This window comes from Coptis chinensis, chromosome 2, assembly GCF_015680905.1.
Source record: "Coptis chinensis isolate HL-2020 chromosome 2, ASM1568090v1, whole genome shotgun sequence".
NCBI classification, from domain to species: Eukaryota; Viridiplantae; Streptophyta; class Magnoliopsida; order Ranunculales; family Ranunculaceae; genus Coptis; species Coptis chinensis.
The window spans coordinates 37,731,000-37,803,088 of NC_141457.1; the positions used below are offsets into that span (position 1 = coordinate 37,731,000).

Here is a 72,089-nt window from a genome sequence, read left to right on the forward strand (position 1 = left end):
TTTTGTTGCACTGTTTTTTAATTAGAAACTACTAATGCTTTTGGGATTACAAAATAATTTAATTGCCTTGCTACTTGTTATATTTGGTGTAGTTGGTCTTTGCTTAGTGTGCGTACCTGAACGCGGAGCAAAACAGCAAGCTTACGAACTACAATAGGCACTATTACTACCCTTACCTAATGGGTGCGAGTAAGATATGAAGTGAAAATGGTTTTGTTCTATAATAAAAGGCTAACATGATGATGTACCTTTTGAGTCCCCAATGTTGTTTTTGTAGGTTAAAACCAAAAATGAGACGCTTAACTAACTTCCGGCTTGTGCAATTAAATTGGACAATGATATTAGCGAATATCGAAGGGTAAGATGATTCTACTATGACTCATGGTTTGATAAGGCAGTTCCCAACTTTGGTAGAGAGTTCCACCTTGAACTACTTTTGATTGTGGTTTGTGCCCGTCGTCGACAGTAATCACTGGTGGCTATATGTCTTTGATCCTAGTGCTCGCAAAGTTGTGATATTGGACTCTCTTGCGGGTAGCGCATCCTACATTTGTAGAGGGACGGATTCGATGAAGTCTATGGTGAGTTTTGTAACTTAAAAGTATTTTTGTGATCATTTGAGAATATCTCACAGTCCACGCTTCATGTTTTCGAACTAAATTTGACTTTTGTGTTTTCTTAGGTTACGAAAATGCACTACACTTTGTCTTTGATTAGGGATTTCCATGCCAAAAGTTGTGATGTGAAAGACTGGGTTATTGATAAATGCAAAGATATGCCACAACAATACAATGGGTATATATCTTATCTTATGGCCCTAATTAACTTATAGTTTCAAATTTGAGTTTAGTGCAATCTTTGAAAGTATAGTAACTACATATCTTTATATGTATAGCTTCGACTGTGGGGTGTTCATGATGAAATTCATGGAGCTTTGGGAAGGGGAAAAGTTGGTACATTGGTTTGATCAGATAACAATTTGACACAATCTAGTATGTTTCTCAATATGTCCAATTAATTATCTATAGTTTGGTTACCTTAAATCTTCATTTTGACTAACCACGCGGATTTGTATATGAACTTGCAAGAGGATATGGCTTATTTCTGGCAACACATTGTTGTCTTAATGGTAAGGTCGAAACTAAACAAAATGTGCCCATAGATGATATGGAGAACGTATGCTTCGAGAAGTTTGCACGTCTTTTTTGTTGCCTCGATAGTTTGGAGACGTTGAAACTCGAAGACCTAAGTTTTTTGTCAATCTTTTAATTAGCCTTTGCTCTAATCTCTATCGTAGTGTTGTTCTATTTGGCATTGCCTCAACCAAATTGACATTGGAACTCGAAGACCTTCGGTTTTTGTGAATCTTGTAATAGTGTTGTTCTTTTGGAAACTTATTGTAACAGATTCGAAATGTAAGTTGAGTTGTGGTGGTCTGTTTTGGTTATGATGGGATACAATGCTATTATTTCTCTACTTATATTAACTTTCATATTCATGACTTGTGTATGATTTTATAGTCTGATCTATTCATGGTTTGTTTGTTAGGATGTTCACAGACTGTCAAATTGACAATTATACCACATAAAAGGTTATATGCAGAACTGATTTCATAGTACTGACTACAAGAAAATGATTTTTTGGCCACGGATGCCCTGATTTTTTACCCACGGTCAATTACCCTCGCTAGATACCCAACAGTTTGTGACCGCCGCTACTCCTAAAAAAGGACCGTGGACCAATTTTGCATCCTTTAGCCATCAAGCGTTTACGGCTGTTGCTGTGAAGTCAAGAACCGAGGCAAAGGTCTACCTAATAACATAATGATTCTCAAAACAAAAAAATGAACTTGAGAAAAAGCCCTAGAGCTTAAACTTGTTTCTTCTTCAACACAACGAGATAAACTTTTATCCCCATTTTTTGTGTGTACTGAATCGTAATTATAATTAAGTCGTTGGGATTTGAAGGTGGAGGGCGGACGATCTCTTCTTGGTTCAATTCGACATCAAAGATGAAAAAATCTCTTTTGTTCTTCCTTAAGGTAAATCTAAAAATTCCAAACTTTGATAATTTTCGTTCATTGGGGTTTCACTTTTCAAGTTTAATTGAAGTTATTTTCCAAGTTTTGGTTTCCCAAAACCCAGTTCAACAAAATTGTTGCCTAATTTCTTGAGTGTTTGGAAAGAAAACTGATTTTAAGATTACTAAATTTCGAATAGAAACTAAAACCAAAAAAGTTGAGAAAAGGTTGTCATTTAGGGGTTGTTCTTAAAAGCTTTTCTATTTTGGTAGGAAAATTTCCGAGCATTTGGTATAAATTTGGGTTCCCTCTCTCCACCAACTGGTATTGAATGTTTTATTTCGGCTATGGACTTTGATTGTTCGATTTGGGGTTTCTCTGAACTCAAAGGTGTTCATTTAAATGTAATGCGGTTGTTGGTAATTTTGGTGAAAAACTCAATCTTTGTTGCTGACTTGCTGTTATGTTCTGGATTTAAATGTAATGTATCAAACACTTCATTTTCTTTGTACACATATTCTTAAAGCTCTCTATTTACGTACTCTAAAAGCTCTTTACTTACAGTCAAAGAACTTGCTAAAACTTTTTGGCTAAATACACTAGTCCACTCAAAATCAACAATTGAACAATGCTCAAATTCTGATTGTTGCAATGCAATGTTTGGTTACACTTTCTACACTGACCTCAAAGTCTCCGAAGTCGTTGCCCTTTTCCGAATCGACCTAATATCTTTTTTAACTACCAATGCAAATGGTATCTCATATGTCGAATGCCTTATCATTCCTTCCCATCTCTTTTTAATGATCCCCATTACCTGTTCTTGGGTAGATGGTATCCATAAATCTGTTTCTACTCGTTTTAAAACATGCCCTTCGGATATACAATTTCATCTATTGCTGGCTTGGTATTCTCTAATTGGTCTTGTTTATTTTTTCTGATCAATTTAGAGATGCCAAATCGATACTGGATCCTACTGTACTTGATTGTTGGGGAGAGTTTAGTTGTTTTATTGTCTTGTACTTTTTATAACTCTACTCTGATAATTTTCTGCCAGCTGTTTATTCGTCGTATCTTGTTATGCCTATGGATTCGTTGGCAAGTATTGTAGCAAGGTATTCTACTACTATTTCTGATCTTATGAATATTAGTGCTATGGGTAGTATTGTTGTTAAGGCTGGTGATATTCTCATTGTTCCGCTACCTGGTAAGTTTAGCTCTTTTAGTATATATTGATTTTCGATAATGTGTGTATGCAGTTATCTTGGACTTCTAAAAGGGCCCAACTCTTAGGCTCCTAATATATTGGGTTAACCTTGAGTATTGTAACTTGGCATTGGAGCTATTCCCACCACGAGTATTAATTGTGACTGATTTTGTTGACTTTTATTGTTAAGGATGGTTAAATAGGCTTTCTAATGGATGATACCTCTACATCCTCTGTACAAGGGATTGATTTGACCAATTCCATGACCTATTTAATTTAATAGTTCAATATTTGGTTAACTTCTTTACTGATCAATACTCCGTATACTGCCGGAAGTCTGTGAACATGCACTTCAACCAAGTAATTTAGGTTTAGGGATCAGGTTAACAAAACTACTTGAATTGATATCATTATATCAGAAGTACAGAAAGCTAGAGATATTTTTTTTGTATGTGTATTTGAAATAAGAGTTATTTTATGACACAAAGGACCTTAACTTGATTGTTTATATATGCTGAACTTGATGAGGTTGTGTTTAAGCAATAGATAAAGGTACTTATATATGATTGGATTTGGAAGATCATAATTAGGGTGCTAATGTAAACATTATTCCTTTGTCTAGCAGATGCCTAGGAAAACTCTTGGAGTTCTTTAACATTGACAAGTACAAGGAAATTCGTTGGAGCTTAAATTCGTGCTAGGTATAATCTCTTGGAGTTTTTCATACATTGACAAGCAGCTAGCTAGTATTTAAAATTTACTTAGTTCTTTGAAGTTCACATCTTATTCTTTTAGTTGTGACCTTTGATATGTATTATGTATCATGTTTATCTTTTGTAGACACATGAGGTTGATATATGTCATATAGGCTAGAAAGGATATGATATTGTCAATGAATTACAAAATATTTCTGTTGCCCCCAATATTTAATAGATTTCATATTTTCAATACATTGGTCCTTGTTTTCTAAGGATGAAGTTTTTATGAGTCTATTAAGATTATTTTTATTTTTATTTTTATTTTTAATGAACATGAGTATACTAAGATGGGGTATACATAGCAGCACTGCATCTATGTAAGGTTATTGGTACATGGTGACTCTCAAAGTTGGCTTGTGTTAATGCATCACATGAGGTGCATGTTTCAAAGTTGGTTATTGGCTTACATGTTGTTTAGTGGTCACATACTTGGCATAGGGGTTGATTTGTTCCTGTGTTCATTGGGTTATAATTGCTACTCACACGCATTGGGTTGATTGCATTTTACTTTTGTGTTTTGTGGTATGCATGCTAGTTTATTTTGATACATTGAATTTCCTAAATAAATGGTTTCTCTTGTGAGAATTTACTCAAAAAACAAGGACCTTCCTTTTAAAACAACTTGATTGTGAGAATGTACATTGATCTAATCATTTTTTCTTTTCCCGGGTCATTCTTTGCAACAACTATTTTGGAATTTATTCAATTAAATAAGAAATTTTTGTATGCTGTGAAGGTTAGTTTCCCATATGGAAGTGATGATGGTGGGAAGCATGAAGTGCCTAAAGAATATAAAGGGTTAGACTTGCCTTAACGGTATCGTGAAGGCCAGATGATGAAGATGGGTGTGTTCAAGTCCATGTTCTTATTTTAGAGTAAAACGTAACTTATATTTTCTTTTTTTTTTCAATTAAACAACTTGTATTTCTCATTATTAACTATTTTTTAATAATTGTTGATAATTGTGTAATGAAGAATCTGTAGAAAGTTTTGTGGACAATTGGTGGTTGTTTAATTAGAAAAAATGTGTAGAAATAGGTTGAAATGTGATATTGGCCCTAATTTTTTTTTAATAAAAAAAAGTCTTTCCCCACAGTCCAAAGCAGTGGCTAATATTGTGCGATCGTAGGCAAAAACCAGCATTTCCCACGGACTAGTGTCATCGCGACTTCCACAGACTTAGACCGACGCAATGACCGTGGCTATTGGTTGGCTTTTGCCACAGTCATGACTGTGGGCACACTATTACCGACGCATAAAAAGCCCACGGTCGTGTGACGGATTTTAACCGTGGGTAAAAGTTTTTTGCCACGGTTTTGGGCCATGGCTAATAACCTGTTTTCTTGTAGTCATATTGAAAACTATTGAAAACTTTATTAATAAGTTACATAGAGTATCATATTGAAAACTATACTACATAAAATATCATATTCAGAACTGATTTCATAGTACAAAACACGATTGAATATATCACATAGAGTATCATATTACAAATTATACCACATAAACTGTCATATTCAGAACTGATTTCTACGCTTGAATATGTCACATAGAGTATCATATTAAAAATTATATCACAATAAGTATGATATTAAGAACTGATTTCATAGTACTGAACATGTCTGAATATGTCACATAGAGTATCATATTCAAAATTATATCACAATAAGTGTTATATTCATAACTGATTTCATAGTAGTAAACACATGTAAGTATGTCACATAAAATGTCATATTAAAAAGTAAAGCACATAAAAGGTGATATTGTATGAACTGCTTTCAACCATCATATCTTCATTTCAAAACTAAAATGAAGTCAGTTTAACAGAACATACACCATTTAAAAAGGAAAAGGAAACAAGTCAAGTTTTTAATTTTTTTCATAAAAGAGCTCATAAGCTAATACAATTAGTCCCTTCTTCAAACAAGTAGCTCATGCAAATACAACTACGATACTTAGCTAACATAACTAAAACAAGACCAACTCAAGCCCTAAGTTCTAATGAAATCCGGATACTTCATTCCAACGTCATCACAGTCAAATCCATAGCATCCACAATCACATCCATAGCATCCACATTCAAATCCAATGCATCCTCAGTTGTAAGCCCCCAGTTAATCTCATCAACATTCATTTGCTTTTCGGGGGTGTTGCTTCTATTATGCTTTCCAGCAGTATGGTTCATCGGTTAGTAATTTGTACACTAACTCCCCCCTGAAATTAGTCATCGCGTTTTGGTGTAATTTTAGGAAGTGATCAATGGAACGTGCCTTCCACTCCATGAATTTGCACACAAATAGTCCGCAGTTCACCCTAAAGCTCAAACAAAAGAAGTATTAAAAATCGCACGTCACATTTCCAGTGTTCGACAAACTTTATCACAAAAGAACTAGGCTAGAAGTACTTACAAACTGGGTCGTTGTTGAGGGCACTTTCGGTTTCAACAACGTAGCCTTTAAAAGGGGTTTCTTGCTCTTTAATACGTGCAATGTGTTCATTTAAAATTGTATAGACATCGTTCCATCTGTGTTGCCATTTCAAATTGATAGAAGATATGACAAATATCATCGATCGTAAATACTCTAACAAAACTACAACTTAAGGTAGATAACAAAACAGTTTCACATGCAAGTGCACAAACTCAAGTTTAGTAACTCACTACTTTCGTGGCATTCCTGTAGGGAACGGATGTGAAGGGAAATCTTGTGTTCATTGAATCAAAGTGTGTCCATACGTTATCTATCATGTTATAATGTAGGAGCGTCCAATGGTATCCCCCATTTTCTTTGACTATTTTTCCACTATTCAGAGGAAAGAATAGATTCTTAACATTTTCGTGAAGTTGATGCAGTGGATCAATCAAAAAAACATTCTCAAGGTGTTTTGCCCAATTCACAGCAGTTTGTCAAAAAATATTAATAATAACCTAATAAGAATACCTCATAAGAATACCGTTAAGAATATGTAATGAATATACCAATATCAATAGTATGCAACACTGTGTATTATATAACCCTAGGTTTCGAACATACGCAAGTCATAGTGTCAAAGTAATGGCTAAGTGGTCTATTCCCGAGGCTTCGACCCGGGATAAATTTTCTTCTCTATCTCGAGGATACCAATTTAATACCTGCATAGTGCATCCCAGAAGTAAGTCAATTTTCATCAATGATATAATAAGAAGTTGAGAACAAAATGTGTGTTTGGCTTACCCGCCATTAACAAATCTATCAAGCATCAATTCTTCCAATTTGTTTACCGTGGTAATTTGAATTGTGTCTCCATCCCAAGCAACGGTCTTTGCAATGAAACACATACAATACGCATAACCGGTTAATATAATAACATATACATCTCGGTGATGGCCAATTGTCATTGCAAATACATACAACTACGCATTCTTTATAGTCAAATGAACAATAGGCATCATAAAAAGGTTTTCAGATAGACTTAGATTTTACATACTTGACATATGGGACTTGAAAACCTCCTAACCACTAGCTGCTTTCGAGAATTAAGACATTGAAACGTTGTTGAAGATTCTCCGAAAGTAGCTTTTCACCAAGATTTGTTATAGGCGCATACCATCATCAACATATATTATTGGAATAAGTTTTGTTTTCCTTTCTCTCATTCTTCTTCTTCACTTTTTTGTGTAGACGTTCTCGCCCTTTTCTTTTGATTTACAACAATTGATCGTAACTCCGGTTTGCAGCTCCTCTTTGTTGGCTTCATTTGTTAGCATCACATCCTTTGGAAATGGCGATGTCAATGGCAATGCTTGGATATCATTATCTCTAAAAGGTGACATCTCCTTTTCAACCTCAACCCTAGACTCCTTCTTGGACTTCTCTTTAGCATCCTCTTCTCTTTCTTTTAATTTCGCCTTCAAGGCTTCATTCTCTGCCCGCAGGCTTTGATTTTCTTCTTCCAACTTAATACACCTTCCCCTTAAGTCCTTTTCTGTTGGAATCGAATAACTTGTCAACGTAACAAGCTCTAATTCCTTAAATTTGATTTCGACGGTCACCTGAAAACACCGATAATAACTTCACACAATAAGAATGCAATGTAAAGTGTTCATTTGACATTGAAAATAGGGGATTTGTCTGGACAAAAATTACATTGGAAAAAACTACTGTCGAATGCATTTGACATGTGTCATGATCAGTGTCAAGTTCATTTGACATGGGAAAGAAGCTGAACTTCACAAGTGATAAAAAATCAAATCAATATGAAATGAACTTGACATTGCAACAAAGTTCCGGATAGTGAAAACTACTTCCATAATTGGAATGGAATTCTGACGACATCAAAATTTCAAAGAGAAGATAGAAGGAAAGGAAATGACTTCAAATTATAATACATTAAAGCTCACCTTGTCCCGGTCAAATTTGACAAGGCACTCGGGTGCGAAGCATTTTGTTTGAGTGTTACAATATCCCATCTTTAACGAAGGTACATAATCAGCACCTCTATTTGGCATTGCATCAACCAAATTGGCGTGATCACACAACCGATAATGATATCAAGAGCCACAAAAATATAGTAAACATGTAAAAATGAAATTAATAATAAAATCACAAAAACAAGGCTAAGCTAGAGTGAATTCAGATTGTAAGTTACCAAAAAGAAGAACTGCGCAAGATTTTACTTTGTAGGCTCACGGTAGTACATCTTCATTCGGCACATAAGGTTTTGATGTATCACTTTTGGCGGGGATTCTTCATTCATTTTTTACACTCTCTAAGTACTTCAAAACCACCACAGTGTTCTTGATGGTGTTGGAAGAAGAGTGGTGGTAATGTATAATGAAATAAGTTTGATGAAGTCATCTTCATCCCGCTTTACATTCCATGAATTCACCACTTTATAAATAGCATTTACAATCAATTCTTATTATTATTATTTTTCAATTGTGAATCATAAACTGGTTTGGGGTTTGGGGATTGAGTTGAGGTTTAAAATTTAAAATGGAAACATATTTACTTAATTATTTGAAATAATAATTTGTTTTATATCTAAACTTGTTATTTTTATTTTATTTTTAAAATTGTGAATCATAAACTAGGTTGAGATTTAGGGTTTAGGGTTTAGAGTTGTTTACAAATTTTGTGCTAACATATTTTACTTAATTATTCAAAATAATAATTTGTTTTATTTATAAACTTATTATTTTTATTTTTCAAATTTTTGAATCATAAACGCTAGTTTGGGGGTTTGGGGTTTGAGTTTGGGTTTAGGGTTTAGGGTTTAAAAAATTTAGTACTTGACATAAAAAAAATTTAATTTCAAACATATTTCACTAAATTATCCAAATCTAAAATAATAATTTGTTTTATATCTAAACTTGTTTATTTTCCATTTTTTTTATTCAATTGTAAATAATAAACTAGTTTGGGGGTTTACAAATATTTTCTTTCGATTATTAGAAATATATCAAAATTTCAAATATATATAGAATACTTTCATTCACTCAGTTTAGGTTTAGGGTTTTACATAGAATACTTTCGAGTTTCTACATCCTCCAAGTTTCTCTGCGCTCGAGTTTCTCTAAATGGAACATGAAGATGAAAAAGTATTTGGTAATGTTTCGGCGACAACAACAAATTTGCAGGTTAAACGACAAAATAGAAGGGATAAAATAGAAGATATGTTGAAGTGAAGGTTTTAACAAAACGTTGAAGGTCAGGTGGAAAATTTGAAGATGCAACAAAATTAAACAAAATGAAATTCCAGAAATCGTCGACGACCAAATGCAAACCTAAATAATGGCGTAAACACTTGACAAAAATAGAATACAAAACACTTTGATTGAATGAATGAATGAATGGATGCAAAATGAATTAATGCAAAACCGAGCCAAACGACATTACGTATCGGGTTTGGGAACACTATAACGACATGGGCATGTAGTTTGAGAACACGACAGAACGACATATGGCGGTGTAGTTTGAGAATACTGGAAAACGACATGGGTCGGGTCGTTTCATTAAGACCATAGAACTACATGGCGAGGTCGTTTCATTACACCATAGAACTACATGGCCGTCGTTTTGACTCTTGATTTAAACTACATGGGTGGAGTGCGTTTGAAACCAAATGCAAATTGTTTGAGACTCTTGTTTTATTCTTATGTATGCAGAATTCTTTTGCCGCTTATATCGGAACCCGATCTTACGCAAACTCAATGATGTGGATTGTCAACCCATTTTTAAGTGATACAACAGAAATTTTACTACCGAAGAGAGGTAAGATTGAGTAGGCATTGATTTCATTTTTTTTTTAAATTTTCTAAATATAATTTTGATTAGCGATAATATTAATAATAGTTTTTTTATGTGTTTAAGTCTTTCTATACATGTGTAATGTAGGCAATCGATTGGGCAACCGCTAGGAAGACAAGTTAATGTTGTTGGGTCATTGAAAAGCTCCGTGTGCCAAAGGAAACCGAAAAGAAGATCAATTTGGCTGAGGTGCTTTCCGGGGTATCGTGGTCACAAGAAGGAAGGCAGAGAATGCTAATAAGAGAAGGTCAGAACCAAGAAATCGGATGTCCATTTGTTAAAAGGTGTTTTCAATAAAGACTGCCGATAGTTGGAAAATTGTCGCTCTTAATGGTGTTCACAACCATCCATCATACACCCTTGGGGACATGCATTTGCTGCTGGACTAACCGTTCGGAGTTAAATATTTGTCAAAGACGTAAAAGTGAGATAAAACCCAAACAAATATTGGATTCCATCGAATAGGTATCATGATAACATCTCTAGTATATCCCAAGTCTACTACCGCAGCGGCGGTGAGGAAATCGATATGAATCGGTCTCACACAATTACTGAGATTATGTGAGTTGTTAACAAAAGAACATTATTTTGGCGAGTCGAGACAGGATGGGGAATACCGGTGAGATAACCGGGATTGTTACGGGCCCATCCGTAAGGTGTTAAGTCGTTCTGACTTTTCCAACGGTTTTCATGTTAGATCGCCACTCACAAAACTAACGGTATGGGGTGTGGCGCTTCGTGCGGTTTGTTGGGGTGACTTCAACGGAATCTTTCAATCGGCAGGTCAGCTTCGGTCTGAAACAACAATCGACTGTAGTGGGCCCCTGCATCATTTTAATGGCGCGGTGGCCATAAACCCCATCCGTGATGGGAACCGATGGGGACATACCGATGAAGGCCGACAGAGTTTTTCCTAGCACAAGCATCTATGTGGATGGCATGTCGCCACGCGCGCCCTTTCAAAAATGTTACGACATTTTTCCAACCACGAGAACTTGTAGAAGGCCCGTTCTCGTGGAACACCGGTGAGGGTCAACCGAAGACGAGGTTATTTTCCAACAGATGGATGATTTGGAAAAATATTACGGGTTGAATAACCCCACTTTGTTTGCTATTTTGTGGGGGCTTGTTTCCCCACAGGGGATCGATTCGTATGTTGTTAAAATGACCAACACATTAACTTTGGGAGTACAATCCACCAATGAGTCGAAGGTCTCATGCTCGGTGAAGCTGGGAAATGCAAATGCAACCGTCATGATTTTTTGAGTATGTTTAGCATTTAATCCACCCGACTCTAGAGATCCGCATGTCGAGATTAGAGCTACCTTCGGTATAGAATGATTGGCTTCGTACCACCACCCGATTCCTTTTGTTTGATAACTTCGAGGCCTTGTCTCCGCATAAAGTGTTTAGACTTGTTATTTGAAGAAATAACAAGCGTAAAAGCGTCATTAAAGATGGAGAGATAAGGTGTTGGTGCTATTTTAAGACGGTGCCATGGACCGCCATGTGCTCATGAATTAGTGAGTTTGAAAGAGCAGAAGAGGTCCATCCCTTTATCGACCCCTTTTTGGAAAACATTGTCTCCGCTTCTCCCCAATGTGGAGTGGGTGTTGGTCCCGATGTTGCACCCCGATGGACTTGTTCATGAATAGGTTTGCAACGGTTTAGAAGAAGAGCAAAGGTTATGATTAGGAAGCTTATGGAGATTGCCGCATCGCAGTACATGGCTAGTACCGCCTTTGTGAGGAAGCAAAACCAAAGGTGGGCCGAAGGTGATGAAGAGAAAGCTTCAAACCGGAGATGATAACTCTTGGCGAGATCCATCTCATTTTGAACATTCTCAACGCGGACCATGAAGAGCTGGATGCCGTCACAACCAAACACATGCGCACCCAAACACCCACACTACACCAAGAAAGAAGTCTTCTCCAAAACTACCAAACCCAAAACATCCACACCACACCAACAAATAAGCGCTGCTCCAAAAACACCAAAAAGCAACCACGCGAAAAATAAACCTTCTCCCAAACACCAACGACAGCCATTAAGCCTTCTCAAAAATGTCACACCACGAAAATGTGAGATGGCTTGGGAACTTTGGAAGATCTAGGGTCCTATGATTACGGGTTGGATATTCTCGCCAAGAAAATGCATAAATACATTGTTAGAGTCCATGACCCCGTCATGCGATGGCAACTGGGCGGTTATAGAGCTGCATTGCATTAGGAAGAAGTCAAGAAGAATGGCCACGACGATGAGAAGGAGTTGTAAAGAAGCTTTATCGACAACCTCCCCTTTATTATTACTTTGTATAATCAAAGTGAGGTTTTATATTCGATGAAGGAAATCCCCTGGCATGAAGAAGGTTAACCCTTAAATAAGTGGATGAGCATGCCTTTTGTCCGGATACTTATTTGCTTCAAGATTTAATGTTGTCCTTATGCATTTAGGAGCTCATCGCTCTTCCTTCTCATGCCGGTGAGAACCCAAGCAAATCCGCGAGTGACCTTAAGTGTTGGTAGCGACATGTTGGGGAAATCATTTTGTCAATGTTGAACTTGTTAAGATTGTCCTGGTTCCTCCGATCTTTCAACGGCTTAGAAACTCGATATGAAATTGCTGAAAGTTGAATTTGGCCTTGGCAAGAAGGCAATTGCAATTTATGGCATTGAACATTCCCAATTTAATATGGAAAAGGAGCTTGTTGAAGACCCAACAAGACATGTTATCGATTAAGTTGTTTGTATGTTGTCGATATGATATTTTGATGTAATTTGTATTTTGATGTAATTTGGAACAAGTGTAATTTGATTTGATTTTATGTTATCAATGTTAAGGCTTTTATTTGATTTGATTTGGAAATCCCGAGTAATGATCAAGTTGATTCGATGTAATCAGTGATTTTGAAATCGACGATGGACTAAGTGATATATATTGATGTAATTTGATATTTTAATGTAATTTGGAACAAATGTAATTTTATTTTATTTTTTTGTTATTTGGAAATAATGTTAGGGCTTTTATTTTGATTTGATTTGGAAATCGAAAGATCGATTAAAGTTGATTGAATGACGGCAATCGAGGTGGATTTGGAAATAGAAGCGTCGGTAAGTTGATTCGACGTCAATCGAAAGTGATTTTGAAATCGAATGATCGACTAAGTTGATTCTGGATGGCAATCGGTGGATCGGCTAATTGATTCGGACCGTTACGAAAGTGATTTGAAATAATGTTAGGTATGTTGTCAATAATGACCGAAACTACGGTGAAGTCGTTTGGCTTTAATACAAAAGCGACCCGACCGGTCGTTTGGTCTAAAGGCCAAACGATAATGGTCATGTCGTTTGGCCTTTATACCAAAGCGATGTGGCCATGTCGTTGGCCTTTATACCAAACGATCGGCTGGGTCGCTTGGAGATTAAAAGCGAACGATACGCGTGGTGCGGGTTTGGTTTAAAAGGAAAATCGATCTGGCGGAATTCGTTTGGCCTTTATGCCAAATCTTGGTAGATGGCTTGGAAGAAATTTTTCAAAATTCGTTTTGTTTTTGCCAACACTTTCATATTCATCAAATTCCACTTTTCCATTCAAACATCAAATATCAAAACACTCTCATTCATCAAATTCCACTTTTCACTCAAACATCGATATCAAACACTCTCATTCATCAAATTCATCCATACATAAAAATTCCATTCAAACATTAAACCCTAAACCCTAAACATTAAATTCCATTCAAACATTCATGCAAACATCATATCCATCAATTCATTCCGAAGTTAACAAAAATTACAAACCCTAAACTGAGAACAAATTACATCTATCAAACTAAATTACAAAGTTACAAACCCTAAACTGAAACAAATCAACTATAAAGCCCACCAATGTACTTGCACCTAGTCAAGTTGTGCGCTGTTCAAGGGAGGACCTTGCTTCCTCTGGCGGATCATTCCCGCCAATTCTGGGACCTCTCTCTAGCAAGCGAATCGGTTTCATCGATGACATCGTTTTGTCGAAAAAAGAAAACAAGATAAGTTACCAATCCCAATGCAAAAATCACGCTTAGAAAAACTCAATTAAAAATCACAATACTTACAATCGGTGAACAGGTTAGCAAGGTGTCTCCGGGGAGGGATGAATAGGAAGAAGCTCGGGGTTCACCAAAACTACATGAGAATTCCTCGCATACCAAGTCATGTAGTTTTGATGACACTCCCATGGATAAAACCGAAATAGGTCCCTCGGTTGCGAGTTGAATCACGTGGTTCTGCCGACTCGATAAAGTGGCCCAATATTGGTCCAACTCACCTCATACCCGCGTCCTCGCCCGCGGTTCTTGTTCTCCAATTTGGCATTGGAGGATCTCTAGGTACAAGTTGCACGTGTGACCAACTGACGCGCCACCACCCCGATGGCAGTAAAAGCCTCGACAATGTTGAAAAATATAGCAATCCCTCAAAAATGCAATGTCATCGATGGGGTTTGTATCTCGATATTTTTGTAGGGATGCCAAACAACTTTGAAACAAAATCAAATGTGTCATTAACAACTCTAATGATCAATTACTAAAAATAAATATAAAGAAACTTAAATACCAAATTGTCATTGAATTTAATACTTACATTGAACTCATTCAAATCATCAATTATCGCCGATAAAATCGCAATGCATCACGTTGTCGTAATAGTGTGGAAGCGGCTGGATGTGTCTGTGAGCACGCGGCCGAGGCGAGATATAGTTGAAGTTTGGGACTGTCATGAATACCGGAAAATACTCATAGATCCATGCCTAGATATACACAAATAGTTAACATATTGATAGAGTAATAAAATTAACATTAAAAAAATAAACTCTAAAATACTCAAGTTTTACCTAGAAGAGTCATATAGCCCGTAACCCCTTTCACCTTCGCACATGTGGCGACCGAGACCTCTATATAAAAAAACGCCAAAATTGCCGCACCCCATGCATACTCTTCTATCTCACAATGAATTTCAACAACGGCCTCGGATAACATATAGGCACTCCAGTCCCGGACTTGTCGATAAAAGCGGCACATCCAAAGAAAAAGCGAGAATAAAAGCTCTAATGGTCCGTTGAACATCCCGGAAACTTCGAGGCCTTCTCTACCACATTCCCAAAAGCGTCACATATAAGGGCTATCATGAATCTTGTTAAAAAATGCTTCGGATGAATTCTAGCCTTACTTTTGAAGTGAACTTGCTAGCTTCCATCTCCGCCCTAATCAAATCAATAGGGAGCCCTGACCAAGATGTAAGAGATTTATCGATTGTTGTAAGTTCATCTCAATTTGTCCCTTGCACGCTCTTCCTCTAATCAGGACTCCACAGATTTGGACAACATCGTCCAAAGTCACGATCATCTCCCCAATGGCATATGGAAGGTGTTGGTCTCCGGATGCCATCTCTCCTAAACGCAGAGATCAATGGTGGATCCATATGCTCGTGATAACCTTCCACGAGATCAAACAACCCAAATCCTTCTCAATCGCACGCGGCAAATCTCGGAGACCTTTCACATTCATTTTTGAAATTCCATTGGGATAACCTCGCTAAGTGTGAAACACACTTCAACGCTCCGATCCTCCTGAAACAACCGAAAAGCGCGCATTAGATATATATGAATGAAACAAAAGATTTTGTAAAAGAAAATCAAAGTACACAAGAAAAACAAAATATTACCCTTCTCTCCCAAACATCGCGAAATGCGACATGCACGCGTAGTCATACAACAACTCGACTCATAATGGCCTCCCCATACACACCTCTTTGAAACTCCAAATCATCATTGGATTTTCTTCACGAAATCCAATACCGAGGTGCTTCTTCCACTGTGGTGCGCCTTCTACCACATATTCTTCAACATCATCATCCCGCCATCATCCTCCTCCTCACTCCTCCTCCTCACTCTCACTCTCCTCTTCTACTATACTCTTCCCTTTGTCTAAACCTACATCTAAACCTACATTAGTATCACTATCTACACTATCTACACTATCTTCACTAAACGAATCAACCTCAGGAACCTCAGGAACCTCAGGAACCGCTTTTTCCAAATGGTCCCCTCTACGCGCTGATGCCGTTAAGCCGTCTGCCCTATGTCTTTTTCTTCCAACTGCATCACCGCTAGAGGAACCGCCACCAAACAATTTCTTAACACCCTTCAATGTAGTTTTTGCTACATTCTTCACATTCTTTGATCGAGGACCCATCGCTACAAAGAAAAATAAAATAAGTATTAGTAAACCATATTTAAATAAACAATGTACAAAGAAAACCACTAGAAAAAAGAGATCATCCCAGTTGTAAAACTAATATACTTATAAGCTTGCTATGATAACTCCAAGTATATATGAAGAAATAGAATGAGGCGTTACACTATCCAAATTCTATCGAATTTTGGGCAGTTTCCTTTGTTTAGTCAACATTTCAGATACTTAAACTGTCATAACACGGAAATCAATAATGACATCCTTCCAACAACCATATGTACATAACACCCTATAAAATATTCAACCCACAATACAATTTCTGTCCCTCCTCAAAGCATAGGGGAAACCACCCAAAAAAACTACCTTGATTGTACATTCAAGAAATTTGATAACCAAAGAAAAAGCTTCTCACCTATAATGCTTTACCGCGGTTTTGTTCCCCTCAGATCCGGACCTTAAGCAAGTACTTTCGTAAAAAGTCTTGATGTAATCAAGGTCATTACTCATTAGTCAAGACTCAAGAACATAAGCAATATAAAAGGTGAGTAATGAATGTCTGTACAGAGACACTAATCATAAAATGGTAAAAGTATCTTCTCTTATAACATCAAGCCCTAAAGGAAAATACTAGGTATGAAAGATGAGCACTATGAAAGTTTAGCAACAAGATGTAAAGCAACTCATTTTTAATTTTCAAACGGGGCTCTAAATCACATGTTTGGGGGTATCACCATGGGGTAGCATCGCTAGTATTTCTCTAAAAAGACATTATTACTAAAATGGAGAACTTTATAGAATGTAAAATAATCTCTAACAAAAAGTAGCTTCAAGTCTTGACTTATGCAAATTAAATGTAGTCCAAGTCATATTGCAAAAAGGCGCGCTAATATGACTCCTCGTGTCATTTACTTTCGATCATACTATAGACCAACTTAATAGCATCCTAGATAGTAAAACAACAACCCCAAGTCCGATGATACCCAAACATGGCTAAGCAACTGCGATCACTCATCAAACTACATGTTTAGATGGTCTTCAAACTCACAAGTTTTTTAAAGAAAAAGAACTTATTCACGCTACTTTACAAAGCAATATTCAACATGTTTTTATATAACTAAACTAGTCGGTGCCAAACAAGAGAAAAATAAAATTTACACTCACATTGCTTTTATAATGATATTTGCTACACTAACAAATGACCTCTTTCACTTTACTATCCAACTGATAAGTTTACGAGAAAATGAATTTTCGAAAGTACAGTTTGACATAGTATATCTTCTCTTTGCTACTTATTTCCTTTTTGTTGACAAGAACTCGTAAGTTTACACGAAATATTATGAGCCTTGTTCTTACTAAGTATAGACTCTGGCTAACATAGTTTAACGTGAGTTAAAGCTCCCCACCGACTACAAATATCACAAAGAAAAGATTGATGAGAATCATCTCCGAAGAAGGATTATGCTTGAAAAAAAAAAGCCTTCAAGAGTCAGTTGGTGCAATTTGAATACTTTAGGCAGTCTAGAGTCTATTGAACGCGAAGCAATAAATTTTTCAGTCATTTGAGCTACGGTGTCACGGATGTGACCAAGACTAGTTTCTATACTCAGTCTCTAGAGAAGAATTTCTAGTGTTCCCTTTAAGTTTATAGTGGAAATATAGTTTTCCACCTATATAAGGAGTTCAGACAAGCAATATATTGATGGCACAAAGACCAAGCCAATATGCATAGCGTGAAACGCTAGAACTTTGTCTTAGGAAACCTCGCTACCCCCAAGAGATCCAAGTAGTCGCCTCTAACTGAAGCTATGTCCAAGACCTATCCTAAAGTCGTTGGGGGACCCATGGCGCACCACCCCCAAGTGGTATTGCACCAAGAAAGTTTCTTGATCTCTCATTCAATACTTTCAAATGCTACACTTGATCTCTCATTCAATACTCTCCACAGGGGAAGTTCCTAACTTTGTCGCCATTTAGAGTTAGAAAAAAACACTTTCGACCATCCTAGTTTATGGCCGTTAGCTTCATAAGTCATGACTACACGCTTTAAGGTTGTGGTGTTTCATTGTAGGGATGTTAATCATAAGTATGGCCTGTACTTGGAAATGAGGTGAGACTCTTTTAGAGTTTTGATTAAGTTGTAATGGATTGGGACCTATAGTACAACTTTGATGTAGCTTATTATGGTTATTACCGTGAACCTCTCACACTCATATTATAGTAAAATGTTATTTTATTGACCCAAAATAAAAAGATTTGGAAAAAATTGGGTTAGAACCGTAATCCGCCTTATTCTACATCGAAAAGAAGTTGTAACTCTTGACAAAGAGCAATTTAGGTGGTGATTTTTGTTATTTAACGTGGCGGGTATTGAGGTGCCTCTTCCTCTTATACTGGCTATAGCCTCACTATCCATTGGAACACCTTTAGTGTACTTAGGATTGTTGACGATGAATATTGTTAAATTAGATACGGATCACTATTGGACCAAACACCACATCTAGGCTAATGCCATATGCTTGTGGCTCTCAACTCCCCTGAATTTGAAGGTCTATTTATCTAATGGTTGAATCAAAACATTGCAATGTGATAGTGGTTTTAAGTTTTGATAATCACTTCTTGCGACATCTCGGGACTCAAGTATTACAACAAAATAACCGGACTCTCTCTGCAACAAAATGAACTTGACTCGTCCCTCGTCAAGCATAGGGAAACCACCTTGATAACATACATTCAAGTAAGTTTGAAGGAAGGGCAAGCAGTCAAAAAACACCACAATGCCCCGGATAACACACTCGGCTTTTGGGTCTAGTTATATGGCATTGCTAACATCAATTTGGATAGAATCAAAGCCTAATGCTGTTATATGTGATTTTGGGTCTAACATTCTACACTGGCAGAGGTAGTAAAACAGGTAAGTGTTTATAATATCTCAAGCTCGGCTTTTGCTACTTAACTTCTCCTTAAAGAGAAGCCAACTACTCTGCCGACACCCAAGTATAGATCAATCTTAGCTAAATATATGTACATTTTAAATCCTATATGTGAAACACAAACCATTACATTTATAACGCATGCTAAAGAATTCATAAACACAATAAAGAGAGAAATATACAAAGTGAGTGAAGTCCATTGGTCAGAATTAAAATAATGAGCCTCATAATTTAAAACATTCAGTTTCAATTATTAGTTTAGTTAGTAGTTACCTTTCAGAAAAATGCAGAATATAGCTTTTACGACTAAGGCTTCAAAGCTTGGAAAGCAGTATTGCTTTTTGAGAGGGTTAAAGGTCGAGCATGTTGGATGGTCTATAGGTCTTAAAGCTTTGAAAACCTCATTGTGTCCTAACTCATGAGAAAGTGGGTGTGGGTTTGTTGGACTCTGTTTTGCCTCTGATCCTCCGGTCTACCATTTGTAAATTTGTTTCAATATAACCCACACGGAATGGGCGTGGGCTGATTAAGCATCTAGTTCAAATATAACTGTTCAGCCACAACAATACTATTTAGAACACAATGGCATGTGCCAAATTGCAATTGTCATTATTCCATCAACATCCGAAAAAACAAAACAATAGCTTTCTTTAGTTTAATTGGCATATGCAATGTATAATATAATGCTTTATAGTACATGGTTGGGTCACTTGTATAAACTGCAAATTCATTTGAGCTTCAGAACAAATATTCTACTTCTCAAACAAACTCAATTACTAACACACACTTATAAAACTACAAAAACAAAAAAAAAATGGTGAACAACCCATTTCTTAATTTCACGTTACCACTCACACATAAAAACTAATCTTTCAAAGCAAATAAAATATCTTGTAGAAGCTAATAAGAGATTCTCGGTTTTCTACACCAAAAAAAATTGGTGAACCCAAAGACAAGAATAGAAACATTACAGAAAATGTGAGTAGAAGACATGCTTGAAAGCAATGTGAGAGGAAAATAACAGTTATATCTAGTCGCCATACCGGATTGTGAGAGCGATTGGATTGTGAGAAGATGTAAAAATTTGGATGGCTATCCGGTGAAACTCTGTGCAAATCAAGTCACAGGAGCTATCAGGCTACAACTCTAAAGGATTCTAACGCCACTCAATAATGCAATCAAGACTACGACATATTCACAATTCCTTCAATCCTTTTAAACTCACACTTTGTTGAAAATCGAGGGAGACACTCAAACCAATTGATAAACAAGTTGATATACCTCCTAATCCTTATTTACTCTATAGTCATCCTTACCATAATCGCCTCATACATTATACCAAATCCCAAATACACGAAATTCTTTAAATTGGTAAAACAAATGATTTTCGATTAAATGCAACTAAAGGGAAATTAATGATACCATTTATCATCATAACAGTGAATGGTGCTAAACTAAACAAAAACTCTACTATACCATCATCGTTATTACTTATTACCATCAAAATGTATAAAAAGATAATAATATACAGCGATATCATTTCTATTGGTGAAAAAAAACAAACTATACGTTAAATAACCACTATACAAATAACACTACTCAAAAACCTAGGGTACTGAAAACTAGCTTGTATAACTTACCTGTTAACTTAACAGTTAGAATAGCATTACTCTTCCTCATCATAAAAATTCAACTGGGTGCTTTCTTTATCATGACTGCATGCAATATGATTTCTTTATCTTATATATAATTAAATAAAGAATTATGTGTCCCGAGATTTTTTAACTAATGGAGCTACGGAGCTACTTTATTCTTTCATGCAGACCAACAGACGGATGCAATAACCTTTGGCCCCAACCTAGACTAAGGCTAGTATCAAGTATCAACTGTCAAGACTTCGATTCGAGCCAACTGAACTTCAATATGTACAACAGTACAAGCTCGGTTAATCAATAAGTTTTTAGTTAGTGTGCATGAGCCTCCCGTCGAGCCAATGGCACAAAGAAGAGCCCATACAATATTTGTCTACTCGGGCCAATCTAGCTTAGTACTGTCTCTTCATATAACTGACCTAAACTTAGCCACAGTGAAATATAAATATAAACAAATCAAGTAAAATGCATCTTATAAGAACAATAAAGAGATCTTGACTTGAGTTCTCACTGGTAACAGGTCAAAAGGCAAATTTAGCAAGAAATTTGATCATCAAACTTTGGCATTGGTTGTCAAACTTTGTCACTACTTGGAAAAAAAAACTAACAATCTACTCTACACAATGTTGAATTATTACAATAATAAAGACAACTATTCAATCTCAATTACAACGACAAAAATGATTATAGTTCAATAATTATAGTTTCCTAAAAATAAAATCAACGACAAAAATGAACCTTAACGACGACACGTTTGACATCTTTAATGAATGTTCCAGATATGGACCGAGTTAAAAACTCGTTGAGAGAGAGCGAGCGAACTTGGAAATATAGAATGGTGTACCAATTATAATGCGATATTTTAACAAGAACTTTGACTAACATTAGAAACTTAAAGTACTGTTAAGGAACTTACCTATATCTTTCCACAGTGATTGATTACTTCTAAATTTGTCTCAATTGATTGATGCCTGAGTCCTGACGACGCGGTTTGAAGTTGGAGTAACAATCGGCAGTGATTTTGAAGTTGAAGTTGAGTGACTTTTGAAATAGCCGTGAGTGTGGATAAGAAGTCGATTTCAAATAGGCTGTGGGTGTTATGTTTTGCTTCAATTTCGAAATAGCTGATTTTTTGAAGACCATTCATGAGAAGAACTAACTTTGTTCTTTGGGCTTCAATCCATCAAATTCGAGAGATTGGGCAGTGAGAAGAACTAAATCGGTTCAATCGCGAAGAACCAACCTGCTCAAGTTCTTCAATCCATCAAATTTTGAAATCCATCAAATTTCTAACTAACCTGCTCAAGTTCTTATAATAAACAATAGATTGTTTGATTGTTTATGTTGTAAGGTTGTAATTTGTGATTGTTTATGGATTAGATTGCTTCCACCTAAATTGATTTTGGGTATTGTTTGTTAGGGTTTCGCGAAGGATTTTTCTTGCTGATAGAGATGACCGGTTGAAGAGGTTTTTCGGTTTCCTCACATGGGGGTGTAATGGGCCTTTAGTTGGGCTTTGTTGTTTGGACTTGGGCTTGGAGGCTGCCCAATCTAATTTCGATGGCTAATACAAAGACTTTAAATTATTATATGTAGCATACTACTATTAAACTACTAGATATAGCATATAATTAAGTATCCAACAACAAATGACATTGTAATCTACTTGCCATTAGATATATCATCCGACCTCATATATCATACTATTTTTGTTTTTTTTGAAATATGATCCCCCACCTCAAATATGATAATCTGAGACAATTACAAAGGAAGTGAGAGAGCCTCACCTATAACAACACATCGTTACAAACAAAGAATGCACCCTCAAGAATGGGCATAAACTAATTATTCACTAGTAATAAGAAGTTCCCAACGGAGAACCAAGTCCCTAAACCTATCCTTCCTCTCTATTATGCTGTTAGGGTTTTTCGTTTTATTATTGTTAGGGTTTTTTTTTAGTAAAGGGATAAGGAAAGCTTCTTCGTTGTTGGTTCTATTATTACTAATGATGGTTTTTTTAGGAGGGTTTTAGGATGGAGAAACTTCTGAAATATTTCGAATTGCCACTGACATTACACAATGGAAAGTTATTCATATTTGTTTCCGAGGGAATAATAACATGATCGATGATAACTACTTCGGCTTCAATAAATGCATAGGAATCTTACACTAGAAGTAAAAACCGATCAAATTCAATGTTTAAAAACTGTTAGAAGGTTTGTTTGTCCCCAATTGTTTGTGTGCTTTGTTTTCTAGGCTCCCCTTGTTTCTATATCTAGGTATTTTAATCTTTTGGTTTTTTCTTGTTTTAGCTTTCTCATTGTATTACACTGACGAGGTGAACAAATCCTCAAACCACAATATACAAAGTAGAGGACTAAAAATGAGTCATTGAAAGCAGGTCACTTATTTCAAGCATGATGAAGTACAGATGGACCATATGAATCATTGAAAGCAAATCACTTATTTCAAGCAAGATGAAGTACAGATGGAGTACATAGGTAATCTAAGGTAAAGGTTAACAATGGGAAATGACAGCAACAAATCTACGGAAGAGCTTCCTCTTCTGGCCATTTGAGTTATCGATTCCAATGCGACAAATACGAAACAGCAAGTATCACATTTAAAAGTAGCCCCACCGCCTGCACTCTCACATTCTAGGGTGTGTACCTATTTTTACAACAAAAAAATAATCATGTTAGTCTCAAACTTCAAAAACTTGATGTATAAGAAATTGGATATAAATGAGCCGAGTTCATAAGTAAAATTTCCACAACCTCAACTCAAGACATAAGCATAAACAAAACATTAATCTAATTCTATTTGGCATCATTCTAAATGAACATGCAACATAAGCAATAAACGGGTTCACCAAGTACCTAAAGCCTCATGAGAGATCGGAATTCAATTGGTAAGTGCTCATTTATGAGGCATACGACCACTATCAACTATCTTCTCTATCTCTCGAGGATACCAATTTAATACATGCATAGTGCATCCCAGAAGTAAGTCAATTTTCATCGATGATATATGAGAAAAAATTGTGTACATAGCTTACGGCCATTAACAAATCTGTTAAGCATCAATTTTTCCAAATACTTATCGTGCACTTGAATTATGTCTCCATCCCAAGCAAATCGTGTTGCAATGAAACATATACATTACGCACACCGGTTAATACAATAACATATACATCTCGGTGATGGAAAACTCAATTGTCATTGCAAATACATACGACTACTCATTCTTTATAATCAAATGAACGAGTGGGCATCATAAAAGGTTTTCGATTGACTTACATTTTACAAACTTTACATGTGCGGACTTGAAAACCTCCCAACCACTAGTCGCTTTTTCAAGACATTGAAACGTTGTTGAAGATTCTCTTGAAAGTAGCTTTTCACCAAGCTTTGCTGTAGTGGACGATTGTTGTCAACACATATTACCATAACCACTTTCTGTTTCCCTCTCTCTCATTCTTCTTGTTCACTTTTGTGTAAGCCAGGCTTTTTCGTCCTTTTCCCACATTATTTTTGTCACGGTTAACCTTTGTGCATGTGATGTAGTACTATGACATTGTTTATCCATGTCTATGGAACAACTCTTAACCTAAAATATAAGGAAATATTTGAGAAGCTGGACATGATAGAGTTAGCTACCCCAGGAGGCTGTCAAGTTATAATGATCTATCCTCTCAAATTAAAAGTTTCAATTTGAGAGGATAGATCATTATAACTTGACAGCTACCGGGATAGCCAACTCTATTATAACCTTCTTTTCTTATATGAGGTTCCTATATTTCCATACCTATTAGGCCGTGCTTTGAATGTGAATTCAAATAATAGCTAGGGAAATGGCATAGTGAAACCCTCATACCTCTAGGTTAATTGTTCAGTAATAGAAAAGTTAGAGATAAAAAAATTCGTAGTATTTACATCACATAAACGAGTAGAGGTTAATGACACACCACTAGCAGTACCCAAATCCCCCATGTCATAGGCTTCATCTAGTAGATGATGATTACCATAACCATTTTCTGTTTTCCCTCTCTCTCTCTCATTCTTCTTGTTCACTTTTTGTGTAGGCCTTCTCGTCCTTTTCCCACATTATTGTTGTCACACTTAACCTTTGTGTATGTGATGTAGTGCTATGACTTTGTTTATCCATGTCTATGGAACGACTCTTAACCTAAAATATAAGGAAATATTTGAGAAGTTGAACATGATAGAGTTAGCTACCTCATGAGGCTATCAAATTATAATGATCTATCCTCTCAAATTGAAAGTTTTTTCAATTTGAGAAGATAGATCATTATAACAACGAACCACCGTGATAGCCAACTCTATCATAACCTTCAATTCTTTTCTTATATGAGGTTCCTATATTTCCATACCTATTAGGTCGTGCTTTGAATGTGAAATCAAATAATAGGGAAATGACATAGTGAAACCCTCATACCTTTTAGGATAATTGTTCAAGAATAGAAAAGTTAGAGATAAAAATTGTCATAGTATTTACATCACATAAACGAGTAGAGGTTAATGACACACCACTAGCGAGTACCCAAATCCCCCATGTCATAGGCTCCATCTAGTAGATGATGATTACCGTAACCACTTTCTGTTTTCCCTCTCTCTCTCTCTCTCTCTCTCTCTCTCTCTCTCTCTCTCTCTCTCATTCTTTCTTGTTCACTTTTTTTTGTGTAGGTCGGCTTTCTCCCCTTTTCCCACATTATTTTTGTCACACTTAACCTTTGTGTATGTGATGTAGTACTATGACATTGTTTATCCATGTCTATGGAATAACTCTTAACCTAAAATACAAGGAAATATTTGAGAAGCTGGACATGATAGAGTTAGCTACCCCAGGAGGATGTCTGGTTGTAATGATTTCCTCTCAAATTGAAAAGACATCATTATAACCTGACTACCACTGGGATGGCCAACTCTATCATAACCTTCTTTTCTTATATAATCTCCTCCCAAATTGTGTTAACCACTAAAAGCTCTGGGACTAAAACCCTCCTAATATGGCTTCTACATGCGTGAAGAAGACAAATCAAGTAAAAGACACTTTTTCCTTTTTAATCCATGAAAGTTATTCTAAAAAAAAAAAAATACATTAATATTTAAGTAGTTAGCCAGCAGCTAATTAAACAAGACCAAGACCCCCACCTAAACCCCTAATACAAATCATCCCACTAGGGAAGATCATACCACCCCACCCGCGACCCCATCAAAATACTGAGAGACCCCCAAAGACCATCCAAGTTAACAACACCCGATTACCTATCATACCACCCGGCCAACAGTTTTATGACCATGCAATCCAAGTTAAAGATATTAGGTATTAGCTTTGTGCACGGTTAATATATTGAAGAACATGTAGAGTCAACTTAGCTAAAGGACTAAAGAAGCAACAACTTATTACCTTAAAAGCATGTGCTAGAAGTAGTTGGACTCGTCTCATACGATTTTTATAATGGCTTTGGTACTTGTTTCACTTGAAAAGGACCTCAAGACATCGGTCGATTGTTGCATCCTCTATGGACTCGCTTTGATCTTTGAGTGCTTGAATGGACGGCTACAAGGAAAATAAAGAGATTAAGTTCAAGATACTCAAACTCGATATCTTGATCTAGGAATTAAAAAATTTCCCATCAACTACCACTTTAAAATATCACGATTGCTCAAAGTAAGATGCAATACTTATGACATAACACGTTAATAAACCGAAACTGGCTTTGGTATTCTTAAACACTTGTGCATTGAATGAACTTTTATTTCCCCATAATTATAGCAATATCAATCAGCTTTTTGATTATTAGTTCTCTCAACACTCATACCCAAAGTAAAGAGTAAGCCATGACTAAAGGCATTCTCTACATCGACTTAAAGGTTTTGCAACATCTTAAGAATATGCACATCAAGGGAACTGTCCAACGGACTCACTCATCTAGTAAGCCTCGATATAACCATTTCGGTCAATGAAAACCCGGTGAGTATTTATCAAACATCTAATGCCCACAAAACAGAACCCCGACAAGTTGAAATATTTTCAAACAACTACACAGAATCACACAACTTGACAGAGATATAAGCCTTTTAGATATGCATTAACACAACAAGCCAATATAAATAGAACAAAGAAATAAATCAGCGCCAACCACAAACAAGTCACTGAAAATAGAACAAAGAAATAAACAAAAACTGATCACACTATTGTGCACTTCATAATTCAACTCGTCTCAACATTTCCACTTGCATAAATAATCCTTATTATAATGACAAGAATAAACAAGAAAAAAGTATATAACTACATATGAGAAGAAATATTGATAATTTTTCTTTTTTTTTTTTTTTCTCAGTATATTGAATAATCTTTCACCAAACAAGACAACAAACACCAACCCCAGTTTTATCAAGGACATACACATAAATACCACGCACAATAAACGAACTGAGAAGGGAGCAATATAAATCTGCCCAAAAATTATTACTGCGTGAGCAAGTTTTTTCCCTTTTTTGTTGTTTCTTTTGAACATTAAAAAATATAGATATACATGTAGGGAATTGAAATAGTATCCTTCGACTGTAGACCATGCCAACAAAGGGGCCGAGGAAGTTTAATTAAAATGCAAATGTGCGCCTAAGTACACAAGCTTTGTATGAGCAAGAATGATAAAATCTCCTAAAATCTTTACTATGAACAGAATACCTAAAGGCCCTGGCCATACCTAGAATCATGCATTACCATATGATCAATCAAGATAGTGCAATAACTAAAACCATGAACAAGGAATTGAAAAGTAATCTATAAATCACCTGGAATGTATTATCCTTGACAAATTAAAAACCAAATGATCTCTCCTTCAACCAATTAGCTAGCGAGTAGTTGAGAACCCTCTCCATCTGGTATTCAATAGACACTTTTCAGTGTGAAAGATATGTAGGTCAGTAGGTATCAACTTGATCAGACACCACCTGTTCAAGTATCGCAAGGTTGATAAATTATGTAATAATTCAAACATAACACTGTTTTTTTTTTATAACCAATGGTAAACCTCAATTGAAACTATGGATTAAATCAATAGCTGCTAACAAGACCTGTTTCTAATTTCCCACCCGACTACCATTATTAACAGACTACAACAACAATGCAGTAGTATGAACCAAATTGAATCCAAAGTACACTTAAAAAAATTACGCACAACTGCCCACTTTTAGCATGGTGGGGAAGGCTTTATCGAACTTGAAGCAATACAAACACACTGACTAATGAAGTCGTGGGACATCACTATCTACTTTGTGAATGGTTTTTAAAATGTGTCCTTTCCCATTGAGTAAATTGACTAAAGTATACGGCGAATTTGCAAATGAAGACACACCCATTACCAATCATCGTAAAAAAAACCTTCATATGGTTCAGTTGAAAAAGCTTGGGGCCATGGAGCAAACATGGGCATGGACAGTAGAGCATGGTTGAGTGATTTTTATGATTTCCAATCCAAACATTAGTCGTCTTTACTGATTTCATATTTAATCCATAACCAACACTTGTTCAAACCAAAACTAAATAAAGAATGGGGTAATGAAACAAAAAACATTAAAAAGTTGTTGATTACCTTTTACACGATAAACCGAACGGTGGGTTGTAAGCGAGAAAGCGGAGTCAAATATGAGATGAGAAATTAGAGAAGACAAATAAAGTGAGGTGAGGTGATAGAGAAGGAGAGAAAATAGGAAAGAAGGCCGTAGAGAAAATGGACTAGAACAAGCGAAAGAGATGTGAGATGTGTTGTTATATTATTACCCTCTTCTATTCCTTTTACTAAAACTTTTAGAACTTTCTCACCCGGTCACCAAAATTTAAAACGAGTGGACATAAATCCAGCGCGCCCTAGCTTTAACTTTTTACCAAGTATAATTAACGATGGTCCCACAACAAAATAAAATGAAACAAGTGAAAACACATACGCCTCCCCTGCTCTATCTCTCTACCTCCCACTACTCTCTCTTTCCATTTTTTCTGGTCTGTTATCTCATCTCTTGAAATAAGTAGCATTTTTATAGGCTGAAAACGCAGTGTTTGCTCTCTTCTTGTTATAAACAAGTAACATCATTGCCCACTACATACTGATTTATACAAGCGTGGAAATTCTTTTGTTAACACCATTTTTGGGATTAAGTGCTTCTTAATTCAATGTCTCTTTTATATACCTGTGATTTATCGAAGACGACAAAGAACTAAAATTATCCTCATTATTAACCATGTTCTGTAGTTAACATTCACATTATTGAAAAACAGTCAAGAGCAACCCAATAAGCAAATTATGTTGACTCAATTTCTAACTTCCCTTATTCTTCCAAACACGAACAAAATTGACGTTGCTGAAGATGATTCAAGGCTCTCTATACCAATAAGAACAAACCATGAGTTTAACTGAAAAAATTTCATCTGCAGGTGTGAGACATTAAATTGCATCTGTATTTTGAGAACCAATAACTTGAGGGCAATGAAAATAAAAAATATTGCGATCTGTTCCCACAAAAACAATCCCCATTTAGACAAATAATTGTTAAGAAAATTTGTAGTCGCATCTTTTATATATAAAGATTTTGACCAAAACCAAAAATTGTTTTAGCCCAGTCACATTTAAAGAATAAATGATCATATCTGATTCCATCTTCTTCCAGCAAAATTTGTAGGAGTGATCACCTTTGAACTTAAGCTGCCAAGCCTTTTCTCCTGTTGGTATACCTCCCATGTATAATTTCCATATGAATTGCGCACAAATATCATTGCCAAATTCCGCCAAATATCAGATTGAATTTTGGAAATTTGGATTTTTAGTAAAAAAAAGTCGCACCCCTAGCAGGAGGCCAGGAGCCATGCAACAGCCTCGATATTTCAACTACTTCGGAATTGCTACCATTTTCTTCTCAGTTGGCCTGTCTCACGAAACATCATGACATCACATCCTGTTGGACTTAGCAGATAAAATCCATCCATTATAATTCGAATGGCAGTACGCATACTCAAACAATTCATGCCAATCAGCATATAGATGTGGTGGCCGCTTAATAGGGCCAGTAGCCACGAGCCCTCTGAAGGGAGGGGGTGGTGGTGGAGAACACTGATGGTGGTTACCTTGTTTCATGCTTGTACCGCAAACCATAAACTCTGTAGAAGTGATGTTTCTATTGGTATCAGTTTCTTCCATGTTTACGTATGACCACAATCACCACAGCCTAAAACACCAATAATGTACAGGACGTATTTCGTTTTAATATACGAGACAGAAAATAAACAAAATAAAACAACCTCCTAATGGCGAGACAACCTGGTTTTCTCATATAGAAACGCGTCCTGTGCGAATTAAAATTAATGTAAACAGAATCCCACATACAGCTATATTAGTTCCAGCTTCCAAGAGCTACAAAAGAATTTACAGCCACTCCCTCCGAAATCCTTCGACATTAGTAGTGGACTCCATATCTCTAAGCAATAAGCAGCCTAGGTCTCGAAGGCTGTATAGCAGTAACGCAATGGCAGCAGTAGCAGCTAACTGGTTGAATTGCCAGCCAGAGACACTAGTATTCTTGCTTACTGGGGCAATCTGATGCTTTGTGCCCTGATCGATCCAAGAAACATAACATGATCCTCCAAAGCTACAGTCAAGCATAACCACCAAAAGTATCATGTTCCATTCATATTTCTATTGATGTGGAATAACATATTCTGATAAACACTAAAACATTATTCAGCTAAAACAACTAAAAGCATGCTCCTCAATCAGTCATGCTTGGTTCAAAAGAGAAAGCTGTGCATTGCAAAACTCTCACAGGCCATTACTTTTACTAGAAACATTAAAGAGAAAACAGCGCATTGCAATAAGTGGGAAATGGAACGTAAAAAAAGCTTGGAGAAAGGAGCTTCAAATAAACAACATGATAGCCATGTGTATCTTTTATGTAACTTAGATTTGTTTCCTTTCATATGTTTCCTGATTCTTGTATATTTATACCTCCTTAGTGAGAGGAATAACATATAGACATTCTATATGTTATTTAAATCATCTTGGAAGTCATCTTGCTAAGCACCTCAGTCACCATTTAAACATGACGAAGAGAGAGGATCACCTTGTGTAACCCCTCTCAAACTCCTAAAAAATACCAATATGAGACCAATTTACAAGTATGGAAAAGCGGGAATTCGCGATACATACCCTAATCCATCTCCTCCATTTAGAACCAAAGGGCATATGTTCCATAACATGATCAAGGAAGCTCCAAGATTCATACGCTTTCATCACGTCCACTTTTACCACCACTCCACTATCTTTCCTTTATCTTGGAGTCCACAATCAAAAATTTGTCTCCCCTTAACAAAAGCATTTTGATGTAGATTAAACTGGCGGAAGCTTCAGTTTATCAAATCTACTCTTGAATTAAACAAAACAACTAAAACTAAAACTAAAACAAATCTTTATTTCTCTCTGAAATATTCTCAATAACACAACTCTCCCTGAACCCTAATTACAAGCCCATTATTTATACTAATCCTAAAAACTATAAACCAATAGGAACACGACATGTGTCAACAACTAAAATAGAATAACTTAAACTAGTGGGCTCACGACCCATGGGCTTGGACTTAGCTAAGGGCTTATTAATGATATAACACTTGATTGAGATCTAACTAATGCTCTGCATCATTCTCCCCAGTTTGAAAAGAACTCGTCTCGAGTTTGTATACGGAATTGACTGATGAAATTCGCTATAGCTGATGCCCATCACTCTTCTGCTGTTCAAACGAATTCAACCTCGAATTTTGCCCAAATAATTACTCACAAGAATAAGAATGCACCATAATGTATGCAAGTTTGCAAAATCACCATCATGATTTCTCTGCTCTATGGGAATACTACCACATCCCAAAACAGCAAATACGCATACCTCCAATTGTAACTTTAGATGCACAGAACTAAAGAGCCTTGTATAATTAATATCAAAATCCTCCCAAACCGGATCGGCATACTCAACAAAAAGATTCCCAGACAAAGAGGTAGTGACACAAAATTCAGATTCATCTGCTCCGTATTCATCAAATATTGGTGGAGTATCTAAAAAACTATCATGGTCCTCCTCTGGACAAACATCAAAAATAGGAGGGGAATCCCAATCAACACAGTTTAACTCCATATTACAGCCCTCACCAACAAATGAATCCTTAGTAGAAGAAAAAGTAGAATAAGCCATAACGGGCATAAAAGTGGATGCATCATGGTCATCCACCGAAGTGCTTTGGTGCGGCTTGAATGGGCTTCTTTGTCGATTTCGGTTTTTAGCAAACTTATTTTTCTCATGTGATGTAAGAGAGAAAAACATACCAGATTCCCGTACTTCAGCCAAGAATGTCGTACACATAGTGGTTTCTATATCTGGTGGTTTGAGCGGTTCCAAGATTAATTTCCCCGCCGTTATGCAAGAATGAGTGAGTGTTCTTGGCACCATCATAAATACTCCTCATGATCAAACCGCCAAGGGCGCCCTAGTAGGAGATGACAAACGTCCATTGGAACAACAAAGCACATTCTTGTATCTTCGTAAGGTCTTATAGTAAGTGGAACTAAACATTGATGATTGATTTGCATGGATCTCCCTTTTTAAACCATTGGATAGAAAATGGTTTAGGATGTTTAGTGGTCTGTAGTCCCAGTTTATCGACCATCTCTTGGGAAACTAGGTTATCAGTAGAACCACCATCAATAACAACAGTACACAACTTACCTTTACTGATACATCTGGTTCTTAAAATAGAATGGCACTTCCATATCTCCTTATCACCCTCCCCAATGATCATTGCTGGTGTTGCAACTAAGGAGAAGTGTGTTGCTGACATTACTGGGTCTTGTGGGTGCTGTGTCGGGAAACTCTGAGCTGATGGTTTTGCTTGAACAATTGAAGTCGGCGCTATTCTTAACACGGTGTCCTCAGTACTTGGTGCTTCCCACAAAGGCTCACCTAGATTGGGATTAGGCGCATCCCAGTCAATTTCAGCGCCAGTACCCCATCCTACATCCCAGTCGTCTTCATCAAACTGATTTAACTCGATTCGTCATGCCGGTCGGATCTATCGACATAGCTCAGAAGATTGAAACTTTAATCTTTAGAAGTAAAGATAATCGGTTTTTTACCTTGAAAGAAGAAAAATCAATCTCCGGATGAAAAAGAAGAAAAAAGATTGAAATTTAATTTCGGGTGAACCGTAATGTGATTAATAGTACCGTGTGAATAGTGTTCATCGTGAACGGTACCGAAGAACAGTAACATGAAAAATTAAAACGAATAAGAAAAAAGGAAAATTGGATTTTACTCGGGAATGATTCGTGCTCCGATACCAAATGATGTAGATTAAACTGGCGGAAGCTTCAGTTTATCAAATCTACTCTTGAATTAAACAAAACAACTAAAACTAAAACAAATCTTTATTTCTCTCTGAAATATTCTCAATAACACAACTCTCCCTGAACCCTAATTACAAGCCCATTATTTATACTAATCCTAAAAACTATAAACCAATAGGAACACGACATGTGTCAACAACTAAAATTGAATAACTTAAACTAGTGGGCTCATGACCCATGGGCTTGGACTTAGCTAAGGGGCACACACGTATAACACTTGACAGATGAACTAATACTCTGCATCATATTTTGGTATTGTGAAATAAACAAACCCGTTACTTTCTTCCTTCTCGTAGCAAGTACCCTGACAATGATCTTGTACATAGCCCCCAACAAGCTAAATGGTCTAAAAAAAATTTATGTTATCTGCACCACCTTCGGAATCAAAGTGAGAAAAGTATTATTAAGCCTCCGATCCAAGAATCCCTCAGTAAAAAATTCATTTACCACCCTCATGATGTCTTCTTTAAGAAAATCTCAGATTTTTTGAAGAATGCCAATGGAAAACCATCAGGCCTGGGTGCTTTGTCCCCATTTAGCTTGGAGATGGCTTCTTTCACCTCCTTTTCACTAATGATGTTTTCTATCATTTCTATCTCCTTTAGAGAATTTCTTTCAAGATTTACTCCCTCCAATCTTGGCCTCGTGCCACATGTATGGCAATTGCTTCCTTATCCTCCACCTGACATACATTTTGTTCATCAACTTTACCAGGTTTCTAGCATTAGCAAGCCCATGAGAGTACTTTGTGTTTCTCTCCCACTCCTTTTTGCTTCCATACATTTTTGCTTCCTTTACCTCCATCTCCTTTGATTTTTGTCTCCATTTAATCTCTTCCATACTAAACAACAACTCTAATATCTCTTTACCTCATTTTCTTTATTTGAACTCCTCTTCTATTAACCCTTCTTCCTCTCTATCGAGCGTAGCAACCATCTCTAACTCTGCCTTGATTTTTTTTTTTATGGATAAGCGAGGTTGTTAGAGAGGTCCCCTACCCCGTTTTTTTTTTTTTATTGGTAAGCCTGTTTTAAAGAGATTAGTAACTTTTTATCTTTGGGGTTCGAACCCCGCACCTCCGTATCATCACTCAAAGGTTTTACCGCTTTGCTAGTTGGCACCTCAAGAAACCCTCTACCCTTTTCATTAATAGAAAAGCTTGATTACAATCTCAAATACTTTGTGCCTATTATATCCTCATAGACTATTTTCCTTCCATCTTTAGAAAAAGAACTTGGTACAATTTCAACATAAGGGATATTATAAGCTAAATTATCCCCCAGCCTATTAGCTTCCCTATATGCTTCAAAGAGAAAAACTTTCATATGTTCAATGTATCTTCTAATTCTTCCCATCATGTGCCTTGATTCTTACTTCCAAGTTACAATAGTGTTAACAAAATTGGTGGGGGGCGGAGGAGACTAAGAGATGAATGGTACTGGTATGATTTATAAACCTAAAAGGTTCTCTTCTCTCATCTAAGTACAAACAAGCTTCTCTGAGAAACCTTCATGATTCAAACCCATATCAATATCATTAAATCAAAGAAAAAGTGGAAAATTTTAAAAATCAGGTAACACCTATTCGAAACCTAGAATTAGAGATTAGAAAGATAAGAAAACAAGAACCGGGAATAGACATGACTAGATGAGGTGCCAAGGTGGAAAATTATGTTGGGTATATGGGTTTTTTGAAGAAAAGATGACTTAGATCTGGATAATTTTGGAAGAGTCCTGAATGATAAGGTGTTAGCAAAGTTGAAATTGTGAAAATTATTTTGGGGCCCACCTTTAATGGCCACCATGTGATGTGCTTCACCTGTTCTCAGTACATTTTATTCTCACTAACAATTCTTGTTTTATCCTGTACAGACGAGCTTTAACATATAACTATGCTTTCTCTTTTCCAAAGGCACTTATTTCAATAAATAAGGCGGGGTTTGGTTTGCAGAATCAAGTTTCATTAGAAATTTTTTATAGGATTACAAAGAGGAGAATCACAGGTATTAACTGGAAGATTGTGTGTATGTCAAAGAAGAATGGGGGTCTGGGTTTGCAGAGGATTCATGAGTTTAATTATGCCCTTATGAGCAGATGGCTCTGGAGATTTGGAGAAAAAAGTGAGAGGCTTTGGAGGCGTGTGGTCAAATCCAGATTTGATGGGACCAATCTAGGGTGGTATAGCGGGGAGGATTCGGGTCCTTACGGGTGTGGGGCTTGGAAGAGTAATCGAGAGGAGGACTCATGAGTTTCATAGAGAAATCATAGTCTTTAGGTGACGGTGGTAGAATTAGATTTTGGGAGATAGATGCGTAGCACAGAGACCGTTATTCCTGTTTTTCCCGAGACTTTATGCCATCTCAGTTTTTAAAAATCACCTCAATTGTGATTTCATGCGACTAAATAATGGTAATCTTGGGTGGGATTTGGGGATTCATGTTCACTTGACTGATCGGGATATTGCGAGCATTGCCACCCCTCGCGCTTATGCTGGAGGTGATTCCTATTGTGAGACCGGATAAGGATCGTTGGCACTGGACTATAGAAAAGAATGGGAAATTCTCAGTCAAGTCTTTCTACTTTTCTGTGTTCTCATCTACCGGCTAACACCCGAGGGATCATGATTCCAGACTTTCCTAGTTATTTCACTTGGTCAACAAAGATCCCTTGTTTCGTTTCTTTTTTCATTTGGTGTGACCCATAATAAGATTTTGACCATAGACAATCTTATTAGGAGAAAAAAAATAATCATTAACTTGTGTCCCTTGTGTATGGCTGATGGGGAGTAAGCGAGTCACACTCTAATTCATTGTCCTTTTTCTTGGGAGATATGGAATTATTTTGTGGACCACTCTAGAGTGTATTGGGTTGTTCCTCAGTTAGTGAAAGATCTGTTGAGCTCTTGGGTGCTTAGTGTCCATTCCCCAAAGGGATGCATAGTGTGCAGCATCTTATCTTTTACTATCATGTGGGCTGTGGCTGGAAAGGAACAGGAGACACTTTGATGGATATGCGAGGACTATGCCACAGGTGATTGTAAAATCAAGTGATTCGTCTTTCTCTGGTTGAAGTTTTGGGAGTGGACAGATACATCGTTCGGGGACCTTATGTTCAAATGGGGTTCATTGATCGGCCATGCATGATTGCATCCCTTTGTATATATATTACATTTTACCGATCTGAAAAAAAAAAAGTTTTGTAACAGAGAACGATGTAAAAAAGAAACGAAAATGGCAATTGCAAGTAGATTACAAGCAGGACCTTCTGTTTTTCCTTCTAAGGGTATCTATATTTCGGAGAACAACTTTCTTTATTAAAGAATGGTGTTTAATTTCCTCAAACTGGTGGAGCAGATGGGATAACTTCCCCTTCTTCCATTTCCTTTTCGCTTGTCTTCTTCAATCTCACTCTATTTTCCCGGAATTTCAATTCCTCAAACCAAATGAAATCAATATGAGATAATATATATAATACTAGAAAAAAGAGATGAAACATTCACTTAAAGTATCAATTCTTATTTTTGTTTCTTTTGATCTCAATAAATTGTATTTTTTTTCTTTTTCTCAAATTATTATTGTATCAATTTTTTACAACATAATAAATTCAACTTAACTTATTTTAGTCGTTAATTTATATTAGATTCTTACATTTATGTGTTTTCTTTTTCGTTTTGGAATTGAACTTTTTGTTATTAATATATGAATGACTATAATTACAATATAAATTTACGCTAAGAAAATTGTGCAAAACAATCTTATAAGTATCTTATCCAACAAGAAAGATGTGTAACATGTTTCTGACTTCTCAGTGTATTTTTATGTATCAACACATGTATCGCATTGCCTGTACATATTCACTTGTAAAGCCTAAGAGATTAGGAACGAAACAAACCTCTCTCTACTCCTGAAAGATGAGGATCGGTTTGATCGTCTAGCACCGATTAGCCAATCATCACCACTGCTTCTGGAGTTCCGAGACCAACTGTTATCATTGTTGTAACTCCGACCACCACCACCACGTCTGAATCCATCATCAACATCAGAATCCCGACCACCACCCCGTCCCCTGGAACCTCTGAATCCTCCACGTTCTCTGGAACCTCCTCGAGAACCACGGTCTCTGTTAGAAAACCTGCCGTAGTTGTCAATTGAAGGGCCATCGTCTTGCAATGTAGGTAACTGCAAAACCATCAATTCATAGCACATGAAAATGAGTCACTTAAACATGACATAAGGAAAATTAGTATAGTAATTTGGAAGAATTAATCTGCATATAAAACAATGGTTCGACAATTCTAGCAATTCTGATGGCAGTACATATAAACAAACCTTGGTAATCTTTGATATAGTGTTTCCAGGGGGTGTCTGCTTCAGCAATAGTTCTCGAGCAATCTCCTCAGGCAAATCAAAAACTGCTCCTTGAACCTAAAATAAAAGGCTTTACTTGTTATTTACCGATGAACACATTAGGATAATACAGTTGGCATCTTGAACTTGATACCATACAATAAAGTGCACGTTAGTATAAGAAAAAGACTTGATGAAACTTAAATTAAGCTAGTACAGACCATTCAACAACTTAAGATATACAAAGATGAAACAAAAGACTAGGTAAAGATGAATAGATAAAAGATCACAACCGAAGCTCAAACTTAATTATTATAATGTGCTGCAATAATAATAATAATCATAATCATAATAATAATAATAATAATAATAATCATAATCATAATCATAATCATAATCATAATCATAATAACAATAATAAAAATAACAATAACAATAAGTCAATAATAATCAATTAATCATAATCATAATAACCATAATAACAAGGGTTATTTAGCTTTTGGTCCCTCCAATAATCCTAATATTTGCGTTCGGTCCAGACTTAATCGTTTATTAGCGTTTGGTCCTCCCAACCGTTAGTTAACCGCGTTGACTGTCATTGACTATTACTTGACCTCTTCAACTTTCAAATATAACAAAAGTACCCTCAGTGTGCCTTGCACATGACCTTATCATAGGAAAGATTTTGAAATTTGGTGGCATTTAAACCAATTTGAAAATTTGAAAACTCAAAATTTAAATCAATTTATGGGTTTTAAACTAAAGTCTTCTTCTTCAACATGCCTACATTGGATGTCACTTGTCAAATGGAAGAATTTAAACAAAAACAAATAAGTTAGTGTGCAAGATCGTTCTATATACAATGGTTGAGCACTTAAGGAAAGAGAATTTGGACAACAAAGCCAGAAAAGCTTTTTGTGGCCGATTCATCATTTCCACCATTAAAGTGAAAACATCATTCAAATTTTCCATCTACATGACATCTTTTTTCTCTGCAGATCCCTTTAATTGATGTTGAAAACATGTCGATTAGGTATAACTACGATTAATTTTTATTAAAAAAAATAAGATTTGTAAAATTTCTCAAGTTTGATAACTTATCATAATCAAAAGACACACCCCATCTTTAATTCGTAAGTTTGAAGAAAGAAGATCGGTGAAATTCTTGCTGCACTAAAAGCTTTGCACGTTTTCCAAGTTTTCTAAGTTATCCATTAATGGTGTTAGGACCAAAAGCAAAGATGTCATGTAGATGGAATGACTATACGCCTTACATACAACAAGACCATATAAGGGTAATCTCGTCATTTAAAAATTTTAAACATGTCAATCAACGCGGTCAACCAATGATAGGAAGGACCAAACGCAAATGTTGCCATTATTGGAAGGACCAAAAGCTAAATAACCCTAATAACTATAATAATAATAATAATAACAATAATAATAATAATAAATATTATAAGTATAATCATGATAACAATAACTTGTCGGAGGTTCAAGATTGGACTTGTGCTAATCCATCATTTACAGATGTAAAATTTGTTGACTTAATGGGTGAGTAGGTTTTTGTGATTTGGGGAACTCGGGGTGCTTGTGTGAGCTTGAATTGCTTCTTGCTACTTGGACCGAATAATTTTGTAAACATTATATCATATTTTTTATACTAAGTGAGTTTTACCAACCAAAAAAACTAAAAATATTAACAACAAAATATTATTAACAATAGGGAGAAATCTTATATTCACTCAACTAACGTCCATCAAGCACTAACTAGGCAGCCCCTTCTAAGTACTTATTAAATGAGAATTTTCACGTTAGAAATCTTATGCAAGCATTCTTGAACACAACAAATGGTAAGATTAAGTGCATTGAAATATAAGAAAAAGTCGTTCAAAAAGCAATATTGAAATATGCACACCCTTTCATCTGCAATCAAATGAATTTTTCCGACTTCATCAGCGGCATCAGGATAAACGCCAGACAGGAAACCAGTAACAGATCTTGCCGATAAAACCCTCTAGAATGACCAGGGTCACGAGTTAGTTGCAATGTCACCCATCCCTGTGTCAAAAAAGGCATAGATAAGACTGAATGTGTAAATCTTCTTTCATTTGAAGTGTAATAAACAAAAGAAATAGCCACAAGGGACATTAAGTCATGCTACGACCAAGGAGGATGCAATTTTGAATCAACAATGAGAGACACTCAAAGAAACCAGTAAAAGAGAAGTCTATATGACAATAATCAAGTATTCCACATGCCATAATGCAAAATGAGTCTTGTATAGTTCACTCCATACCTGCTCATGACTAATAAGAGAACGAGATGAAGGAGGCTGTGAGAATCCACTCAAGTGAGCCAGCTCGGCAGCAAGAGAATCTATTCCTTTTTCCTCGATCAACTTTTGTGCAGTTGGAATAAAAAAATTTATAGATTCCGAGTGAACGCCATTGAGGGTAGCAATGACTTGCTCTGCCGAAGATTCCAGAACAGCTTCAATTGTTGGAGGACTGATAAACTCAAAATGGCATCCAACATCACGCTCAAGAGTTCTAACACTTCTTCTCTGGCTATTTGTAAACATCAAAATGGCATTTCCCTCTTTTCCTGCACGCCCAGTTCTACCGGAACGATGGACAAAAGTTTCCGAATCATTTGGCATTTCATAATGGATAATCTGCAGGGAAAAGAAATGCCCATATCAAAAAAACCACATATTGGAAAGTTCACCATTTAGTTCAAGGTCCAAGTCCTTCATGTCTAAACAAAGTAAAAATCCTGTAAAAAAATCACCAATCATAAAACAATGAATGCAAAAGGAATTTTTATTATTTTCAAAGTGCTAAGAATTGAAAAGGTGATGAATTTCTACTAATATATTATAAGAAATAGGAATTTCTAATAACACAGGCTTTGTCAACACAAACCTAAAACATTCTGCTTGTCAACTAGTTCCTTGGCATAGCAGTTCATGTGCAGCAGAAGTTCATGTGCAGCAGACATGTTCCTCTTAGTAAAATATTCATCAAAGAAAACTGATTTCTTTAAGAAATTATAACTGTTACAAACCATTTCATTCTTCTTTTCTTTTTTGGTTTGTGTGTCTGCTTCAGCCTTTGTCTAGCCGTGTTTCACAGTTATATAAAATACAAAAGATCCTTTGTTCATGCAAACTTTTCCTTAAATTTTATTATTAGTTACGTACACATCTACTACATATATGGCATAGGCTTACCAAATCAACATTAGGAATATCAAGTCCACGAGAAGCAACATCTGTTGCAACAAGTACAGTAAATTTGCCTAGACGAAAACCATTGAGTGTTCTCTCCCTTTGATGCTGAGATATATCACCGTGCAGTGCCTCAGAAGTAATGCTGCTAGTTAAAGCCATTGACACCTCATCAGCATCACGCTTTGTCTGTGTGAAAACAATGGTCTTTCCACCCTTCGCATAGACCTGACAGTCATGGAAGAAACAAATTCATACAAGTCAATATCGAGTGCTAAATCTAGATGAACATGCACATAGAAACAAAAAACTTTAAACCATCGGGAAGCATAATGAAGAAGATTTAACAGCATAGTTTGAATATTCATGACAGTTGCAGGAAAATTAAAACAGAATAGTTATTGTGCTAACCTTGGCATCAATAGAATAGTCTAACTTGATAACAAATGGCAAGAGGGACAGAATAACACAAAAAACAACCTTTAAATAGAGGTTGCCAAGGGAAGCACCTAGAAATGCTTCTCACATAGCTTGTTTAGCCTAGGCTATCGCTTACAGCGTTTTAGAGGAAACCCAGATGAGGAAGCTTTCCCTGGATTGGACTTTCAGTAACTACACTGCACCTCTAAAATGAAGCATATCCCTTAACCTTGCTTTATGGCTATGACGCTCTTCACTAATACAGGATTTGTACAAAGTGTGTCATGAAAGGCCTTAGCATTTTTCCTCCATTAGTTAGGCCAGTATAAATGAGTTAATTCCAAAGGCACATACACATTTATTTTCAACATAAAGTAAAATAAGCAGAATAAGTGTTGAGATGATTGTAAAAGTCCCACATGGGAGATCAAGCCTTGCAGTATAGTATAAATAGTACTAGACATCTCCACTTATTACCAATTGGTTTTTAGTTGAACATTGATAATGTTTAACATGGTATCAAAGCTCAAGTTATAACAAGTCTTGGGTTCAAGTCTTGCCAGGTGAAGTTGCAAAAGAAAACCGAAAAAGAAAAAGAAAATGTGCACTCATGCTTAGCATGTCCCGCTGAAGGGCGTGTTGAGATTATTCCACCAAATTCTAGGTGTGCCCTACCTGCATTCTCTACCTATGAAGATAGCATATTCTAATGAATATGCGAGGAGGCTTGAGGAGAGAATATAAGTGGAACACACCTAGAAATTGGGGTGGAATAATTTCAACAATAAGAAGGTAGTTACATACTACAATAAGGAAATTAGAAACCTACATAAACACAACTTAATAAAGAATGTAATTAAACAAAACGATAAAGTGGTGGCATATCACATATAAGTGCATCATGATGCTATCTTCAAGAATGCCTTTGAAAAAGAACCAACTAACATACAGTAATAAGGTCACTAAGAATGGTGCGCTTTGAACTTGATGTTGTTGATATTGCATACAATTTGATCCCTTCCGCTAGCTTTTCATCTTGATCACCAACCTATAAGACAAGGAGACGAACAATGCAAAAAAATTTAATATTTAACAACATACACCATTGGCATACATAAATGTTGTGTGGCATGGGTACCTGGTACGAGTGTCCGATTTAGACACCGGTACAGAGATTCGGACTCGGCATTGTCTAAAAAATTAGATTCGTGGACACAACTAATATATAATTGAATTTTAACTTTTTTTTATTAAAAACTTAAAAAGCATATTTGACAAGAAGGTTATAGATAGGATGAGTAAAATTTTGTAGTTATAGGATTTCAATTCTACTATGTTATGTTTCTTTGGGTCATATCGTATTTAAGGTACATTATCATCCACCCCTTCATCTAGAAGTGTTGGTGTCGTGTATCTGAGAGTGTCTGTGTCGCCGACATGGAACACGGCACAAAATATGAAGTACCCGCACAACAGAGAAATAATGTTATAGTGTTAGACAAACAACAAGTATGACTGCTTACCAACCAACATAATAAAATAAACAAAAGTACTACAAGTCAAAAGTGATAGAAGTCATCGTGATGTCTTTTTTTTTTGGATCAGCAAGACAGTATTTTATATTATATTAATAATAATGATGTAGTGTGAGAGGTTCACACTACAAAAGGTACAAGAAGTCATCTTGATGTCATAAACAGCATTTTTTACGTTGACAGTATAATTAGATCATCTTCATTGGCTTCCGCAAATATTTTATATACTTACCATTTTCGTCGCAAGACGAGATATCAGACTTACATCTAAGTGCACAATTAAGTTCAAATACTTTTGTTTTCTAATCAATGTAGTAATCAGGTTTATAGCAAAAAAAATATTGACTACCACAAGATGGTCATCGTCCATACTATCAAATTTTCTGGTGTTCTTATTTGATTCCTCTAGTTCAAAATAGGTTGTGTTAGGCTCAGTGAATAGTGTATAGCATTAAACAAAGTGCTCTTTTAAGGCTAATCGTTCTTGGAGCCTAGTCCCTTTCGCCAGCATTTTCAGGGTGTGGTTGGACACAAAAGGTGTTTTGAGTTTGGAGAATTAATCATTGAACTAAAGATACACACTTCATTTGGTTGAAAACTTAGTCGTATTTGTCTTGATCCATACATCTTACGGTGGCAGTCTATGACGAACTGAGAATGGTTTTTCTGGCGCCATAGGAATCGTGGCTTGCTTTACCTTTACCTCTTTTAGAATAGGCAAGGCTTGTGGAGACGGAGAAGCAAAGAATTCGAGGATTTTGAGGACGACAGTGGTCAAGCCAAGCTGCAGTTCGGATATTCAGAAAAGGACTACAAGGAGGAGGGTACTGAATGTAATTAATGAAGACGGCAAAGAACTCATGGGAATCAGGGAGGATGGTCAGAAGATGGATAATGGTACTTGCTTGTACTTTTCTTTTTTTATGCTTTTCTTGCATATTGCGTTCCTTTCTTCTTCTTTTTTGCTTTTCACGCATTTTATGTTGTTGTGATGTTTAGTTTGCCGATGTTGTGGGTTAAAAATGGTAGGGTTATATGGGTGTACTTGGTGCTATGGGCTTTTGTGTCCAAGAGATTTGTTGCTTGCTGGTATCCATAGTGTTGATCTAATCCTAGCTTTAATAGACCCAAATCACCTTACACCCAATACACCCCACCTAAACCTAAATGAATCACCAAAATGGACCAGCAATGATGTCCCCATAACCAACACAAGCTCTTCCCAAACCAGCTTTACCAAAATGACATCAACCCAGAATTCCTATCTCCCCTCTCACTCGTCAATGAAGTTGATATCTTCCACAATGTGAGCAGTCTGATCTTCAATCAAAACTGGAAAGGGGAGACCTTAACCATTGTTTCCACCACCCGGCCCCATCCCTTCACCTCCAAATACAACTCTTAAACCACTGTCTTCTTTCACATGGTCACTGAAACAGTTGTCTCCATTACCAGCACCTATATTTCTCTCCCACTTTTTCTCCCTTTACCTACTTGTGTAGCTTCTTTACCCTCCTACCTCTTACTTAATATCTCACTTTCCAATATACATTATAAGTTGCTCCTTTAATCTGAACTTGCTCAATCACATTTTTTTTCCAACTCCCCATTTAGCTTCCAAAGTTAGAGGAAATTTAGCTAGCTTGGCGCCAGACTTATCACCACATTGGCCAAAAATGAGGGTCCGAGAACCTCATCATCTCCAAATCAAAAGGAAGGATGCCTTCCCTTGACCCCCACTCATCAAAATGATGGGGCGGTGGTTGATGCCAAGCTAGGAACAAACCAATTGTAAACAAGTAGACCACCCTTCAATTTCGGACTTACCAAAAAGTGACCCAAATGTGATAGATATCATGCGTGTAACACCCAGTGTTCACTATTCCGAACATAATGTCGGAATTCCGCCGGATATTTCGGTTTTAAAAAATACCGGAAAATACAACATAAGGTCGAAATATTAATTATTCCGAAAACTTGTCGAAATCAAAATATGACATGGTCGAAATATTGTCAATTTCGGTTTTTGGATTTGTCGGAATTCCAAGAATTCCGAAATCCCAAACTATGGTAACACCCCACCACAATAACAACTGTACCAATTTGCCACCTAAACAACCAAGTGCAAGCGTGCCTGCCCATCCATGGGTGTGGAGTTTTCCCAAAAGGGATCGACACAAGTAAATGGTAGTCAATCCAATATAGCTAGGATTCAAATCGGCTTCTTATCTGATGTGGGACTAAACCAAAACAGGGCATCACAATGACCACTAAAAGTAAGCAAATCTATAAGACTATCTCTATGTGCCTATGTGGTAGCAGGAATTTGGCAAATCTTGTGAACAAGTTTACCAAATTGTACATGTCAAAAGATGTCATCTCTAGATGGGTAACAAAAGTCGGTAACAAGTAGGGAAGCACATCCACAAATCTAGCAAAAGTTGTTAAAGTGGGTCCCACTGTATTTGTTTAATATTTGAGAATTCTCTTTTCCTAAAAAGTGGCAATGGGTTTTGGTCGAAAAGTCAAAAAGCAACAATTGAAGTGGCTTGCGACACTTAACGTGCAGCACCATATTAGCAAACTTGTCCGCATATTTGTGACCAAATTTGTCACTAACAACTATATACTACCAAATTTGTTACCTCCTTGATATAATTTCTTCATCTTTTTGGCAAATTACTACCAAAGCAGTTGTTTGCTTTCCACCTAGAGATGCTCTAACGACACATTATGGTATGTTTTTGCCACACAAAGAAAATCTTGTTCAACGTGGTAATTCAAAGAACTTGACAATTAGTACATTCAGTAGCTTCTTTACCGATTTGGAATCCAAGATCCCCACTCTTTATTACCGAATTATCACGAGATCATGTACAACCTAACAGAAATTAGATGGAACCAACGACTTTAGCAACTAAAACTCACATCATGTAATCGCAAATAAATACAGACAGACCAAAGATCCGTGTATGAAAAGCATCTTTCAACTAACCATATATATTTTTATTTTTTCAAGGAGATTGTATTATTATAAGCTCTAACTCCACCAACACATTTATGGGAAATATGTGAGAAACAAAAAAGAAACACTCATCTTCAAATCACTAACAGTCAACCATATTCATTCTGTGAAAAGAAAGAAATAAAAGAAATGTCAACACACAAGCAAATGCAACATGCATGCAGAAAAACAGGAAATTACCAAGTCAATAGTCAAAGGATTATCCAAGTATTTCCTCGACAACTTCTTCACCCAACTAGGCATCGTCGCAGAAAAAAGCATGCTCTGTCGCTTAGTAGGGACAGTTTCCAATATTTCTTCCACAGCCTCCTCAAACCCAACAGCAAGCATTTGATCAGCTTCATCAAGTACCAAAAACTGAACTTCACCCAACTTGAGACTATTTCTATTAACCAAATCAATAATACGCCCTGGTGTTCCAACCACAACATCCGTCCCACGGGTCAGCGCAGTTTGTTGGATATTATAAGTCACACCTCCATAAACACAAGCAGTATTCAAATAAGGTGCTGACTCTTTAATTTCCTTTTCCACTTGCTTTGCCAACTCTCTTGTAGGTGCTAATACCAAAACTCTAGGTAAATAACCGGTCCGCCTTCAAACACATAAAACACAAACAATAAATTATCTCACAACAAAATAAAAAAATATATATATATACAGTAGCAATACATTTCTTTCAAATATATATATATACCTCGAAACACCTCTTCCTTCATCGTCTTCAGTAAGTCGTTTAATAATTGGAATTCCAAATGCCAAAGTTTTCCCTGTTCCTGTTTTCGCACGTGCTATAATATCTCTTCCTTCCAATGCAGGGACCAATACAGCTCTCTAAAATAATTTAACAAATTACAGTCAAAATAAAAAATAATGATAACAAAACATAAAAATAATAAAAATAAAAATATTATTACTTGAATTGGGAAAAGGTGAGTAATCCCTCGTTTATGAAGAGACTGAACAAGAAGACGAGGTAAACCCAAATTAGTAACAGAAAGCTGGTCATCATTATCATTATCAACTTGTACTGCTGAGTCATCAGAGTCTTCTTCTTCTTCTTCTTCTGACTCGTATTCATCGTTTTTAGAAAAGGTACCCAGACCTTTGAAAGCTTCTTCACTTAAAAGAGATGAATTAGAATTAGGTGTAGCAATTGCGGATGGGATGAAAAGACAAGTTCTAAGAGTGGGTAAACTAGGAAATGTGTTTTTAGTTGAAGAAAATAGGAGTCTGTTAGTGTTACTACTACTAGTACTAGGCTTTATGGAATGTTCGAAAGAAAATGGGTGAAGTGAGGAGACACCTATAAAAATGGAAGAAGACATATTATAGTAGTAGTCTACACAAACAGAGAGAGAGAGAGAGAGAGAAGAGTGTTTTTGAGGAGATGAACAAGGTTTATTAAGGTTGTTCTTGTTCGATAAGGTCGACTCCTCAATCTATGGCCTTACGAATCTCCAACACTGCACACTATGCTTTTTATATATTTTTTCCTTTTTACTAGTGTTTAGAAATAGATTTTTAAATGACGTTGGGGGTAAGAGATAGCGTGTGCTCTTGTGGTGGTACGGGGGTTTTAGCATTCTTGACTTTTCCAATTAGGGTTTTAGTGTGGTGGGGACGTGGGGGGTGAAAAAATTTGCTTCTTGGCCAGTTTGCTCTTTTGCATCATTGCCCAATAGAAAACCGGAACAGAAAACGGGCCGTAGGACAAAACTCGGGATTAATTTCGTTTTTAGTTTGGTTCGCAAATAATTAAAGCTCGTGACAAACCGGTTGCAAAGACGGTATTGCCTTTTTTTTTTTTGCTTTTGAACCCAAATATTTTGAATGGTATTGTCTTTCTCTTTTGAACACATTCTCTTTTGAACACATTCTCTTTTAAACCACTCTTTTGAACCAGTTGCAAACTCTTTTGCTTCTTCTTCAGTGAATGAAACCTCATAAGCCACCATTGTTAGTATTGTAGATTTTTATTACAACCTCATCTCATCATCCACTTTTGTTAATTTAATAAATTTAAAAGTCCTAATTACTAACAATTTGAAAATGAGAAGTTTGGATCAATATAGTGATGAAGATTTGGGAAGAAATGAAAATGCATACAATGAAAAAGATGAATTACCATTAAAGGTAAAACCCTAGTTTTTGTGATTTATCTTATTTAGATTTTTTAATGTATGTAAATATGTATGTGATTGGCATGTTGTTATTCAATATTTACTTTTAATTACAACTAATTTGAGCAACGAATTTACATATATAAAGTTGTTTGCATGTTCTAATACACATGCATAAATTTATTTGCATGTGTGTTGTATTTGTGTGAAATTAGCGAATGAAGTATCACGAAATTTTTAGGGTTATTACATTAAAAAAGTTGATTAATTTTCGAGAAGTTTTCAATCATTTGTATCGTATTATTATTTGTTGGTGTAGACGTATCGTCAGAGGAAGTTGAAACATGGTGTGGACTTCTTGATAGCAGAAATGGCATACCAATTGTTGTGTGACGATACAAGAAGTTGGAAGCTGAAGATCAATGACAGTCAAGAATCAAGAAAAAGACAAGCAAAAGAAGCGGAACAAGGAAGTCATGAATGAAGTATTGGACAGAGATTGAATTGGTCAAGATAGAGCCTTGAGTGTCTGTTGTTAGTAATAGTCTTTTAGTAATAGTAAATGTTTGAGGCAATCTCTGAGAGGCAATGTTTGAGCCAATATTTCAACTTATTGAATGATATTTCTTTTTTAAGGGTAAATACTTTTTTGCGAATTGGTTGTACATGCATATGTGTCTATTTTTACGAATTGATTTTACATGCATACAGGTTTATGCATGTGTTTACAAGTCTACGAAGGTAGAAAGAAAAGTACATGCTTACTGGTAATATGCATGTGTGTTGCGAATTAATTTTATATGCATACAGGTTTATGCATGTGTTTACAGGTCTACGCAAGCATAAGGTAGAAAGAAAAGTACATGCTTACTGGTAATATGCATCTGTATAATACACTGCATAATACACATGCATATTACCAGTAATAAGCATGTGAATATTTAGTACATAAATTTGGTAGCAACGATGAGCGGGGGATATTGAGCCAAAGAGACTTGCAAATTAAATAGCAAAGATGTACAAAAAAGAACTACTAACAAGAGAATGTATTACAAATTGTATGCATTTTAAAGCTTCACTCGTTAGCCATTTATCTCGTAAAATTTTGGCCATCATTTCTACGGTTATTCTATCAGTCCAATGTTGCCATGCCTATCACACCAACTATATATTCTAAAATTTAGTACATAAATTTGGTCTTTATTGTGTATATATGCATGTGGCGCAACGCTTAGGAGCCAATAAAATTTTGGAGTCTTAAAGTATGTAGAAATTAAAAAGACAAATAATTACATACTAGGAATAAGTAGAGTGGGAGAACTAATAATATTATACGTATGCACGGTAAAAAGAAAAGCACATGCAAATCGGTGTATATAGGTGCACTATACACATGCATATTGGTAGTATGCATGTGTAGCTTTAGTACATAAATTTGGTATTAACTATATACTTGTAAAAACAAACTTCCAGCCATGAAAATAAAGAATGCATATATATTGGTACAAGAGTGGTAATGAATTAAACAACTCCAGTCTAATATTTAGTACTATTTGTTATATGTATGTCTTAACTACTAATATTATCCATCCATGAAAAAAAGAATTTCAAAAGAATAATATCTCTAATAAAAAACTAGAAGTTCAATCAATTGTAATAGCTTCTAATGAATACGTCTCCGGCTTGCTCCTGTGCTTTCAATCCTCTTTCTCTTCAGCCTTCCGGGACCTCTCCTAACATCAGGTGGCATTATATCACAATCTTCAGGAATCTCCATAGGCATCTCAATATTTGCAATAGGATGAATTGAGTGGGGGTACGACTGGGAGAAAGAAGAGACAGTGAAAGCCGAATCAATGAATGAGTATACTGAACCACCATAACTAATAATAGACGTCACTGCATGTACGCAAGGGAAATCGTCAATCTGCCAGTAACGACAACTACAAGACCTGCGTTTCACATTGACATGATGAACTATGACATCCTCAACCTCAAACTTAACCTCATTTGATTTAACAACCCTGAAAGATCTTGCAATATCAACTTTAGCACAATAAACACTATTCATTATAGGGCACAACTCCGAACGCCAAGAAAAACACTCACGACAGCGGTCATCAAACATCTTCATAATCTTTCGATAGATCTCTTCCTTAATTTTAGAAACTGTTGAATCTATTCCGATACGAAAAGTGAAACTATCACGGTCATAGCAAAACACTGCTAGTACTGAAAAATTCATATCACTGCAAGAAAAAAAAAACTTATATTTATTAAAAGTAAACTCATTAGATTTTCATACAAAGACATGTTTTGCATGCCATAAGCAATCAAAAACAAATGGCACAACTGCCACAACACCATAAAAAATCAAAACAAACAATGAATTAACTATGAATAACACTAAACCTAAATAAAAATGTATTACAAATTGAAGAACACATTCTGTATCACATTGTCTCAAATTGAAGAATAAATTAATGTATCACATTGTTTTGAAAACACACAATTCAAAACAATAAAATAAAAAGAAAAAGAGTATGAGATGAAATAGAAAAATGAGGAAAACAAAAATGAACCTAGATGAGCAACAATTGATGGAGAGAAGTGGAATGGTAGAAATTGTGTATGACAGTTGGGTTTATTCTGGAAATTTTCTAATTCTATTATGTATAAGAGGAGAAGGTTATTATGGGAATTAAATAAAACAAAAATAGAAAAATTTGTCCTAGAACCGTAATTGGTTACACCGACCTAGTGGATTTGTCCTAAAACCATAAATATATCTTACCCGGTCTTGGAGCCATAAATAATTTCCAATTTGAGTGATTGGGCCTAAATTAGTAACAGACAGTTGGTCATCATTATCATTATCATTATCTACTTCTACTACTAAGTCATCAAAGTCTTCTTCTTTTGACTCGTATTCATCGTTTTTAGAAAAGGTACCCAGACCTTTGAAAGCTTCTTCACTTAAAAGAGATGAATTAGAATTAGGTGTAACAATTGTAGATGGGATGAAAAGACAAGTTCTAAGAGTGGGTAAACTAGGAAATGTGTTTTTAGTTGAAGAAAATAGGAGTCTGTTACTACTAGTAGTACTAGGCTTTATGGAATGTTCGAAAGAAAATGGGTGAAGTGAGGAGACACCTATAAAAATGGAAGAAGACATATTATAGTAGTAGTCTACATGAATAGAGAGAGAGAATAGTGTTTTTGAGGAGATGAACAAGGTTTATTAAGGTTGTTCTTGTTTGATAAGGTCGACTCCTCAATCTATGGCCTTACGAATCTCCAACACTGCACACTATGCTTTTTATATATTTTTTCCTTTTTACTATTGTTTAGAAATAGATTTTTAAATGACGTTGGGGGTAAGAGATAGCGTGTGCTCTTGTGGTGGTATGTAGCATTCTTGACTTTTCCAATTAGGGTTTTAGTGTGGTGGGGACGTGGGGGAGAAAAAATTTGCTTCTTGGGCAATTTGCTCCTTGCATCATTGCCCAATAGAAAATCAGAACTACTTACAAATGGAAATTAACAAAACAAATAAAAAAAATAGGTTTTCTTCAATGCGCAGACCTCCAATAAATTCCAATGTGCGCTAATCTCAACCCCACATCTAATTTTTGCTTTAAAATCCAAAATCTAAAAAAAACTTGGCAACCGGGGAAATTGGTTTGGAAAAGGAACAAATACATGAAATACCAAATTTACCCAAAAACTAATCCAACCTAACAACCATCGAAAATGGAAAGTGGAAAGTAAAATAAAACTTCGCTAGTTCGAAAAAAAAGGGAAACAGTTAGTGCCAATCTCTCACACTCTTTTCAGGCCAGTTATGATATCTCCACTAAACTATCGAGTTCATCTCCGTTGTTTCCCTTTCTCACTATCTTCCAAGAGAAATCTTCCGCATTTCAAACTCTGGATTGGGCATCTCTCAAATACTCCTCTAGGTTTGGATATTGGTTTCTATAGAGTAGGTGCTAAAATTTATTAGCTTCTTGTTAAATTTCTATAATAATTTTCCTTAATAATTTATGGTTTTAATATGGGCATAATCTTGTTGTTCTTCATTTGATCGAAATTTTGGGTTTTTTCCATTATCGTATCATACCAACTTCGACATTGTAACTAATCGATGGCTTCTTCACTTTGTAAAAAAAAATGTTGTTGGGACTTTATTTTAGGTTGAGATAATGAGGGGACATGGGTGAGGTGGTCACCTCAGCTTCTTTTTCTTCGTGGGTGTCATATTGGTGAAGATTCATGTTTACATGCACTAATGCTTCCCCTTCCTTTATTTTGTTATTGCCAGTAAAGTTCAAGATTTCTTCGCAGCCATATTGTTTGTGTTTGTAACATATAACATATGTTATATGGAAATGGTTGAAACGGGTTTGGGAACCATGCGTTGTTCAAATGTACATTATTCCATGTACTGAAGTTGATCCAAGTGTTGATAATTTCAGTTACTTGATTGAGGGAAAAGGAAAAATATGTGCATTGAGTATAAAAACTGGTTTGGCTTATTCATTTTTGTTCGGAACAAAGATACAATCACAGCATTGTCAGTAGTCCCTAGTGACACATACGAGGAAGATAAATAGTGCAAGATAAAATGAGGTATCTCAAACCTTTCATGCCAAAATAAAATATGAGTAGAATTAGTGCATTATCGAAATACTTTGATTTCATTTTGTTTCAATTATACTAAAGAGCTCAAGTTGCTGGTAGTAATTTTTTCTTTTTATGAATGATTAGATTCGATTGTTTGCTTGTAAAGATTTTTCATGGAAACTTGAGATAGAACAAAGTAATTTTGAAAAAAGTGTGTTATAAGTGACCCACAACTGAAAAATTGGCAAAAAGGAAAGCAATTAGTTTGGGTAAAAACTATACTGCTATTTAAAAATTATAAAATTACCTGTATTACATCTTTCCTGAAGTAGTTTATAGGTCAAAACACCTATGAATATCCTTTTTCCAACTTTAAAATAAACCTTGTTTTAGCCCAAATTTACATGAAAACTAGAAAACAGGCAGAGCCATTGTGGTTTTGTTTTTTTGTTTTTGTTTTTGGTTTATAAACATAAGAAAAAACCTTACCATTTCCGTGTTGTCTGATTACTTCCGTTAGTTTGATACTAGAAATTTCCCGTTCTTAATTGTAAGGTGAAACACAAACATGATATTTTTACTGTAATATATTACCACTTAATACCCTTTTAAAGTATTAACTAATGAATGACATAACTATATATTCTTTATACATCTCTTGCAGGGTTAACTGTATTTTTCGATGCATCTTCTTTAGGTTACTTGAGCATTGCAGTCTATCTTCTTGAAGAAGGTGCTAATCCTAATACGAGGAGTTATCTAGGTTTTACTCCTTTGCATACTGTAGCATCTGAAGGTATATCTTTTACTATTGGTGTTGTTCATATTATAAACAATTACTATTGTTGTTATTATTATATATTATTCTAAAATTCTCATGCGGTTGATGTAAACATCGGATATCTCGTTTACAAATATGGTTTGTTCTTATACTTGAGGGTCTAATTGTTCTTGCATGCTCTTAAATTTTGTGAGGATTGCTTAAGAACGACATGGAAACATGTATCTGTCGCTAGCGGTATAGGCCTCAATTGTCCACTACCTTCCTCTCTGAGGTTATTGGCTGGCTCACTTTTAGTTTTTTTTATTGATATTCATCACAAATGGTGAAATACAAGTTACCAGATTGACCATTTCAATAGCCTGATTTTTTTTATTATTTTTTTTTTTTTGCAATTGTTTTTATAAAATGGACATGTCAAGTCATATATCCTACATTATTTAGATCGTATAGATAATGCATTCAAAAGATGCAGTGTTGCCGTAATGTTTAGTCCATGAATGAATTCTTTCTTGCTCTTAGTTTGATTTCCAATTAAAGAGTATTTTCTTTATCTCGCGAGTTTCCTATTCTTCTTAGTGTTCCACATTGTTGTAAGTTATTATTAAATGGTTTTGATGAAATGAAACCTTATGTAATAAAGCCAGCTGCAGTTTCTGCTGTCAATACCAAGTAATGAAGCCTACGGTATGCATGATAGTGGTATACTATCACGAGATGTAATGACCATGTGTGTACTCTTAGTGGATTAGGGGAGCATTCAAAACTTTTTTAGGGATATATTGGAAGGTACCTTTTTTATGACCTTATATGGAGTAGAAAGGAAAATTAGTAACTAATAGCGAAATTCGTTGAAGGTGATCTAACAACTAAATAAATGAATATATAGATGCAGGCATAAGAAGTAGGTGGATGAGTGACCTGATTTGATTCTAGCACTGTTCTGTAATGCCATGGACACGATTTCTATTTTATTTATTATATTACTATTATTATCAGTTGATGTTATTGAAAAATCATTGCCTTCTGTGAAGCTTTTGATTGAGGTAAGATAGATTCCTATTTATGTGCACAGTACGCACAACTGTCATTTTGGACCAATGCATATTCTAATTTGTTTGTAATCACCTTGAAAGCCATGTGTAATTTTATTGGTGCAAGGATGGAACCTATCTTAACACGTAGTTGTGTATTTTCCATAAAGTAAGGTAAAAAAAATCTGTTTTTTGGGCTTTCCTTGTTTCAATCTCATGCATGTATACATCTACTGACTGTTGCGTCAACATGGAAACGGATCGATAATTTCTGCATTTTTTTTTTCTTTTCAATATAGATCATGATAGCGCTTTTGGCTTGGCGCAACTAATCCTTTAAATTATTAACAAGAAGGATTGACACCACTAGAGATTGCAGTTATAAATGAAAATCACAAGGATGTTTAAATTCTTTATCATGTGACTTCACCTATTCAGTTAACTTGCATGTGTTGGTTTAGGAAGTGTGTTCTGGTTATAGGTATTTGGAGGATAGTTAGTGGATTGGTTTGTTTATGGTGTTTTTTTGTGAGGGAAGGAGTTTGTTATTGTTGTGAATTGAACTTGCTTATCTTCTTATGTCACATAATAAGGGGAGTTTAATTTTATTGCTAGTTTCTTTTTACTTGCTTCCGTTGCTTAAATTATCGTTACGCATTACTTACCTTCACCTTTTGTCCCTTCATGACACAAAGGTGAATCTTTTAATTGTTTATTTGTGAACCTAAAATACTATTGTCTCTTTCATTTTATTTTTAAAATGAAATTTTAACTTCAAATTAACGTTGCTTCACGTGTATGCTCTTTATTTGTTGTTCATTTTAATTATTTTCCACTTATAGTGCAAGAAGTAATGAATGCATACTTATATTATAGTGATCAAGTGATGGTGGATATCTCTAATAAAGGAGATTGGGCTACAAATTAATGACACATGTCCGTATGAGGAAAGTGATTCTTCAGACACCGAAATAAATGTTGGCGAAGGTTCAACCAATGTGAGTTTAGAAGACGAAGATGAATCAGATGACCATAGCGTTAGTGAAATTGAAGGTTTTGAAGAACAGTCAAATGAAGCAAATGCAAGAAGTGAACAAACTAATGAGAATGATTTCAATCTATTCAGTGGTAAGTTAGGAGGGGAAGATCTAGATGAAAATGCAATCATGTTTTCAATGCGTTTTAAAACTAGCAACGAGGCATTTGAGTTCTACAACGAGTATGCCAAGGTTGTTGGGTTTAGTGTACGTAAGGGTGTCTACCGATTTCATAAAGATATCCCGGTTAAAAGAAATTTTGTGTGCTCGTGCCAAGGTGAGAGAGTCGAAATATTTGAATATAGAACACAAAAGGAAACAATGTGAGTTGTCTAGATGCAAATGTCTTGCGATATTTGAAGTGATTTTTTATTTTAAATGCAATATGTGGGTTGTTAATAAGTTTGTTGCTGAACACACTCATCCACTTGTGCCTTATCCTAGTTCGATATTTGGTCGCTCACATAGAAAGATGGGTAGTGAAGATGCAGCTTTGGCAAAGAGTCTAATTGATGTGGGCATTAGACAATGTCAAGTGATGGATTTCCTTGTTTATAGGACTGGCCAATTTTGTAAAGTTGGTTACATAAGAAAGGATTTGTATAATTATATGACCAGGATGAGAAAAATTTATTATATGAATGGAGATGCTAGCACACTTGTTTCCTGCATAAAAAACAAGTCGAAGATTGATCCAAAATTTTACTACTCATACGAGTTGAACTCACAAACTAATCTATCTTATCAAAACTAATCTATCTTTCTATGACAGTCAATCTCATTTAAATCGAAAACCTTGAATTGTAAATAGAATCAAATCTTAGCTAAAAGTCTCAAACCCATTAATTCTTAGAGTTGCACGCAAGTAAGGAAGAGTACATATGGATGTTCGGTCATGAAAACGTGACTCATTGTGAGGGAAGTCTATTACACTTTAAGGGTGATGCTCCTGAGGAGAAATGGATGTTGCTACCTGAACATGGTTATCTTGCAGTGTCAAAGTATAGCGTTGCGATTGTGTATTTCTCAATGGCAGGTTGTCACACTTTTCTGCCGTTAAAGTCAACATTCAATGAGAATGACTATAAAGTCATTGGTATTGGGCGTGTTCCAAACCACTTTGTAAAGTTGAATTTGGAAGCAAATTGTCCAATGCCAAAGATCGCAACGTTTTGGGAAAAACATCATCGTGAAATCGCAGATGAGTGGAAATCATATTTCATGTCTCGCTTTGATGCATTTCCACTTGTCTCTTGCAGAGATGATCATTTGGGCGACCATGTGATTATGAGTAATTCATACTGACTTGGTAGGAGGCCACATTTGTTGAAGCTTTCGCCCTATTATGGCTACAGTAGAGCTTAAGACCTTGGAATCACGTAGCCAATGTTCTTTCTCAAGTTTAATGCAATTGTTTGAGTTCACTTTAAATTTGTGTAGAAAAAAATAATATGTTCTTCATAATTTTGGATGTTGTTTGAAACAAGTTATTGCTTCCTCTTAAATTAGTTATGCACAAGTAAAAAACTATCGAATCTAAAGCCTTGTGTGTATGTAAAAATCATGAGTGATGTGATTTTGAGTTGTAATATGATCATGAACAGCTGCAATATTATCTTAAGTTGTAATATGATCATGAAATAGATGGAGAAAGAGACACAAAAAAAATTGTGCCTCTTTCAGATTAAACAATTAATTATATTAGAAGTGGATCCAGATGGATTCGAACCATCAGCCTCTCAAGTAATGAGCACTCTTACCCTTTTGAGCTTATGGATCCATTGCCAAAGACAAACATTCACCATATGATGAGTAACAAGTTCAGATTAATCAAAGCACCTTGACTGCTTATATTCTATCTTCTATGTCTCTTATATCCTAAAATTACCTTCAGAGAGCATGTTTGAGACAGACCAGTTTCAGTCATGATGATCAGGCATTTTATATCATGCTCATTTGCATATTCATACTGCTCTATAAGGCTTGGGTCTGACATGGGAACAAACGCTGCCTACACTACATTATTATGCTGTAAGTACTTATTATGCAGTGAGTACTTATGGAAGTTAGGTAATAATACCCCAACAAAAACAAGGTTCTACAAAATAACCACAGCAATGAACCAATACACCTGAATAGCATGTGAACAATATTGAAAACGTCACCATCTTTTTCAAACCTGCAGCAGATGTCAACGTATGAAAACCCAGATTGATTTACGTTCGGAGGACTGAGGACGCAGAGTACCCATAACAAAGAGACACTTCACATTGGACATGAGAAAAATCATAGTCATTATCTGGTTCTTAATCGTGTGTACACCCAAGTTGCTACATGACACTAACAGGCTACTACAGGCAGCTGTCAAGCCACCTCAGGTCATCACCAGGCCATCAAAAGGCCATTACAGGCCACTGACAGGCCGTCTTCTGACATATGATTCAATTACATAAAACCTTTTCTCTATAATTTCCACCCATTCATCTAGCTTGAACAACATCTAACATCACCCAAACACTATATATATTAATTTGCCCAACCTTCATATTAATCAAGCACATACAACCTCACCAGTGGCAAACCAACAAAAACACTCCAGACTAAATAGAGCAGCGATGCTAGCATCCTCAACCTTCAGTTCCTTCCTGTTTCTCCAGAAGTGCTTAACATAATCACACTCCTTCCAGAATGTCTCAGTACGTCCAGCAATGTTGTATATAAAAAAAAAACAAATCAGCATGCTAATGCAAATTAAAAACCATTATGCTTTATAAGACATGCATATATAGATAGACTTAAATCAAGACTTTTTACTTATTTGTTTTTTAAAAAATTCCTTTTGAATTCCCGCTAGCACTATAGAACAATAAAGTGTATTAATTCCCAAAAGACCATTATTCAAAATTTTATTTTACAACAGTAAAGGAGCAGTGATAGTATGTACTAATGTGGGAAAGACAAAAACAACAATTACCATTTCACGGCGGATTGAACTGGCTTAGTTGAAACTCTTCGCACGAAAATCGACAAATCCTTGCAAGCCTTTGTTGTTTTTCAAACCTCCCCGTATTGATTTTGAAAACCAATTTAATGGTGACCTTCAAGTGTGATAATTCATCAATTCAAAATCCTTAAATAGTGTCAGTTTTGATGCAAAATCATCAAACAAACAAGAGTGCGAGGTAGAAGATAAAAGAGATTTATCGAAAAGAAAGAGAGAGGAGTCTCGCACAAGTTTTTTTTTCTTGTTACAAAAAAATGGAACCTAAACAAAATTTCTACCAGTTTCATGCCGGTTTTATCCTTTATACATTTTCTCATCTTTAAGGTGTAAGATGACAGATGTGTGGTCAAGATATGTGCGCATTGGGACGCATTTGAGGCCCTGCGCATTGTAGATTTGGTAAAAAATAACCCACAGAATCAGGAAATAAGATTGCTTCTCCATTTTGTTCGTCTTTTCCATCTTTGTGCTCTCTATGTTTGATAGTTCGTTGTATATGAATAACCAAGGAAAAAAAAAGAGGAAAAAGAAATGTTATAGGAGCAGATGGAGAAATTTATGATATCAACATTTGAAGTTTATAATAAATTATTTAAAGTGCTTACGTACTTTAATTAACTGTTGCTTAAGTGTGTGTGACTAGTGATTAATACAATTCATTTGTCACCATTAAAATACACTTTGATATATATAGGTGGACGACGGAGAAGCCTTACTAATTTTTTGTTGTTATCATAATTAGCATTTCTACATTGATGAAGCCACCATTTTTTTTAGTTAATAACTTAATATGTTGAGAACCCGAAAGAGAGAAGTTGGGAAGATGAACATAAGAGATAGAATTAGAGATGTGCGATCTTATTTCCTGATTTTGTGGGTTAATTTCCTTTTTTAATTAGTTCAGTTCCGTCTCGTCCCGTTAACAATTTCATTTAGGTGAGATAAATATAGACACATGGAGGTTTCCTATTGTGCAATGATGCAAGGAGCAAATTGCCTAAGGAGCAAAAAATTTCTCGGACATGGGGTGGGTATTTCAGAAGAGTATTTATGTTTATTTTCCTTTTTAGCGTTGAGTTTTTCATTTGTCTTTCATCGGTTAATTTCCATTGATATTTTGTTATAGGAGGAGAATGATCTAAAGTTTATTTGTTGCAATCTCTACATCTGAAAAAGAAAAAAAAATGTACTTACGGACAAGATTAGATTTGTTTAAGAAGAAATGTAATAATTTGATAAGGCTATTATTCATTTATTTGTATTTATATTATTAGTTGCTTGTACTTATTGTTTTGCCTGATAATAAATACTGAATTCTGAATTTGTATTACTGCCCGCTAGAGACCTCCAACCTATATAGATGACACATTGAAACATAAACAGAAAAATGTCAAACAATAATTAAGAGTTAAAGGTGTCTAAGAAAAATGTCTAACACTAATGTAAAATAACTTGCCAACATCCTCTTTCAGGTATTGGAATTTTGGGTCTCTATCGGAGTTGCTTTCATGTTAAAAGTGCAAGGTTTAAATTGCCTAAAAAAAATTTAGGGTCTAAACGAATAATTTGTACAAGTTCAGTGGTCAAAACTGTTTTTTTTCTTTCCAAATATTTCTCGCATACACTTCTTTATATCTTTTTAAGTTTCGACCTTTTAAAATAAAGATGTACTAGGTAGACTGGAAAGAGATTCATGACGTGCCAAAGGCAAAAATGATGCCAAGTATTAGGGAACACCTTGGCAATGAGTATAGAAGTTGGTGGTCGCCCAAACAAAGCCACGTCTCGAACACCCAAACAAAGGTTTGCTCTGTCTAATCAAGTAATAATGCACAACCAAATTTGATGGACTACAAATGGAGGTTGACACCCGTGAATGGGGCAAAAGGCATAAAATAGGTGTTGGTTTTTGTATGTCGTATCAAAAGAAACAACGTCATCACCAAAATGCTCATATTGCATCCTTGACTGTCCATCCACCCAATTTTTTTTAATAAGGTTCCATCATGATTTGATTCGATTGCATAATAGAATTGAGGATCTTCAACGCTTTTCCTTTCAAAAAAAAAATCAAGAACAAAATTGTCATCTATCACCCTTTTTAATTTTCTTCTTTGTTTCACTGGTGTGATTATCCAACATTCTTTCTTCCGAAAACGAATTGAATCACCATTAAGAATGGCAGGAACTTTTCCCACCGGTAAATAATTATCATTGAATGACTCTATCAATACCTTTGCACCTGTTGGCATATAATTGTTACTCTTCATCAAATTTCTCTTACATGGAGTCAACGATTGTCGTCATCATCATCAATGGTTACTTCCCATTTTTTTTCTTGTTTAACCTTCACCAATCTTGTTCCAGCTTTGCACCCACATCTAATACATCTAACAACACTCTTAGTATGACTACCTTCACGTGAACTTACTAAGTAACAAGTGCTCGTCATATCAACACCCCATTGTCTCTTATTTGAAGTTCGAACATAGTACGTAACCCTTGTTGTTGATCGTACTGTATGTACGTAGTATTTTATTTTTGTAGCATCTAAACTATCGAATAATATTGCTTTGTACAAAGTTTCTATAATTCTTGTGTTATTTTAATTGGAATTTGGAAGGACGAAGAGGTTGCAGCTATCAGCTCGGGAGTACGTAATATTTTTTTTGCAACATCTAAACTATATCAAAGAGCATTGCTTTGCAACATCTAAACTAATTAACAATTGTGCTATCTCAGGGTAGTAGAAAACCCAACCATTTAATACATAAACAAAACAATGTATTTTCTTTTCATATTACAACAAAAAGGTCTAACATTTTAACATTACTTTGAAAAACAAACGAATTAAGATAACATTCAAAAATTAAAAAGTCGAATTTTCATGACATTATAAAAATTTGTATCGAAACAGTAAAAGAGGTGGGCAAATTTATACACTCATTTTGAGTTCTTCACATTGGCACACATTGGGTTCGACATGAGCTCCAGAAATTCCAAGGTTCGCAATGGAGAAAGTTTAAGTGTTCAACATCTCGAATAAGTGAAAAGAAAATGAGTGAGAGTAGAAAACCAAAAAATTGAGTTTGTTGGTTCTTATTCCTTAGTGAATGAGAAAAGTTGGGTATTGGAGATTTTAGTTGAGAGGGAAAATCACATTTGAGGCCCATATTTTCTCAAATAATGGGTTTAGTACGAGTCAGACTAAGTCACAACCGTCTGATGGATTTGATCAAAAGGCTATGGGGAGATGTCAATTTGGGGTGTCAAGCTAGCCGGACCACTGGAAAAACAATGGTTTATCGCAAAAAAAATAAAAAAATTACGAAGCTTTAGGTTCACTTATAAGTTATGAAGTTAAGTATGGGAAAATTTGTAATTTCACTTATACTTTAGCTTTAGGTGACTACAACACATGGTCAAGCACCAAAAAATAGTTACCAAGTCAATGCTCATTGGTGGGTTTAAATGACATGCAATAAGCCAAAACAAATAATAATGAGACATAAATTGGGGCAGAAAAAATAGGGAAATAAAACAATAAGGGAAATACGGAGTGAAAAAAAAAAAAAAAGAAAAGAGAAAACATAGAGAGACTAAACAGAAGAGTGCACTCTCTCTCTCTCGATTGAAAATGGTGATCATCATTTGAGGCACCCGACCAAACAGAACACCTCTCTTTCTCTCTCTCGGCGATGACGCTTAAAGTTTCCAACTCTCTCTCAGGGGCGGCTCAAGGCTATTTCGGGCCCTAAGCGAAGTTCGAATAGGGGGCCTTCTACAATTAATACCAATAAAAATTGTTTACAACTTATTACTTTATTTACATTATTTCATCATATGAGTGCAAACCCTCATCCTTTATCCGAGCTTGGGACCGGCAATGTATTATCAAAATACTTTGGCGGATTTAAAAGTTGTTGTTGTTGTTGGTTTTTTTTTTTTTTTTTTTTTTTTTTTTTTTTTTTACGCCAAGAAATTTTTACATTTCACAAATTTCAATTAAATTTCATTTTTCTTACTTTTTGAGCTGCAAAATCACTAATTAAATCTTTGTATTCAAGTTCTTCTAGAAAATCTCTTTCTATAGATAATGTAGCTAATCCACTTAATCTTTCTTGTGACATGGTTGATCTTAAGTAAGATTTAATTAACTTTAGTTTTGAAAAACTCCTTTCTGCTGAACCGACGGTTACAGGTACTGTCAACAATATTCTATAAGCTATAAAAGCATTTGGAAAAGATTGTATTCTTTTTAGATAGTTCAATATTTTAATTGCGGATTCATTTTTGGTATCTAAAATATCTCTTAGTAGTCTTAATTCTAAAAACAAATATGTACCATCAATATCACAACTCTCTCCATGTTTCAGAAAACTTTCAAGATTAAGACAATATTCTTTTAACCTATCATCATCTATTGATTTCAATTTTTTCACGTCAAATAAAAATCCGAACGTCTCTTCAAAACTTTTTAACTGTTCAAATCTATTATTAAAAGATGATATCGCTTGATCAATTATATATAAGAAAAAAATAGTTGTAAATGACTCTTCAGGTGTTTTAATAATACCTGAAGAGTTGATCAATTATATATAAGAAAAAAATAGTTGTAAATGACTCTTCAGGTGTTTGAGTTACTTCATTGTCAACATTTTCATCAAATTGTCTCTTTCTCCAAATTACACGTTTTTCACGAAATACCGGTTCTATATCCATTTGACGTGTAATATCCACGGATGCTATTTTAGCCTTTTCAAATCCTTCTTCTTTGTACTTTTTAAAAAATGTGATTAGACCTTTTATGTGATTTATAGCCATGTCAATGGGAATATCCTTAGATTGTAAATCCTTACTAACCAAATTCACAGTAGCTAATATATCATACCAAATAACCATTCCAAACAAAAACTCCTAATTTTCTAAATCATGCAGTGCTAGACTTTCTCGCTAATTTTTGCTAGCTCAAGTAGAGCATCCCTAATTTTTGGCGCTTGAGTAATCAATGCTTTAACACTCTCAACTCGACTTTCCCAACGTGTTGGTGACAAAGTCTTCATCGTATATTTAGTTAAATGCTTACATAAAACATCCCATCATTTTGTAGAGGAAGAAAACAAACAATAAATACGTTGCAAAATTCCAAAAAATGATATTGCCTTTGAACAAGAATTCGCCATATCACATAATACTAAGTTAAGACTATGACATCCACATGGAGAGTAAAATGCTCTAGGATTTATATCTAACAATCTTTTTTGGACACCTTGATTTTTACCTTTCATATTTGATCCATTATCATACCCTTGACCTCTTATGTTGTTAAAATCTAATTTATATTCTTCTAAAATACGTAATAGCTCATTAAAAAGTCATTTACCTGATGTGTCTTCTACTATTATAAAGTCTAGAAAATACTCTTCGATTCTTATGAGACTTGAGGAAACATCTACACAACGTAATATGACAGTCATTTGTTCTTGGTGACTAATATCAGGAGTGCAATCAAGTATAACAGAATAATATTTTGCTTCCTTAATTTTTAGAATAATTTTATTTTTTATTTCAGATGCCAACAATTGTATCAATTCATTTTGTATATTGTGACTAAGATAATGAACCTTTAATTTATCATATTTGATACGCCGGAGATGTTCTTGCATAATTGGGTCAAACTCTGCAATTATTTCAATTAAGCTAAACAACAGACCATTATTAGCTTCATAAATTTTCTCATTCTTTCTACGAAATGTCATATTGTTTTTAGAAATTGTCTTAACAACAGTAATAATTCTTAGTAGTACATTACTCCAATGTTCTTTTTCCCTATCAATTTGCTCTTGGATATGTTTATCAATTGTTATTTTGTTGTTTAATCTTTCGCTTAACTCATCCTTAAGTGTCAAATTATCAATGTGACCAGTAGAAAGTTCATGTTTTTTAAGTTTGGTACTAATATTTTGCCAATCATCAGTCCCTTCACCGTTTAATTGAAATTGGGTGCAACTTGAGTTAAATAACTTGCAACAGAAACAAAAGACCTTATTGCAATATTTTGAATATACTAACCAATTTCTATCAAACTTCTCTCCGTTTGGCGCTACTTGGGTGTAAAATTTAGCCGAAAATTTTCTTTTTGTCTTCATATCAATAGGAAATTCTACGTCATTAACTCTAATTGGACCTTTCTTAACTAACAAATCTCTTAGTTTTGTATCAATTTTACCCCATCGTCCAGGGTCATAAATATCTTGAACTAAAGAGTTGGATTGTTCATTGAGGTTCTCATCAATACTACCAAGCAAGTCTTCTGTTGAGTTATCATTTCTTTCATTGTTATCTTGAATAGAAACACTAGGAGCAAAATTTACATTAGGATCAGTATCAATGTGTTATATATTTTCATTATTATCCACTTTTATTCGTTGTTCAGGTTGTTCATTTACTAAATTATCACTTGAACTAACCGATTCACTTTGTTTATAGTTTTTTATAAATTTAAAAATAGCTCCTCTTTGAGATTCAATCACCTCATCTACTTTACTCTTTTCTTGACGTTTTTTATTACCAGATTTATACTTTCGGTTCATGTCAAAACAGTAAAATAATATGCAAGCAGCAAGCAATAAGTCCTCACATAGTCACATAACATACCAAAATAAAAAATAAAATGGAAACAATCACCGTGAGATGAAACTTAATTGATAGCCGAAGTCGCGTTCGAAGTATATGGTAAAAAAGTAGACAATCCACAAGACCACGACAACCACTCTAGCTAAGCAACTAGTCCAATTATACATGTTAAAAGCACTATCCACTATCCAAAAAAGAAAAGAATGAGTTTGAGTGGAATTAAATTAGAATTTAGAAGATAACAATTTAACAATTAAAGTAAAAAAAGACCCCAACCTTTTCTTTTCTTTTATCTTTCTTGAAAATAGAGAGAAGAAGAAGAATATAGAGAGTCAGAGAGAATGAGGGATTATAAAACCAAAGAAGGCAAAAAGAAGATGATAGAGGTAAGAGTGTATTGTTGGTTTTATAAAGAGGTGAAAAAGAACGTTGATTAGTTATGGAGGTGTGTATTTTTTTGCTTGAGAATTGAAGGCGTGGGAAATAGGGCTAGGAATGGTATGGGATCAACCCGAATCCAACCCATATCCGAATTCATTTTTATCCGAATAGACAATATCCGAATCTAAATTATCCGACCCGAATATCCGAAAACCCAAACTATTTTAACAAGATTCATATTTTGATGCCTAAAAAAAATTTATATCTTACATTTATATATGAAAATCATTAAAATAGTGTATTTTTTTGTGTGTTTTTAGTGGATATGGATATCCGAAATCTGGCCCGAATCCAGATGGATCCGGATATGGTAAAGAGTTTTGAGTGAGAATCCGACCCGAACCCGCTCCATTTCCTGCCCTAGTGGGAAACGGTGGAGAAGCTGAAGGTGAGAGAAATGAAGGGTCTGTTGTTTCTTTATACCATTTTATTTTCTTTAGTTTCCAAGGTAAAAACGATTTTTTTTCTCTTACCGCCGATAGTGGACTGGACTGGACCGTTGGAATATATTGGGGGCCCCTTGAGCTGCGGGGCCCTAAGCCGTTGCTTATTTTGCTACATGGATGAGTCGGCCCTGCTCTCTCTCTCTCTCTATCCTTCTTAATTGATTGAAATGGGTGCTTTTCTATAAAAATTGGAAATTTTCGTTTCTCTAAAATATATCAAATTTCAACAATTTTAATTCAAATGGCGAGGTTCTTGACAACTTTGATGATGAAATTTGGTATAACAGATAATAATTACAATATATTTTGTTTGCAATTGTTAACCTGGTGCTTGCCGGAATGACGCACAGTGAAAATGGTGTTGTAAGGCTTGAAATTATAAACATTTGAGACAACATAGATCGATTGAGAACATCTTGCCTAACATTTGGGTTGGCAAAGGAGTTTTTAATAGGTCCTATCATATGTTGAACAATAGGAAAAATCAGAACATGCACACATAAACTCTGTTTTTCTCAGGTGGCTCTCTTTGTTATACAATATTAAGTATTTTTCCTCCTGATACTGTCATCTTGATAGTACAATTGTAAAAATCTCCCCAGTTTTGTGTTGCCAAATCATATAATTAACAAAAATTTCATTCATTAAGCAAAATGTTACAATTGTTATATTGAATAACAAGACTTTTTCCAAAAATATACTCTGACAAGATCAACATGAAACAAAAATTTTAGGGTTTTTTTAAACTTTGGTCCTACGCATAGTTGGTTTATTAGACCTTGGTTCAAAACAGCTTGAATATTAGACTTTAGTCCTAGTTCTGTTTGTTAACTGTTAGTCAACTTAGTTGTAGGACTAAAGTCTAAAAAACCCAAAATTTTATGAATCAAGTTAGCCCTTTCCAACCATTTACAAAAAATAACCTATAAACAAAACGTCATATACTGATCTAAGAAGAAGTGAGATGTTTTTTTGCCGAAATTCCCACCCATTTCCGTCATTTACGAAACACCTACACATGATAATAATAGAATTAATGTCATAGTTGGAAGTAATAGATACGCTAGCTATTGCGATAATAGAAAAATATACATACCAAACAAAAATAATTTGATTTTTCTAGTTCTTAGTCAAGTGATACTAATTAATACAAAGTCACAACAATGAATCATGAAAAACAATAAAAATGACGTGAGTGGACTTATACATTGAACAAATATTACAGTAGAATATTAATACAACCGCCTGAAACATATTATTGAGATCAATCCTAGCATTTCCATGAGGTTGTTAAGGCCTCAAGAAAAGAGGTTCAAATTTTCCCTATACAAAACACATACACACATTCTCCATGCTTTGACAATATGGACTGAGCCTAGTGGACTTATTCGCCTCATAGAGTCTGCAATAGAGCATCCTTCAATCCAGCCACCCCAGAGATCCATCCCCACTCAGAATGTATGTCGATGCTTACAGAAAGTTTCTGATGGATATTTTGCCGCAGCGGTAAAAGTGTGGTCATCATTAGGGGTTGCCCCTAACTCGGTGGAGACTGTACATGCATTAGAGGGGAAACACATGATGCGACAACCACTTATGAGACCTACTATTCCTTTTGTTGAGCCTGTTTTATTGGTAGAGAGAGACATTTTACTGTCATGCATTAGGTCATTTTCGAAAGTTACTTCTTGTGGGCGTGATGGTCTCTGTGCTCAGCACTTGTTGGATGCCATGAGTGGTGCAACAACATCTATATCGTCTGACTTGTTAGATGTCTTGACCCCAGTGGTAAACCTTTAGTTACTGTGATGATGTCCATAGCCGTTAGCGGAATTTATAGCGAGTGCTCCGCTTACACTACTTCTTAAGCCAGATAATAGCATTCGTCATATAGTTGTAGGCATGGTTTGACACCGTCTTGTCTCCAAGATTGTTATGAAAGGAGTTTCCAAAGATGTGGTAGGGTACTTGTTCCAACCCTACAAATGTGACCCAATAAAAGCCCAACTCAATACAAACCCATGCTGAGAGCCTATCTACAATAAAAGCCCACGCTCAGAGCCTAAAAAGCCCATGCTTAGAGCTTATCTACAATAAAGTCTATGCTCATAGACAAAAAGCCCATGCTCAGAGCTTATCTACAATAAAGCCCATGCTCATAGCCCAAAAAGCCCACGCTCAGAGCCCATGCTCAAAGCTTATCTACAATAAAGCCTACACTCAGAGCCCATGCTCAAAGCTTATCTACAATAAAGCCTACACTCAGAGCCCATGTTCAAAGCCTACATACCTACACATAAAATCAATATCAATTGCGCACATGTTTTGCGAGTCAAACAACTTCCACAACTTCGTCCACATTCAAGATTCGTTAGAATAACACTATCAATCGTGTGACAGTTCTCCAGCAATTATCCAAGTTGATCCCACGATTAGATTACTTACTAGAGACGAGGAAGTAACTGATCACGATTCTATAAAATCCAACCTTCGTCAATCTCCAGAACTACGCAATCGAGACTTGATCCCAAGCAATATCTTTGGGTACGTAGGCAACTTCAAAACCGAAATCTAGTTTCAACTCTCCCCAACAAACATCTCCTTCACAATCTCATCCGAACAAGATCACGACCCAACTGGTGTGTTTTGGCAAATCTTGTCGAAATAGTACTTATATGATTTTCAGTATGGGGTCGGTGTTCTTGATGGAGCATAGGCGATTTTGCATACTGTCAATTAATCACATGGTATATGCTAACATTGATATTACCTCTCTTTCTATGTTGTTTGTTGATTTTCATAATGCTTTTAACATATTTGATAGAACTACCATGTTGAGAGAGGTTTGTATCCGATACCTAGCTATTGTCCCTTGGGTCGAGTATTTCTATTATCAACCTGCGAGGTTATACTATTGGTGGATGATTACTGATCACTTCTTTTCGTGTGTACACAATGTTTAGATCAAATACATGCTCAAACACGACTCATTCAAATACCTTACTCACGTGCACATTGGAATACACTTCGAGCAAGAGTTTCGTTCCACTCCTAAAGTCTAGAACTTTTGAGTTTCTTCACTGGAATCACTACACTAGAGAACTCGTGAGAAGGATTTTCTTGGTGATTATTCGAACTACACTATGGTGTTACTTGGAATTCAAATTACTAAAGCTTTCAAAAACTAATTTTCATAACACAAAAGAAATAGAGAGAAAGAAGGGGAGATAGTTAATTCAACTCATGTTAAACTATTCCCATAATTAAGAAGCCTAAATCATGTTGTCTCTAACCTATTTTGGGTTCATAGACAAACCCAAAACACGTTGAGACGTCGATCCCTAACAACACGAACCTATCTCTAAGCCCATCTTGTTAGTATGAGAGATTGAATTGATATTCATCTATGAAAATACCTTTTCAACCCCTGGTTCTATTTTACACCAGCCACTCAAATTTCAGAACCTGAGTGCACCAAAGGGTCGTGTTCATGACTAGCCCCAGTGTCACCTGGGTTGCGCACGCAACCTTATCTTAAGCTCCAGGTCCCAATTTTGAATGATCATTGTCATTTTGTGATGGGATGCGAAATATAATGTAAGTCCTAAGCAATGATCAAGGACTCCTCAACCGGAGTTTGATCTTCACATGAGCGTCATTAACCCTCCACCAGGGAGGGTTTTAGCTCATGATCATTAGAATAAACATATAAGCATAATTCATGAAAGGAAAAAGGAAAAAGATTCCTAAATTTACTCTTGAAGAAAAGATTTTATTAGCTACTTCAATTCTTACAAGGTTCCAATTACAACACTAGAAAGGTAGACAAAATATAAGACTTGGTTTGGAAGTAAAACATGAGAAGCTAAAAGCTATGGAGCAAAGTAAAAACTACTTTGGAGAAAAACGAAAACCAAAAACTAAACTAAAGAAGAAGTCATCTTGCCCTTTAAGCCTCTCTCTTTTAAGCATAAGAGATTGCTTAATTTCTTTCCACCCACGTGAATGTCATTCATATCATTTAATGCTCCATTTTGATTTTTCTTCAAACAAAACTTTTTTCACATTTAATTTCAACTCTTACCATCCAACTAATTAAGACTTTATGAGTCCTAATTAATTTGTGCCGCCTATCAAGACTTTTGTGCCAAAGTGCTTGACTTATGTAGAAGCTTGACGTGTGACCTTGATCACCAAATTCCATGGGTCGCATAGTGGGCCCAAGTGCTTTGTCCAGTGGTGAGTCCGAGAGTCAATTTTTGCAAAATCTGGCTTGAGATAGAGCTTGTTGCACTGATCGTTCTGATCGTTCACTTGCCAGATTTGTAGTCTAGGTTCAGAAGATATGGGCTTCAAAAGTTTGATGCTTTCTAGTACATTGATCCTGTTCTGACCTAGAACTGTCCTGATTGAGTCCCTGGGTTTTAGTTGGGCTTCATTGAGCTTTGCATGGGCTAGATCGGAATGTTTCATGTAGATACACTATTCTGTGCTTAAATACTGACTTTATCATTATTTTTACGTTCATCGTGAAAACCTGTAAAAGCACAAAAATATAATTAATTCATGATTATTAAACACATAATTAACCAAAATATTATTTTATATTACAGTTTTTGGTGCTTATCAATTACATATGGTCTACATGAAAAGGCTTTGACTTTGATGGATTGTTTAGCTGTATTGGAGGATCCACAGTGTGAGCTAGTGCTCTTGCGAGCTTGTGTTGGTCTCTCTGAGTTGGTCTTTGTGATTCGTACTTGTCTAACATCCTTTTTTCGAGAGGCAGCTAAGTCTTTTGATCGGCATCTGTGTAGTGTTCTTCGAGGTATTATAGTTTCTGATGGCTCTGGCTTTGGTGATTTACAGTGGCGTTTAGGGACACTTTCATTATGTCTTGGTGGGTTAGGTATCTATTGTGTCACTGATGTCATGACATTTTCTTTTGTTACCTCCCGTTTTCATACTTTTGAGCCTCAGAACCACATCCTTAGGAGTTGTGGCCAGGTGCATGTGAGTGAGATTCTTGATGATGTTAGTAGTGTATTGCGTCTCTGTCTATCCGATTTTGACCTTAATTAATTCTTTGGCTGTGAATGTTACCGTCCCCTCAAAACCCTAAAAAGTTTTGGCAGAAGCTCTCTACAGTAAGATTGTTGCTGGTCTTGAGAAGGAGTTTGGGTTATCTGCCTGTCAAAAAATATTTTTTGGGTGCTTACAGTCGGAACATGCTAAAGATTTTCTACTTGCTATTCCGATGGAGGGACTTGGACAACGTATGTCACAGTCACTCATAGGTGGAGAATCATTCCATTCTAATGTCTTATGATCCCTCTGTACTCTGCTGGTGGTCTTTGTCCTGTATGCAAAAAGAGTAGACTAGATGCCTTTGGGGACCTTACAACACATTGTAGACATTTTCCTTGTTTTAAATACCGACATGATCATGTTAGAGACATTTTATGTTATGCTTTTTAGAGGGTTAGGGTACAAATGAAGAAAGAGGCTCCTGTTAACTTTCTCACTAATCCGAATGAAAGCATATTGTCGCTTCGGCCTGTGGATGTCTTGGTTTATAGTTGGTTTGAGGGTAAACATGCATGTGTTGATGTAACTGGAGTCTCTCTGTTGGTAAGGCTAGGGAATGGTGACTTTGAGGTGGGAGAAGCAACTAAGAGAGCAATGATAGAGAAGATGGAGAAACATGAAGAAGCATGTAGAGCTAACCAGTATTGTTTTATTCCATTCAGTTTCGACACTTTTGGATTCTTGGGACAACAGTCTGTTGAGCTCCTTAAAAGACTTCAGAAAGTTATGGACAATAACAGCTAGTTCTAACGACTTGGTTT

The 72,089-nt window shown here is 35.6% G+C and overlaps 1 protein-coding gene across 1 annotated transcript; it reads right to left on the reverse strand.

The window, feature by feature from the left end:
* Positions 1-30,417: 30,417 nt before the first annotated feature.
* On the reverse strand, positions 30,418-47,586 carry LOC147515947 (DEAD-box ATP-dependent RNA helicase 3, chloroplastic-like). The gene is given in 11 exon segments (XM_086588681.1): positions 30,418-30,757; positions 37,446-37,732; positions 37,883-37,978; positions 39,819-39,908; positions 39,911-39,961; positions 40,200-40,577; positions 41,136-41,360; positions 42,502-42,600; positions 46,293-46,707; positions 46,810-46,946; positions 47,030-47,586. Coding segments are annotated over 11 exon segments (2,412 nt in total). The 5' UTR covers positions 47,441-47,586; the 3' UTR covers positions 30,418-30,534.
* Between the last annotated feature and the right edge of the window lie 24,503 nt (positions 47,587-72,089).